Source organism: Rhinopithecus roxellana, chromosome 12, assembly GCF_007565055.1.
Source record: "Rhinopithecus roxellana isolate Shanxi Qingling chromosome 12, ASM756505v1, whole genome shotgun sequence".
Classification (NCBI taxonomy): Eukaryota; Metazoa; Chordata; class Mammalia; order Primates; family Cercopithecidae; genus Rhinopithecus; species Rhinopithecus roxellana.
In genome coordinates this window covers 31,544,382-31,615,514 of record NC_044560.1, presented here as the reverse complement: position 1 = coordinate 31,615,514, position 71,133 = coordinate 31,544,382, and the positions used below count along the sequence as shown (strand labels likewise).

General features: G+C 45.5%; 2 protein-coding genes across 5 annotated transcripts; one reads left to right on the top strand and one right to left on the bottom strand.

The window, feature by feature from the left end:
- Nucleotides 1–13,931: 13,931 nt before the first annotated feature.
- LOC104679921 lies at nt 13,932–34,187 on the bottom strand. 4 transcript variants are annotated; one of them, XR_004060494.1, is made up of 3 exons: nt 33,805–34,164; nt 32,013–32,791; nt 13,932–14,095 (listed from the first exon to the last, which is right to left on the bottom strand). XR_004060494.1 is itself a non-coding variant. In XM_010385654.1 (2 exons), exons 1-2 carry the CDS (start codon nt 34,180–34,182, stop codon nt 32,649–32,651), a joined length of 321 nt encoding a protein of 106 aa, XP_010383956.1. In that variant the 5' UTR covers nt 34,183–34,187; the 3' UTR covers nt 31,107–32,648. The 4 variants fall into 4 exon arrangements, 1 of the variants encoding a protein (XP_010383956.1); XM_010385654.1 differs by lacking the exon at nt 13,932–14,095 and having other exon boundaries at nt 31,107–32,791; nt 34,005–34,187; XR_004060493.1 differs by lacking the exon at nt 13,932–14,095 and having other exon boundaries at nt 32,683–32,791; nt 33,788–34,164.
- Nucleotides 34,188–34,483: 296 nt separating this feature from the next.
- On the top strand, nt 34,484–62,280 carry ZNF850 (zinc finger protein 850). The gene is made up of 5 exons (XM_010385652.2): nt 34,484–34,537; nt 45,428–45,508; nt 45,671–45,797; nt 46,354–46,449; nt 59,103–62,280. Exons 2-5 carry the CDS (start codon nt 45,497–45,499, stop codon nt 62,138–62,140), a joined length of 3,273 nt encoding a protein of 1,090 aa, XP_010383954.2. The 5' UTR covers nt 34,484–34,537; nt 45,428–45,496; the 3' UTR covers nt 62,141–62,280.
- Nucleotides 62,281–71,133: the final 8,853 nt, after the last annotated feature.

The window sequence follows — 71,133 nt, the reverse complement described above, 5'->3', positions numbered from 1 at the left end:
TCCCGATCACCCGGTCGGTGGGATCCATCATCGGATCCCAAGAGGGGTCCGCACAGCCCAGCCGGCACCCTGAAGCTCCCCGTCCACCGGGCACCGAAGCAGAAGACCGATCGAGGAAGTCCCGAGGACAGGACTCCCATGGGTCCGACCCTGGGTCTCTGGCAGGCCCCTCTCGCAGTCCTCTTCCCACCCGCCCCCTGGGGCTGCGCCGCCAGCGCCGCCGCAACCGCCGCCACCGCCACGGTCACGGCCACCGGCATCTCTGTCCCCGCAGCCGCCCGTGGCCGCCATTGTTTAAAGGGTCCGCAGCCGGACTCTTGGAAGCAAGGGGAGGGGTCGGCCCCACCAGTGCGCATGCGCGAGGCGCGAACCGCCGCTTTGGTCACAGCGCCACCGTTGCCCGGGGGTGGTTAACTGAGACTTGGGGAAGTAGGAGCCCTGTGTGATCGTGCGTCCGAGTCGGGGCTGAGACCAGTCCTGGCCAGGGCCTTACCAGGATGGTCTCCGGAGGCCGGGATTCGCGGAGGGTGGAGCAGCAGGAAGAAACCTCGGGAGGAAGAAACGTCACACGGATCGCCGGGAGGAGGCAGCGCGGGATCCCAGCCTCAGGCGTGCGTGGACGGTGTGCCGGTGAGTCTCCCCAAAAGTGGTGGCCTAGCCATCACTTAGAGGACAGGTCTGCCTGTGTGCCCTTGGGCTGCTCTCTCACCGCTGGGTCGCAGTCGCGGAAAGCACAACCCGGCGGCTTCAGGGGCTGCCTGGGAGTGGGTGTTACCTGCTGGATGTCTCTGTGTCTTTGGGGTGTGTGTCTGTATGTGTGTGTGTCTGTGTGTGGGTCTCTGTGCCCACTTAGGTCTCTCTCTCGTTTCTCTCTCTCTCCCTTCTCTGTGTTTCCGTCGCTCTCTCTTACCATCACCGTCCTCCTGTGTGTGCGTGTTTGTTGGGACACATGTGCCCTGTGCGCCGGAGGGTGGTTTCTTGCACGTCGGCCTTTTTCTGGGCAGCCCCTCCCCGCGAGCCTGCCTGGGTCGTGTGGCCGGTTGCCAGTCGTGTTCCCTGCGCTTCCAGTTTGGGTTCGGGAAGGCCTGGGCAATGTGGGCATCTGCCTGGGTCCCGCAGGGGTTTCCATCCCCTCCCCATCCTGGGCAGCCTCTTTGCTCGGATCACGACGACCACACCCCAGCCAAGGACAAAGGCCTCCCAGGTGCTCCTTGTCCACCCGCAGGAGGATGCCCACGGAACTTCAAGAAGACGGTTCTCACTTCTCTCGCCCTTTGCCCTCATTGAGGAATCTAGCCACAGCTCGACACAGGGACGGAGAAGGAAGCCGGCAACGGGATGGGGCACGCATCTCTGTCACTCCAACGCTGGCCTTCCTGGCCCAGTCACCCCCTTGGCCCTCCTCCCCGGATGCCCGCGATGGTGGCATTGCTCCGTCTTCCTGACTGGGCTCTGGCCTCTTCTGTCCTCCCTCTTGCTCTGTCTGCCCTGTTTCTGAGAAGCCCAGGGGCTTCTTCATCTGGCTCAATGTCTTCCACAAAGAAGACTTCCCAGTCCATCAGGGAGAAACTTCGTGGGGGTCCGTGTCATGATTGTTTCCCTCTCCAAACCTACTTCTGGATGATTGGGCAGCTGTGGTGATCCCGGAGCTCTGGGCTTCCATGCCTGTCTGGGACAGGGAAGCTTTCTGGGTCTCCATGGCCCAGGTGATGGTTGCGTGGTCGGTCCAGGAAGAGCGGGAGGCAACCCGACCGTTCCTGACGTTTGCCTTCTAGGAAAGGCGGTGTTGCATCCCACCTGCACTTCCCTCTCTGATTCTTGAGGAGCATCGGCTTCCTCTGCTCCTGGGGAAAGCCTTCTAGCACTGAATGTTTTGGCTGCCACGGATGTCAGGGAGCCAAAGGGACTGGGTTTTGCTGGGTGCAGGGGAGGTGGCGTCAGGGGTACCTACCCGGTGGCGGGCTGGGGACGGGGGGTGCTTTGTGGAAATCTCTCGGACCCTCTGGCAGGCATCCCCGAACGTGGCTTGGACTCGGGCACAGGCCCTGTCTGGCAGGTTTTCAGGTGTGCTTGGCTTTTCCTCAGCTTTGTCGGGGAGGTCTCCAGTGACCCCCGGGCGCACGGCTGGACATGACTGTCCGTCTCGCCATCGCCCCCTACTGCCTCCAAGACACAACGCTCGCTCCATCTGCTCTTGGGGGACGTCAGTGCCTCCTGTGCTCCCATTGGCTCCATCTGGGACTCGCCTCTGTCTCTCTTGGCACATGTGGTGGGAAGCAGTGTCGGGGTGCTGCAGCCCCCGGGCCTTGGAGATGAAGGGAGGCCACTGTTCCACCCGGGAAGGAGGGAGGCAGTGGGCTCCTGGGTCGGTGCCTTCTCAGCCGTCAGTGAGGCACGCCTTGCGGCCCTGGGGATCTCTCTGTGCCCCAGCGAGACCCTTCCCGCCTCACTACATTGTAACCCCATTCCCGATCACCTGGTCAGTGGGATCCATCATCGGATCCCAAGAGGGGTCCGCACAGCCCAGCCGGCACCCTGAAGCTCCCCGTCCACCGGGCACCGAAGCAGAAGACCGATCGAGGAAGTCCCGAGGACAGGACTCCCATGGGTCCGACCCTGGGTCTTTGGCAGGCCCCTCTCGCAGTCCTCTTCCCACCGGCCCCCTGGGGCTGCGCCGCCAGCGCCGCCGCCACCGCCACGGTCACGGCCACCGGCGTCTCTCTCCCCGCAGCCGCCCGTGGCCGCCATTGTTTAAAGGGTCCGCAGCCTGACTCTCGGGAGCGAGGGGAGGGGTCGGCCCCACCAGTGCGCATGCGCGCGAGGCGCGAGGGCGCGAGGCGCGAGGGCGCGAGGCGCGAGGGCGCGAGGCGCCGCTTTGGTCACAGTGAGCGCCACCGTTGCCTGGGGGTGGTTAGCTGAGACTTGGCGAAGTAGGAGCCCTGTGTGATCGTGCGTCCGAGTCGGGGCTGAGACCAGTCCTGGCCAGGGCCTTACCAGGATGGTCTCCGGAGGCCGGGATTCGCGGAGGGTGGAGCAGCAGGAAGAAACCTCGGGAGGAAGAAACGTCACACGGATCGCCGGGAGGAGGCAGCGCGGGATCCCAGCCTCAGGCGTGCGTGGACCGTGTGCCGGTGGGTCTCTGGGTCTCCCCTATATACGGTGCCCTTATCATCTCAAGGACAGGTGTGTGTACCCATTGGCTAGTCTCTCAGCAGTGGTTTGCAGTCATCGAGAATTGACTCTCACAGCTTTAGGGGCTCCCTATGGTGGGTGTTACCGTGTCACTGCTGTATGTCTGTGTTGGTTTGTGTGTGTCTCATTTCTCTCTCTCCTCTCTCGCTCTTTCATTCTCTGTCCATTTGTGTATGGGTGTGTGTTTTGGCGAGGGACTCACAGTTGCCGTGTTCACTGAGGGGTAATTTCTTGCACATAAGCCTTTCTTCTGTTCAGCCTCTCCCCATGCCTCTGTCTGTGTGGTTTGTCCGGTTGTCAATCGTTTTCCTGGCATTTATAGCTTGGGTTTGTGAGGATCTGGATGAGGTGGAGAGTGACGTCGATCTCCTAGGGATTTAAATCACCTCTACACCCTAAGAGTCGTCTTTTCTGGGATTAAGGCCACCACACTCTAGGCAAGGATAAAAGCCTCACCAGAGAGGTCATCGTCTACATGCAGAAGCTCTGCAGAGCGACCTCAAAGACGATGGTTCCCATTCATCTCTCTCTTTCATCTCGCTGAGAAATCTAGCCACAGGGTAACACAGGTTTTGAAAGGATGGGCAACAGACGTGGCAAGGATCTGTGAGTGTGCAGGCTGCGTTTCACATATTGTTAAACAGTCTAGTGAGTGTTCTGCAGATAGCTGGCACTTTTTTTTTAATTAAATCAAGGAAAAAAAAATGCTGAGAAAAAAGGACACAACTTGCCTGCCGGCGCATCTGATTATTACAAAGTTGATAGTAATTTTAATTTATCCTTTCATGTAAAGGTCCTTAGCAGTAGTGATAACTAATTTCCTAAGATAGCCTAGGTTTTGTATGATAAAGCTGTCATTCCTGTCAGAGTATCTGGAAATTCTTCCCAATACCCTTGACATTCGTGATTAATAACATTCCCGAAATAACATACCAAAAGAAACAACAGGAAATCATGTGTTACTTAGTTCCTTCAAATTTGTTTATTCAAATTGTGGTTCCTCTGTGCACTAACCTGTTTTTTTGTTTTTTTTTGTTTTGTTTTGTTTTTGAGACGGAGTCTCACTCTGTCATCCAGGGCAGTGCAATGGTGCCATCTCAGCTCACTGCAACCTCTGCCCCCCCGGGGTTCAACTGATTCTCCCGCCTCAGCCTCCTCAGTAGCTGTGATTACAGGCACCGGCCACCACACCCAGCTAACATTTGTGTTTTTAGTAGAGACAGGGTTTCTCCAGGTGGGCCAGGCTGGTTTTGAACTCCTGACCTCAGGTGATCCACGTGCCTCAGCCTCCCAAAGTGCTGGAATTATAGGCATGAGCCACCACACCCCACCACACGAAACATTTCATGCGTTTCTGGCAGTGTTTCAGCCACAGATTTCATCTTAAGTATTATAAATGCTTGTGCCCTTTAATTTTTCCTACATATTTTGATAGTTACATTGAGGCCAGGCCCAGTGGCTCACACCTGTAATCCCTCCTCTTTGGGAGGCTGAGGCGAACAGATCACGAGGTCAAGAAATTCAAGACCATCCTGGCCAACATGGTGAAATCCCGCCTCTTGAAAAATACAAAGAATTAGCCAGGCAAGGTCAAGCGCTGACTCATGCCTGTAATCTCAGCCCAGTGGGAGGCTGAGGCGGATGGATCACGAGGTTAGGCGTTCGAGACCAGCAACATGATGAAACCTTGGCTATACTAAAAATACAAAAATTAGACCCTGAAGGTCACGTCCAAATGAGAAAGACATTGTTTGGCTCTAACTGTCTGACACTAAGAAACAGTGCAGACTGGCCAAGTGAGGTGTCTCACACTTGTAATCCCAGCAGTTTGGGAGGCCGAGGTGGGTGGATCACCTGAGGTCAGGGGATCGACACCAGCCTGACCAATATGGTGAAACTCTGTCTCTACTAAAAAAGAAAAGTACAAGAAAATTAGCCAGCCATGGTGGCACACACCTGTAAATCCCAGCTATTTGGGAGGCTGAGGCAGGAGAATCGCTTGAACCCTGGTGGCAGAGGGTGTGGTGAGCAGGGGTTAGCCTATATCAAGCTTCTCCTTGTTCTGTGTGTGAACAGCTAGTCTGTATCTTCACCGAAGCATATTTAAAAATCAACCTTAGGAAGGCCCTTGGCCACCATAATCCTTCCACACTATCAAGAGCCCAGCCTCTGAGACTAGGCGTCCTTCCGCCACCCACTGGAATGCCTTCCCCCGAATCTCCAAGGTACCAAACCGCTCAGGGGCAGCTGAGACAGCCCTACTTCTGGGAGTCCTCCCCAACCCTTGAAATCACAAGCATCTCTGCTGTCCCTGCCCTTCATCCACATCACTGAACAATTCATTGCACACATCTCTGTACTTTTATTTAAACTGTTCCATGTGTGTTTACAATTTACTTCATGAATGACTGCGGTATGGATGGAGCAGAAAGGAATGCTGAGGGAGGACTCCTGTTCGAATGAGCCCCTCTTCCAGAACTAGGAATGAACTTTCCCCATTACCAACAAGGCAGCCTCCAGGGCAAGAAAAGGTAACGGGATCCATCCTGCTGACATCCAAGATGGAATTACAGGTAACTCTCACCTCTTTTTTGACTGTCAGGTGGAAATCCCCTCCCCACAAGGTGAAGCGGAGTCCGCTCCAGAGCCCCATAGTTGGGGTCGGGAATGTCACAGAAATCACCAGGGCAGCCAATTCCTATCCACAGGGGGCCGAGGATGACCCAGCACCCTCAAGCTCAGCCCCAAGCTCGGGCCAGGGAGTGAAGCCCTTGTCCCCAAGCAGCAGAGTGAGGGTTTGTCTCTAACTCTGTGGGCTCCAGTGAAAGGAAAATGGCCTGGAGGTGCCCACAGGAGAGCACCCGAGTTCTGAGACAGATCTACACCTCCCAGCCTGTGTCCCCGTGAGTAACAGGGACGCACAGAGGGGCATGCTGCCTGCCTACAGGGCACTCACGGAATGCGGGTGCATGCTGCGGATCCTAAAGCCGGTCAGGTAACGAGGTGCAGAGGTGTGGGGAAGACCTGGAGGGAGGCCTCCCGGGGGGCCAACCAGCCTAACCAGCCAGGGCCACCGACCAGAAGTGCTTCTGATGTTAACACGACATACGGAAGGTGTGTAGGGTGGGTAGTGGATGTGCCACAGAGGCCTCTGGGGATTGTAGTTTTGGAGCTAGAGAGGCGGGCAAGCAGTTGGCTTTGCCCACACAGGGTGCCTTGGACATCTGCACAGCGCACATAACCAAGCTTAGGAGCCCACTGTTAAGATGACCAAGTGACACTGACAAGTTTCTCCTCTGTAAGCCAATGAGATCTGCTGACTGCCAGAGCATCACGGGACTGCCGAAGGATTCTGGAAAATGTGGTCCCAGGTGGCCAGTGTGCGTTTACCTTCACCTGTAGGTGAGCTGAGCTCACCATGCAAGTCTCCGCCGTGGTGCGCCCTTCCCGAGCAGATGCCAGGTTGGGGCAGAAGCGGCTCAGGGAGATGCAATGCTCTCCCGGGACTCCCGGTTTGGGGGCAACACCAGCCCTGTGTCCCGTAGAGTAGAAGGATTTACCAGGATAGGGAACCCCAAGGCTGTTTTCAGGAACAGCAAGATTTCCTTGGGGCAAACTCCCGGAATGGAGACAGGGAGACTCTGGTCGCGTTAACCCAGGATTTTAGGGGATGCAGGCTGGACTTGGGTGAATAGCAAAAGATCCCCTGGTGATAGCGGTAGTGAGGATCGGAAATTCCTGAGGTGGTTTTTTTCTTTTTTTGAGACAGAGTCTTGATCTGTCTCCCAGGCTGTAGTGCAATGGCGTGCTCTTGGCTCATTGCAACCTCCACCTTCTGGGTTCAAGTGATTCTCCTGCCTCAGCCTCCCAAGTAGCTGAGATTACAGACACCCACCACTGTGGTCAGTTTCTTTTCTTTTTTTTGTATTTTCAGTAGAGACGGTGTTTCACCACATTGCCCAGCCTGGTCTCAAACTCCTGACCTCAAGTGATCCACCTGCCTTGGCCTCCTAAAGTGCTGGGATTACAGGCGTGAGCCCACATGCCCAGCTCATTTTTATCTTTTATCTTATAGGTTTTTCTTTTCTTTTTTTTTTAATCTTACAGGTACGCCTTGAAGGCTTGAAGGAAACTTCTGGAGGGTGGGGTGGAGGTGAGGTGGTGCTGAAGAGGAGGCACAATTGTAAACGTTTTGCTCAACATGGGTGCTTTATGCATTAATTTGTATTTTTACAGATATTACATTAAAAATTTGCTTATCTTGATTACTGAGGTTTTTTTGGTGCCCCTTTCAATTCTCTATCCATAGTCCCCAGCCTTGATAGAAGTGAGGGCCTGGCCTCTGGGCGTCAAGCAGCCAGAAAGTCCCTTAGGAGCTTTCTCTGAATTGAATTGTGAGTGGTCTTTTTCTTTCCCGACTTCCTTAATATCCACAATTTCCTTGTAACCATCCCTCCAAGCCACATCTACAAGGCACCTCCAATACCTATCATGAAGCAGATATTCAAAGATTATTTATAAATCTTCACACCCCACCCCTTCCAGAATGTCTTCCAATATCCCCTTGCCTGGAGAAGTAAAAAACAAGGTTTGCATGTTGCGTATCAGCCTCTCCCATTGCGTGGGTGTTTAGGAAGGAGGATCAGCCGAGAACCCTATTCCAGCCCAGGTAAATGACCTGGCCAAAGATTTAATATCCACAAATGTAGAATGCTTGTAACAGAACTCAGTGGGAACCAAAGTCAGGTATGGTACTGGGCTTTAAGGAGAACAAACGAAAAGGAGGGACTACAAAACTCCAGAAAGGTATTGGTTGGGGATGTTGGCGGGGACAGGGGACAGTGAGGATGTGGGATCCCGAGATGGAAATCCAAATCCCTATGTGTAAACGTATGTGTACAAAGGCTGTAAAGAGAGACCCAGGCTGATGGGGTATCTGTAATAAATCAAACATAACAGCAGGTCAAGTGATACGGGGACTCGCAGCAAAAGGAGCAGGATCAAACTCCACAAATTCACAAACATCAAGACACTAAGAAAGCTGCATTCATTTAAATCAAGGTGACAGGCTGGGTGCGGTAGCTCATGCCTGTAATCCTAGCACTTTGGGAGGCCAAGGCGGGCAGTCATTTGAGGTTCAAGACCAGCCTGGCCAACATGGTGAAAGCCTGTCTCTACTAAAAATACAAAACTTAGCTGGGTGTGGTGGTGGGTTCCTGTAATCCCAGCTACTCAAGAGGCTGAGGCAGGAGAATCACTCGAACCTGGGAGGCGGAGATTGTAGTGTGCAGAGATCACGCCATTGCACTCCAGTCTCAGGGACAGAGCAAAACTCCAACTCAAATACATAAATAAATCAAAGGTGGCAGTTACTGAGTGCTGTGGGCCAGGTACAACGATACTCTCATCTGGGTTACCCTCGTGAATCCGAATCACTTGTGATAGCTGTGCTTTAAGGAGTCCTATTTCCCATGCTCTTAGCTGGCTTGAGATGTGAAAATCCATCTAAATTATAAACATAGTGAAAAAAAAAACTAGTGATGCCCATCCAGGGAACATGTCTAGTTAAAATTAACACAGATAAAAATCGGCCAAAAAAATTTTAATATTTTTAAAAATTAAAAGCCATATAAACCACTGTGTCAATGACGAATTAAAGGAAGAAACTGACCTGCAAACCAGGAAATACATGGGAAGAAGCAATAGTGAAAATGCTTCAGATCTAAACCTCTGAATGAGGCTACCTCAGTGTCCAAAAATATCACTTAAATATAGTGCCAAGGGGCAGGGTGCGGTGCCTCACGCCTGTAATCCCAATATTTTGGGAGGCTGAGGCGGGCAGATCACTTGAGGTCAGGAGTTCGAGACCAACCTGGCTGACATGGTGAAACCCCATCTCTACTAAAATTACAAAAATTAGCTGGGTGTGGCGGCGCGCATCCACAATCCCAACTACTTAGGAGGCTGAGGCAAGAGAATTGCTTGAGCCCAGGAAGCACAGGTTGCAGTGAGCCGAGATGGCACCACTGCACTCCAGCCTGGGCGATAGACCAAGACTCTGTCTCAAAAACAAACAAAAAATTTCCAATGAATAAAACTACATACCAAGACTTATATAGAATGAGACTAAAACCATGGCTGGAGGAAAACTTTTAGCCTGAAAGTAGACTAAGACTTAGAAATTAAGGCAAAAAACTAAGGAGTAAGCAGTTACCCTTCAGGTTAGAAAACCAACAGCATAACAGGAAATGAGAGAGGGAAGAAATAATCAGATGGGGCTGGGATGGGGGCTTATGGGGATGAAGGAGGCAGGAAGAGCATGTGAAGTCTGTGCATAAAGTCACTTCCTAAGGACAGTCCCTGAGAGGAAGCTAAAAGCACAAGGATCGCGCTTGGTGGAGAAGGTGTAGAAGACAATCCTGGAGGGTACATTCAGGGGTTGACAGCGATAAGAAAACAGGAGGGAAAGTCAAGTGTGGAGGCTTTCCTGTCCCTAGCATAGAAGACATCAAGAGCTGATGAGTGGGCCGGGCGCGGTGGCTCAAGCCTGTAATCCCAGCACTTTGGGAGGCCGAGACAGGCGGATCACGAGGTCAGGAGATTGAGACCATCCTGGCTAACATGGTGAAACCCTGTCTCTACTAAAAAAAAAAATACAAAAAACTAGCCGGGCGACGTGGCGGGCACCTATAGTCCCAGCTACTCGGGAGGCTGAGGCAGGAGAATGGCGTGAACTCGGGAGGCGGAGCTTGCAGTGAGCTGAGATCCGGCCACTGCACTCCAGCCTGGTTGGCAGAGCGAAACTCCGTCTCAAAAAAAAAAAAAAAAAAAAAAAAAAGAGCTGATGAGTGAAAGTGATAAACAGCATTCTCACCACAAAGAAAGGTCAAGGATTTGAGGTAACAGATAAGATAATTTGATTCTTATTCCACACTATATTGAAAAATCACATCATTTTATACCCCATATACAATTTAGAAGATAGGTAAGAATCAGCAAGAAAAAAATGAAAAACTATTCTTTGAAGTATTTTTAAAACATGCAATTTATGGGGTACAATCTAATTCATCTATCTATTTATATATATCTCGGTTTTTAAAAAAAAACAAGGAGTCAATAAACACAGGAAACAGCGCCTTGGGAGAGAGAGAAGGAAAATGGGCACAATCTGCCCTTAGAAAGATACAGCGTTTAAATCCACACATGTGAGAACTTCAGGATTCAAGGTAAGACGGGGATCAGTCAAGAACAGCCGGCTTATCACCTATAGCCACAGGGTGGCGCCAACACCCACTGCTCCGGCCTGAGCTGGCCAGAGAGAGAGAACATTCAAGAAAAGCTGGGACTTCCCAGAAGGCCTGAGACCTGCAGGTCCTACATTCAAGTCCAGTGAGGGAGGAAGGTCCAATGTGAGGCGAAAAAATACCATAGAGGTATAGCTGAAATGAAGTATTTAATAGTTATTAAATAGTCATTGTACTTCAGGTAAAAGTAGGTAAAATGACAGTAAACAAGAGGAATGAGCGAGACACCATAGACATGTAATGATGGACAATAAATGACATGATGTGGAGAGTTCACCCACACATGCAGACTTTATATCTGCCCGCATCAACCCATAGAGATGATTACACAAACTGCACTGACACTGTGAAGTCAACGAGGAGATAAAGTAAAAATCAAATAGTTATGGAGAGGGTTGGTCTGTGTAGTGGGAAACCCTTCAGAACACGCACACGGCGTCTCCCCTCCCTTCTGAATACCACGCATAGCCCGCAGCAGTAGATGGCAAATCACAGCCTGGGCCACCCTTCCCAGAATGTCACAAACATGGACGTGCAGACCACAGAACTCACCGGATACCCAAGCTGGGTGGCGCGGGGCTCTGAAAGCCATGCTTCAAGTCAGAAGGACTAGAAACCTCCCTGAGGGAGCAACAGGGATCGGGGATTCCAGGAGGATCCAGGGCCTGTGCAAAGACCAAGCAGTGAACAGACATATGTGTCAGTGATTCGGCTGTCATGAAGTCAACACCATCTAACACCGCAGCTCACATTTCTGTGTGCATCAGACTCACCTGGGGGCTTGTTAAATACAGATTGTTGGGTCTCACCCCTAGAGTTTCTGCTTCAGTATTCTGGGGAGCAGCTCGTGAACCTGTATTTCCAGCATGATTTTCAGGTGCTACTGATACTGTTGGTCCAAGGACCACACTATGATCTAATTTAACACCAGGTTAGGGGAGGTACTAAAGAGCAAGGAAGCAACAGAAGAAGGGACCTGAAGCCTGTAGGGGCTTCTCTGTAAACTCCTCAAACATAAAAGCCATTTACAGCATCATGTCTACAAATACAAGGTACCAGGCAGGGAGAGTTCCATTAAGCAGAGAGAAGAGCCCACTGCATGTCCCTTAGTCCGTTTGTGTTGCTGTAACAATACCAGAGACTGGGTGATTTATAAGCAAGAGTTCACTTGGTTTATGGTTCTGGACACTGGGAAAGTGAGGGGCCTGCATCTGGTGAAGGTCTTGCTGTGCTGTCCTATGGTGGAAGGTGGAAGGGCAAGAGAGTGACCACATGTGAGAGGGAGGAGGGGGAAAGAGAGAAAGGAAGGAAGCCAACCTCATCCTTTTATCAGGAAGCCACTCCCAAGATATCTAACCCACTCCGCCTTCATCCATTCATGAGGGCGGAGCCTTCACCACCTAATCACCTCTCGAAGGCTGCACTGGTCATCGGCTGCCACATTAGGGGTTGAGTTTCCCATGCGTGAACTTCGGGGAACACACTCAAACCACAGCAGTCCTCATGGAAACCTTCCAGAAAATCTGCGTGCCTGGCACTCCGGAATCCCTCTTTTCCACCCCTTCTCCCTGCAGCTCTAACATCGTGTTCCCTCATCATTTTCCATTCGAGCATAGGAAAGAACAGAGTCACTACACCCATTTCTTATGAACCTTTCCTACATTAAAATAATCACTCAGACAGAAATTTGTAAACTTAAATTTTCATTTTTGATATGAGCAAATATGATTTTTTTTTTTTTTTTGAGAAGGAGTTTTTTGCTCTGCGGCCCAGGCTGGAGTGAAGTGGTGAGATCTCAGCTCACAGCAACCTCCACCTCCGGGTTCAAGCGATTCTCCTGCCTCAGCCCCCCAAGCAGCTGGGATTTTCAGCACCCGCCACCACACCCAGCTAATTTTTGTTTTTTGTTTGAGATGGAGTTTCGCTCTTGTTGCCCAGGCTGCAGTGCAATGGGCGTGATTTTGGCTCACCGGAACCTCGACCTCACAGGTTCAAGCGATTCTCTAGCCTCAGCCTCCAGAGTAGCTGGGATTACAGGCATGCACCACCACACCTGGCTAATTTTGTATTTTTATAAAAGACAGAGATGGGGTTTTGCCATGTTGGCCAAGATGGTCTCAAACCCCTGATCTCAGGTGATCAGCCCGCCCCGGCCTCCCAAAGTGCTGGGATTACGGGCATGAGTCACTGTGCCCAGCCCTGAATATGAAATTCTGTATTAGTTTAATGAAATCTCTAAAATATATAGAAAATAAAATTACCAAAATGTTCAATGATGCAAAACAACACATACAGTGAGATCTCACATCCTAAAATATACACACCTAAATATGTTATTTTAAAAATTAAGCAGAAACATAAGGGGCTCTTTACAGACCTTTTAAAATAAGCTTTCTGGCCGGGTGTGGTGGCTCACGCCTGTAATCCTAGCACTTTTGGAGGCCGAGGCAGGTGGATCACCTGAGGTCAGCAGTTCGACCAGCCTGGCCAAGATGGTGAAACCCCATCTCTACTAAAAATACAAAAATTAGCTGGGCGTGGTAGTGGGCACCTGTAATCCCAGCTACTCGAGAGGCTGAGGCAGGAAGAACTGCTTGAACCCGCGAGGCGGAGGTTGCAGGGAGCCGAGGCGTGCCATTGTACTCCAGCCTAGGGGACAGAGCGAGACTCCATCTCAAATAATAATAATAATAATAATAATAATAATAAATAAAATAAAATTCCTAGTTTGGGCGTCAGTGGCTCACCCTCTACTCCCAGCACTTTGGGAGGCTGAGGCGGCCAGATCACTTGAAGTCAGGAGTTCAAGACCAGTCTCTCCAAAATGGCAAAAATCTGTCTCTACTAAAAAGACAAAAATTAGCCGGCCATGGTGGTGCACATCTGTAATCCCAGCTACTCAGGAGGCTGAGGCAGGAGAATCGCTTGAACCTGGAAGGCAGAGGTTGTGGTGAGCCAAGATCATGCCACTATACTCCAGCCTGGGCGACAGAGTGAGACTCCATCTTAAAAAAAAAAAAAAAAAGAGAAAGAGAGAATCAATCATGAAGGAAAATATAAAGCACTTCTTCATGAACATTAAAGAAAATTCTAACAACGAAAACATCTGGAATTAGGGTAACTGAAATGGCAGTTTAACCCTCCTGAAGGAATGTTAATTTCTCACTAACAGTACTTTAACATTAGGGGTAGAAAATTATTTTTTATAGCTTTTCATAAGCATTAAAGCTAAACATGCAAAATCAGGTTTTTCTCTGACAGGAACTCCTCCTCAAAACAGAAGAAGCCTATAGGACTTTAACCTGGAAGCTACTCAAGGAATCTGGAATATTCTTTCCAGGGATATCTACAATTGAAACCTGGCAGTAATTTTAAAAAAACCAGACAATTCTTGGGGTATGGTTGGAGCCTGAGGTCTACAGATGAGTCATTTTATATCCTGAGGTTTGAACAAGATGATTTTAACCCCTTAAAATGAGGGAAACAAAATAAAACAGAATAAATTGGAAGAGAACACAGATGAGTGGTTTGAAGGGCCTACTTGCCGTGTTTCCTCTGGTCTTCAGGTCTCCTCGCTGCTGCGGGATCCAGGCGCAGCTCTAGACCAAGAAATGGGAGGATGTTAGAGTGACTGCTGATTTCGCTATCACCTGCAGTTAGTAAACATTCTCCTCAGTGTATGCAAAAAGTAATGAAATCATTGCAGATGACAAACACTAGGTAACACATACACATACACTATCTCCCAAATACCTACCCACAAGCTCAACAATTTTAAACTGTTAGGATCATTGGTTCTAATCACCATGACATGAGGTCACAACCAAATTGTCAAGTGCTAAACAGACAGAATGTTTCCACTCCTAATCCACTGTGTGGAGAAGCACAGAGCTTACCCACTGGGGCGCTGCATCAGAAGAGATGCACACACACCAGGGTGTGCATTTGAATGGAGCGATCAAACTTCCATTCCCACAGCTCCTCTGTTCACGGGCACTGCAGTCTGTGGCCTCATGTCTTTCAGGGGATGCAGTGGGAAGGTAACCCACAAGCCAGTGACACCATCAAGAAACAGACACTGTGGCACTTTGCCCTGATTTCTTGGGGTCTTTTCTCTTTTCCCTTTAGGTTATGTGTAGACTTCCCCACTGTCCGCCTGACCACTCTCGTGCAGCCCAAAACCATAGCTTAAGTCACCAGCTAGGCCTTTCTTGGTGTAACTATTGAAAGGTGAGCCTTATCGGTTCAATCTGTAGAGAGATTTCTTCAAAATCTGGACCTAGAAGAATAAATCAACAAAATTTGCCTGAGTAGGTTTGGCTTCTTCCTTCTTGGGGGAAGCCCTTAAGAAATATCAGCCCCTTGGCCAGGAGCCCGCCTGTAATCTCAGCATCTCAGCACTTTGGGAGGCCGAGGCAGGTGGATCACCTGAGGTCAGGAGTTTGAGACCAGCCTGGCCAACATGGGGAAATTCCATCTCTACTAAAAATATTAAAAAAATAGCTGGGCGTAGTAGTGGGTGCCTGTAATCCCAGCTACTCTGGAGGCTGAGGCAAGAGAATTGCTAGAACCCAGGAGACGGAGGTTGCAGTGAGCTGACACGGTGCCACAGAACTCCAACCTGGGAGACAGAGTGAGACTCCGTCTCAAAAAAAAAAAAAAAGAAACATCAGACCATTTGCCCAACAACTCCTTGTGACCCTCCTTCAGGAACACAGGGCAAATCCCCCTGGCTCCACACACTAGAGCGCAGGACAGACCCACAGAGAACAAGACCCCAGAGAAGCCACCAAAATACAAACTCCAGGTGGGGTTTCCACCATCAAATGCTCGAACCTGCAGTGGGCGGGGGAGGGTGCTGGGTCCTGAGCTCCAGATTTTCGTGGAGGTGGGAGGTGGGCATTAGGCTTTGAGGAGACGTGTAGGCCCAAAGTACATCTCTGCAAACACACACAATGAAGCTTACACCAGGTCGGGTGAGATGGTTTAGAAATGACAGAAAGCCCAGGAACAGGCTGAAAATATGGGCTTCTCTGTAAACTGTGAGGATGGTAAATGCCAGCAACACCCCAGCAAGTGTTTCTAGCCGCATTTCTTCAATTAACAGGGCAAAGTTAGAGCAGCAACAACCAGACAAGGGCCAGGCACTTCCCCTGGGGCAACTGACGTAAACCTGGAAATCAGCCACCCTCGGTGTCACCATTTCATGATGAATCAAATATACAGAGAAGTTCATTGACGGGTTCAGCATCAGAAAGCTAATAAATAAAGCCAGAGTCCCAGGCATATACTGAATGCTCACTGACTGAAAATGAACCTCACTGGATAAGCGCAAAGAAACTCACTTTCCACATCCCTTAAGTATCCTCTCTGGTGGGTATTTGCTCTGTAAATTACATATGACAGAAGAAAAAGAAGAAAATGAAAACTCAGGAAAGTAAACACACTTCTAAACTCATGAACAGTAAAATATGGAAATATCTCTGAGAATCTATGAGAATATCCAAAGAAAATGCAAGATAGGAGGGTAAAAAGGCCATTTGACAAAGCCTACAAAGTGAGTCCAAAATACGGTTCACAAGGAAACTTACCTTCCAATGCATCCAAGATAGAAGAATAGCAAAAGAAGCTCCTGATTCCTACTGAAGTGAGAACAATATCAGCACAAACAGAAGGAAATCAGGCCAAAAGTAAAAAAGTTACAGGCCAATTTCTAAACCGCTGTTAGATCTGAAACAAATGAGAAAGTCCTGCCTTAACCAATAAACCAGTACAAACACTGCATTTCAAACACTGGGGGAAGTGGGTGGGGGTGACCCTGTTCTGTGCAGGACCCTTTTAACATATGGGAGAGTCTCTGACGACTCCTCAGAATAATGCAATAAACTGCAAAAAACACAACTCATAGAATTTCAAAGGAGACCAATTACTTAGAAATGCAGCTACCAGGATACTTTAATTTTTTCTGACATATTAATAAGCATGTTGCTGTGGTAGTTTTAAAAAATGGCTGAACATTTCTTGCCACTCCTCCCTTTGAGAGGCAGAATCCATGGCCTGTCTCCCCGATCCTGGGTGGATTTGCTGTGCTACCTCATAAAAGACCACTCAGCATCCATCCTGGAGCCCTGTGCCGCCTCAGAATTCTGACTACACTGAGGCTGCCAGGCTGTAAGGAAGTCAAGGCCATATGGAGACACTACATGCAGGCACTCAGTCCCAGCTGAGCCCTCTTCCAACATTCCAAGCCAGGTATCAGCTGTGAGGGAAAAGCCTCCAAATGGTTCCAGACCCCAGCAGCTGAGTCTTCCGTGCTGAGGCCAGACATCATGGAACAGAGACAAGTGGGCTACCCTTGTGCCCTGTCTGAAATCCTGACCATAAGCATGAGAATCCACAAACATAATAAAATCACTGTTTGAGCCACTAAATTTTGGTGTAATTTCTGACATAGTAATAGTGTCTATAACAGCCACCTTAACACCTTAAGTAACAACAGCAAGTAGCAAGTCATCACTGGGAACTGTTCCTTGGAACTGTCTTGGTAAGCAGTGACAACCATGAAGACTATTTGGAGATGCTGTCAGATGACATAAAAACTGCTGTGGTCTCACTGCTAACAATGCCCCATACCTGAGGGGTCTACAGCCTATATTCAGGATGGAAGGAAACACTACATTTTGGCTAGAGGAATGTGAAAATTTACATGGGCCCTTCTCATGGGCCCTTCTCATGGGCCCATAAACTTGGCTGATGGAACTGCACGTAATAAACTCAGAGTTAGAGGGAGTGAAAGGCATCAAGGTTGCTCATGAAAGAGCTGAGGTTACCAACTCAAGTGTAGACAAGAAAAGAGAGAGAGGGAAAAAATGGTAGCTCAGCAGGGAGGTCAGAGGGATAGCTGCTCTTAATTTCCAGACATCCAGGAAAAGGACACCCATCTGAGTAATGGATTGAGGGTAAGAATTAAGATACGGAGAAATATCAAGGAGAAACATTAGCCACTGCTAATGCTGGACATTTCCACAGCTCTCACATAACCACAAAAACTTAGCTTAATTTTAGTAACAATGTCAGAAGCAGAGGGGTGCTGAGAATAAAGGATAAGGCCTATGAAGAATGTGGGGGCTGTTCTATAAAGCACCGAATCTTCATACCTCATGAAGATAGAGACCTGGAGCCTATAGGTGTCTCATTCACACTATGAAACAAATCCTACGAAAGTAAGAGATCCACCAACTAATATTTTAAAGGATTTAGGAAGATAGTGTCGTTACCATTTTATATACATACACACACACACACATACATATATATATATTTAAAAGAAAATTGGCTGGGTGTGGTGGCTCACACCCGTAATCCCAGCACTTTGGGGTATATATATATACACACACACACACACATACATATACATATATATATTAAAAAAAAAATCGGCCGGGTATGGTGGCTCACACCGCTAATCCCAGCACTTTGGGAGGCCGAGGCGGGCGGATCACCTGAGGTCGGGAGTTCGAGACCAGCTTGACCAACATGAAGACACCCCATCTCTACTAAAAATACAAAATTAGCCGGGTGTGGTGGCGCATGCCTATAATCCCAGCTACTCGTGAGGCTGAGGCAGGAGAATCGCTTGAACCTGGCAGGCGGAGGCTGCAGGGAGTTGAGATTGCACCACTGCCCTCCAGCCTGGGCAACAAGAGCGAAACTCCATCTAAAAAAAAAAAAAAAAAAATCAAAACCAGTATTATACTTCATAAAGGAAATCCCAAAACCTCCTTAACTGGTTGTCTCTTTCACAAAAGTTCCTCTACATACGTGCCCCAAAAATAAGATTTCAAAGACATTGGGGAAAATACTACTACTAAGATATCAAAACCAGGAACTTACTTCCTTTAAAACAATTCCAAACTAACTCGCTGTGCCTTTCACAGAAATTTCCCACAAGAAATATGATTTTATAAAGCCCGAGAAGTTGCTTCTGTTAGGACAGCCACCAAAACTAAAAATTGGTTTAATTAGCAACAACAACAAAATGTCATTTTAACTGGCTGTCCTTATCAGAGACAGTCCACTAAATAATACAATTAGCAAAAAGTGAGATTTGTTAAGGGTTGGGGTGCTTTATCATGAAAATAAAATAAAATAAAATAAATATAAAAAAAAAATAAAATATAGGCCGGGCGTGTGGCTCAAGCCTGTAATCCCAGCATTTTGGGAGGCTGAGGCAGGTGGATTCCGTGAGCTCAGGAGTTCGAGACCATCCTGGGCAACGTGGTGAAACCCGGTCTCTACTAAAAATACAAAAATTGGCTGGGCGCGATGGCTCACGCCTGTAATCCCAGCACTTTGGGAGGCCGAGGCGGGTGGATCACCTGAGGTCAGGAGTTCAAGACCAGCCTGACCAACATGGAGAAACCCTGTCCCTACTAAAAATACAAAATTAGCCGCGGTGGTGACGCATGCCTGTAATCCCAGCTACTCGGGAGGCTGAGGCAGGAGAATCGCTTGAACCCGGGAGACGGAGGTTGCAGTGAGCCAAGATCACGCAATTGCACTCTAGCATGGGCAACAGGAGCGAAACTCCGTCTCAAAAAAAATTAAAAAAATTAGCCATGTGTGGTGGTGCATGCCTGTAATTCTAGCTACTTGGGAGGCTGAGGCAGGAGAATCGTTTGAACCCAGGAGGCAGAGGTTGCAGTATGCCGAGACCGTGACATTGCACTCCAGCCTGACCGAGAGGATGGATACTCCGTCTCAAAATCCAATCAATCAATCAATCAATCAATAAAAAAGGAAATGACAAGAGGAAACATTAATGCATGAAATCAAACAAATGCTTTCGCTGACGAGCTCCATCTATGCAAAACTGAACCTAGGACAATGTGCACGTTTCTAACTAGCAATTCTGGAGGACAGAGCTGGGAGGGAGCATGAACTTGATTTTCTGTAATTTAAGAGTTGTCAGTAAAGTCAGTGTTTGCAGGCATTTTCAGTGTTCAGTTCAGATCGCAGTGTGGCAGGTGAGGTTTCCATTAGCAACCAGAACAGTTTCCACTAACCCTTTACTATAATTGTGATGAATGCGTAAGTTAAACGTTAAAGAAATGGAGAAACTGGTGCCCGAGTGTGGGGAAAAGAAAGAGATCAGACTGTTACTGTGTCTATGCAGAAAGAAGTCCACATAAGAGACTCCATTTTGTTCTGTACTAAGAGAAATTTTTTTCCCTTGAGATGCTGTTAATCTGTAACCCTAGCCCCAACCCTGTGCTTGCAGAGGCATGTGCTGTGTTGACTCAGGGTTTAATAGATTTAGAGCTATGCAGGATGTGCTTTGTTAAACAAATGCTTGAAGGCAGTATGCTTGTTAAAAGTCATCACCATTCTCTTTTTTTTTTTTTTTTTTTGAGGCGGAGTCTCGCTCTGTCGCCCGGACTGGAGTGCAGTGGCCGGATCTCAGCTCACTGCAAGCTCCGCCTCCTGGGTTTACGCCATTCTCCTGCCTCAGCCTCCCGAGTAGCTGGGACTACAAGCGCCCGCCACCTCGCCCGGCTAGTTTTTGTATTTTTAGTAGAGACGGGGTTTCACCGTGTTAGCCAGGATGGTCTCGATCTCCTGACCTCGTGATCCGCCCGTCTCGGCCTCCCAAAGTGCTGGGATTACAGGCTTGAGCCACCGCACCCGGCCAATCATCACCATTCTCTAATCTCAAGTACCCAGGGACACAATACGCTGCGGAAGACCACAGGGACCTCTGCCTAGGAAAGCCAGGTATTGTCCAAAGTTTCTCCCCATGTGATAGCCTGAGATATGGCCTCCTGAGAAGGGAAAGACCTGACCGTTCCCCAGCCCAACACCTGTAAAGGGTCTGTGCTGAGGAGGATTAGTGAAAGAGGAAGGACTCTTTGCAGTTAAGAGGAAGGCATCTGTCTCCTGCTTGTCCCTTGTCCCTGGGACTGGAATTTGTCAGGGTAAAACCCGATCATATGTTCTATTTACTGAGATAGGCGAAAACCACCTTATGGCTGGAGGTGAGACATGCTGGCTGCAATACTGCTCTTTAATGCACCAAGATGTTTGTGTAAAGTCAAACATAAATCTAGCCTACGTGCACATCAAGGCACAGCATCTTTCCTTAAACTTATTTATGACACAGAGATCTTTGCTCACGTTTTCCTGCTGACCCTCTCCCCACCATTACCCTATAGTCCTGCCACATCCCCTTCTCTGAGATGGTAGAGATAGTGATCAATAAATACTGAGGGAACTCAGAGACCAGTGCCAGCGCGGGTTCTCTATATGCTGAGTGCCGGTCCCCTGGGCCCACTGTTCTTTCTCTATACTTTGTCTCTGTGTCTTATTTATTTTCTCAGTCTCTTGTCCCACCTGATGAGAAACACCCACAGGTGTGGACGGGCAGGCCCCCTTCACCTGAGTATCAGGGATGGAATGCAAAAGCAAACCCGTTAAGACTCTGCCTGGGTCTTCTCAGACCCTAACATCTGATAGAATAATAGCATTCTTACACATTCACCTCGGCCTGTCTTAAGATTCAGAAACTTTCTAAGACTCTAGAGAAATCTTTCCAGACCCTAGACCCTAGTTAAAGATTAGATGTTGGTTGAATGCAACACTCCTGCTTGTAGGTGCAATCCCACCATAGCATGGAGCTGAAGATGTCTATAAGCACTAGAAAAAAACTTGTAACTTTGAGTTGGTCTGGTGAGTTACTTGGCCCTTCTCCATGTAACCGGTTGCAGAAATAAACTTCCTTCTTTCCCAGTCTGTCTGCATCTTATTGGACAATTGTGACTGACCGGCTCAGCAAACTCCTCTTTTGTGTGGTTATCTGGGACTCCTCTGGGAGGGAACATTTAAAATTTTCCATTTCAAAGGGTTCTACTGGCACTCTGGCACTGTTATTCTCTGCCTACCCTGGGACCTGAGTTCTCCTGGACTCGAATCTCTAGCCACAGAGTCCAGAAGCCCACACCTCCACATTCTGTGTCTGTTCCCCAAACACAGGGAGAATCTGCAGAAAATATGCATAAAAACCTTGGAATTCTTCGCAATAAAACTCCACATTACAAACTGGCGAGAATGGAGGATTTCAGCCCGAATAGGTTTTTCCTCTATTTGAAACCAATAATTTCCCTTTTACAATTTTGAAGTTTCAAAATCAGTAAGCACTCTCCCCCTCGAGGTTTATCTTTATGTAAAGTGCCTCCTCCGCACATGCAACATTTAATAAACCTTGAAAATATGATGCTAAGTGAAAAAAGCCAGTCACAAAACACCACAGGTTATGTAATTCCATTGAAATAAAATGTCCAAAATAGAACAATACATAGAAACAGAAAGTAGATTAGTGGTGGTCGAGGATTAGGGAAGTTGGGGGGAAATGGAGGGATATGGAGTTTTCTTCAGGGTAATGAAAATGATCTAAAATTTATTGTGGTGATGTTTGCACAACTGTGCAAATATACTGAAAACCGTTGAATTTTACACTTTCAATGGGTGGCTTCTGTGATATGTTATTAATATTTCTCAATAAATCTTCAAAAAAAATAGTGCCTGTGTGTCTTTTTATGTATTATTCCTCCAGAGTCCAGTCCACACTTTTTTTTTTTTTTTTTTTTTTGGAGACAGTGTCTCGCTCTGTCGTCCAGGCTGGAGTGCAGTGGCGCGATCGCAGCTCACTCCAAGCTCCGCCTCCCGGGTTCACGCTATTCTCCTGCCTCAGCCTCCCAAGTAGCTGGGACTACAGACGTCCGCCACCACGCCCGGCTAATTTTTGGTATTTTTAGTAGAGATGGGGTTTCACCATGGTCTTGATCTCCTGACTTTGTAATCCGCCCGCCTCGGCCTTCCAAAGTGCTGGGATTACTAGCGTGAGCCACCGCATCCGGACTCCAGTCCACATTTTTACACTTGATGAAGAAATTAAGATATTGTTTCTTCTTCTCCTTTTTTTTTTTTTTTTCCTTTTTGAGACAGAGTCTCCCTCTGTTGCCCAGACTGGAGTGCATTGGCATGATCTGGTCTCACTGCAACCTCCAGGCTAATTTTTGTATTTTTAGTAGAGACAGTGTTTCACCATGTTGGCTAGACTGGTCTCAAACGTCTGACCTCAAGTGAGTCCTGCACGTTGGTCTCCCAAATTGCTGGGATTACAGGCATGAGCCACCGCGCCCGGCTAGGACCATCTTATTCTACCTTAATTTCTGACGCATCAGCTCAGTGGAAATTTTACATTAGGTCCCAAAGTTACTCTTTTTAAGATTTCATCAGCTGGGTGCAGTGGCTCACACCTGTAATCTCAACACTTTGGGAGGCCAAGGTAGGAGTATCAGTTGAGCCCAGGAGTTCAAGGTCAGTCTCTGCAACATAGTGAGACTCACATATCTACAAAAAAAATTTTTAAAAATTAGGTGGATGTATTGGTACATGCCTGTGGTCTCAGCTACTAGGTAGGCTAAAGTGGGAGGAGCACTCGAGCCCAGGAGGTCGAGGCTGTGGTGGCCATGATTATACCGCTGCACTCCAGCCTGGGTGACAGAGTGAGACGCTGTCTAAAAAAATTTTTTGTGTAATTAGAATTTTTTTTTAGAAAATAAAGTATACACTTAGTGACTTGATACAAATGAATGACTTTTATAATCTACAGAAACCAAAATGAATAAAGAAGTACATAAAATCCCATAGCCATTTTTCTTTTTTTTTTTTTTTTCTTTTTTTTTTTTTTTTTTTTTGAGACGGAATCTTGCTCTGCCGCCCAGGCTGGAGTGCAGTGGCCGGCTCTCAGCTCACTGCAAGCTCCGCCTCCCGGGTTTACGCCATTCTCCTGTCTCAGCCTCCCGAGTAGCTGGGACTACAGGCGCCCGCCTCGTCGCCCGGCTAGTTTTTTGTATTTTTTAGTAGAGACGGGGTTTCACCGTATTAGCCAGGATGGTCTCGATCTCCTGACCTCATGATCCGCCCGTCTCGGCCTCCCAAAGTGCTGGGATTACAGGCTTGAGCCACCGTGCCCGGCCGCCATTTTTCTTATGTGAGTCTCTGGTGTCTCTGAGTTGTAAGAATTATGAATGATTATTAATAAATATGCATGACAAGGACTCAATAAGGGACAGGCATTAATAAACTGCAGTCCACACTTACTGGGGTAAGGCCTTTAAAGATGTCAAGAAAAGGAAAGAAAAAGAAAAGGCATTGGAAAACTGCATTGCCTACCAAAACGCTAAAGTTTACCTAAGTCCATTAATCAGCACACACACACGCAGTGGGTGTGTAAAATGGTCAACACAGTCTCCCATGAATGTATCCTCTTATTAATAGGTCTGTGGGGGTAAGAGATGAGGTTCTATAGATCCTGGATTCAGGGATGGGGAATCTGTGAGGTCCCTGGGGTGATAGAGGTTCTGTAGATTAGTGATGGGTGGTCTTTGGGATAGTGATGAGGTCCATGGAATCAATGATTGTGGGTATGTAGGGTCAGTGATAAGGGAATCTGGTGTGAGTGATGGGATGTGTGGGGGATCGATGAGACAGTGTGGAATCAATCCATGAGAGCCAGATTTGTGGTGTCATCTCTCAGGGTGACGCATCCTGATCTGTGTGTCAGTGGTGGGGTCAGAGTGTGGCTGTCAGGTTCCTGCCACTGGGTGTTCTGGGTCTGGGCAAGTGCACAGATTCCCTTACCTGGTCCTGGCTGGAGTGGCTCTTCTCAAGGACTCCTCACATGAAAGGTGGGTGGGCGGCGGTTTTGGGGTTGTTTTTTGTTTGTTTGTTTTTTTGCCGGGGGTGGGGGTTGGCTTTTTCTTTTGGGTTTGGTTTTGACTCTTAGAGGCCACAGACACATGCAGCTTGTAGGAAGAAATTTTTGTCTGGGCGGTCGCTAGGTCCTTTGGGCCAAGCTATCTAACGGGCAGAACTAGGAAATGTATGTATACTAACACACATACCTAATTTGTATGTTTATTTAGCCTTACTGCAAGTTTTCTTTTCTTTTTTTTTTTGAGATGGAGTCTCACTCTGTCGCCCAGGCTGGAGTGCAGTGGCACAATCTCGGCTGGCTGCAAGCTCCGCGTCCTGGGTTCATGCCATTCTCCTGCCTCAGTCTCCCGAGTAGCTGGGACTACAGGTGCCCGCTACCACGCCCGGCTATTTTTTTGTATTTTTAGTAGAGAAGGGGTTTCACTGTGTTAGCCAAGATGGTCTCGATCTCCTGACCTTGTGATCTGCCCGCCTCAGCCTCCCAAAGTGCTGGGATTACAGGTGTGAACCACTGCGCCTGGCTTTTTTTTTTTTTTGAGACAGGGTCTCACTCTGTCACCCAGGCTGGAGTGCAGTGGCATAACCTAAGCTCAATGCAACCTCCACCTCCCAGGTTCAATCGATTCTCCTGCCTCAGCCTCCTGAGTAGTTGGGACGATAGGTGCATGCCACCATGCTTGACTAATTTTTGTATTTTTAGTAGAGACGGGGTTTCACCATGTTGGCCAGGCTGGTCTGGAACTCCTGACCTCAGTGGATCTGCCCCCCTTGGCCTCCCAAAGTGCTGGAATTACAGGCATGAGCCTCTGTGCCTGGCCAAGCATTCTTAAATAGGTGTGATATTGCCCCTAAGAGGGTGAACACTGGTTACTGAAGGTAAAATGAATTACAGTTGTTGTAATGGTTTGTGGCCTTCCACAGATTTTTTTTGTTTTTTTTTTGTTTTGAGATGGAGGCTCACTCTGTCGCCCAGGCTGGAGCGTGGTGGCACAATCTTGGCTCACTGCAACCTCTGCCTCCTGGGTTCAAGCGATTCACCTGCCTCAGCATCCCAAGTAGCTGGGATTACAGGCATGCACCACCACGTTTTGGTATTTTTAGTAGAGATGGGGTTTCACCATGTTGGTCAGCCTGGTCTAGAACTCCTGACCTCAAGTGATCCGCCTGCCTTGGCCTCCGAAAGTGCCGGGATTGCAGGTGTGAGCCACCGCCCACCTGGCCTATTGCACAAAGTTTAACTCCTTGGTATTTAATTTCTCTCAAGTCTTATGGACAGCATTAAACATTTTATGGAAGATAAAAAATCCATGCAAGATCAGGCCATGCACGGTGGCTCACACCTGTAATCCCAGCACATTGGGAGGCCAAGGAAGGCAGATCACTGAAGATCAGGAGTTTGAGACCAGCCTGACCAACATAGCAAAACCCCGTGTCAACTAAAAATACAAAAAAATTACCCGGAAGCGGTGGCACGTGCCTGTAATCCCAGCTACATGGTAGGCTGAAGCAGGAGAACTGCTTGAACCCAGGAGGCGGAGGTTGCAGCAAGCCGATCGTGCCACTGTACTTCATCCTGGGTGACAGATGGCAAAATGATGGCAAATTGATGGCTATAATCGGAAGACTTTTTCTTGATTGAATGCTCTATCCCAAAGTTACATGAGAGGTGGTCTGTGTGTGTCTATTGGCTGCCTTGTGGATAGTATTTATGATTGATCCTCAGTGCTCTGGGAATTATGTAAACTAGTTTATATTATGAAAATAATTCAACCTAGCATTAATTGTGTTAAGGATTGAAAATGAAAAATGTTGACTACATCTGAATGAATGAATATCTGGCTTACAGGTTTTGTTTTTGTTTTTGTTTTTTGACACGGAGTCTCACTCTGTTGCCCAGGCTGGAGTGCAGTGACATGATCTCAGCTCACTGCAACCTCCGCCTCCTGGGTTCTAGCAAGTCTCCTGCCTCGGCCTCCTGAGTAGCAGGGACTATAGGTGCATGCTGCCAGACCCAGCTAATTTTTTGTATTTTAGTAAAGATGGGGTTTCACCCTGTTGCCTAGGCTGGTCTCGAACTCCTGAGTTCAGGTAATCCACCTACCTCGGCCTCCCAAAGTGTTAGGATTACAGGCGTGAGCCACCACGCCCAACCTAGCTTACAGTTTTACTGAAAACCCCATTTAACTCAAAACAGCTTGTTTCTTATGAATAACAGTTTTTTTTTTTTTTTTTTTTTTTTTACAAACAGGGCTATAAAACCATCAAGAGTTGTGGATCATTGGAAAAAGAAACATCCTGAAAAAGTCGAGAAGCAGAATATTTAAAAAGTGTAAAACAGAATTTTGAACTATAACACTGTTACTTCCTTATTTAAGAAGGACAAGTGGCCAGGTGAGGTGGCTCACACCTTTAATCCCAGCACTTTTGGGAGGCTGAGGTGGGTGGATACCTTGAGCCCAGGAGTTGGAGACCAGCCTGGGCAATATGGTGAAACCTTGTCTCTACTAAAAACAAAAACTAGCTGGGTATGGTGTGTGCACCTGTAATTCCAGGTACTCGGCAGGCTGAGGCAGAAGACTCACTTGCACCTGAGAGGCGGAGGTTGTAGTGAGCTGAGATTGCAGCACCACACTCCAGCCTGGATGATAGAGTGACACTCAGTCTCAAAAAAAAAAAAAAAAAAAAAAGGATAAGCAAACAAATTATGATGAAATTACTGCCTTATAAAATTGCAGAAAACGGCTGGGTGCGGTGGCTCACACTTGTAATCCCAGCACTTTGGGAGGCTAAGGTAGGCAGGTCACCTGAGGTTGGAGTTCAAGCAGCCTGGCCAACATGCGGAAACCCCGTCTCTACTAAAAATACAAAAATTAGCCAGGTGTGGTGGTGCACACCTGTAATCCCAGCTACTCTGGAGGCTGAGGCAAGGAGAATCACTTGAACCCAGGAGATGGAGGTTGAAGTGAGCTGAGATCCGGCCACTGCACTCCAGCCTGGCTGACAGAGCAAGACTCCGTCTCAAAAAAAAAAAAAAAAAAAAATTGTAGAAATCATTGTAAAACCCTGTAGTGCTTATATAGTTGCTGAAACTGACATAGGACCCACATTAGCGACCAAAACTTCAGTAGTGATGTATCACATTGCCACTATTTAACGATCCTACTGAGCAATAATTCAATTCAAAGATGCATTAATGAGATGTCAGGTAATACCAAAGAGTAGCTGATAAATCAAGTAAGTCTCCTATTCAGATCAATGAAACCAGTTACTGACAGTAAGGCCTGACAATAGGACATGTTTGTTATTTCAATAATGACTGCAAACTAGAAGAAGAGATACTGTTCGTAAAATACTTAGACACTGACCGTAGAAGAACATCTATTCTTGCCGCTGTAAAAACTTGGTGTGGGACTGGGTGCAGTGGCTCACGCCTGTAATCTCAGCACTATCATTTCCTCATATGATATGGAAAATGCCGACCTCTACATCCTAAATCTAAACTAATTTCCCACTCACTTGCTAAGCTTCAGTCACACCAGGCTGCTTTCTGTTTCTGGAACGCTCTAAGTGCTCTCTGATTTTTCAGCGTCTTTAGTGTAACTGTACCTCTGCTTGGAATATCCTTCCACACTGCTGACTCGTCACCACCAAAGCTCAACACCTGTCCTATCAATGCTACGGGAAGTATCCCTCAAGTTACTGCTTATACCACCTATTGATTTATTTCACAGTATTGATCACAATATAAAAGTACCTCATTTTCCCCTTTTACTTTAAAATCTTTTTTTTTCCTCCCAGACTAGAATGTAAACCTCATGTAGGCAGCAGGCATGTCTGCTTACTTTTCTTTTTGAGATGGAGTTTTGCTCTGTCACCCAGGCTGGAGTGCAGTGGCACGCTCTCAGCTCACTGCAACCTCTGTCTCCCAGGTTCAAGTGATTCTCCTGCCCCAGACTCCCGAGCAGCTGAGATTACAGGCACCCACAACCATGTCCGGCTAATTTTTGTATTTTTAGTAGAGGCAGGGTTTCACTGTGCTGGACAGGATGGTCTTGAACTCCTGACCTCAGGTGATCTGCCTGCATGTCTACTTACTTTTGATAAATACCTTTACTGATTGATTGATTGAGGCAGAGTCTCACTCTGTTACACAGGATGGAGTGAAGTGGTGCAATCATAGCTCACTGCGGCCTTCAACTCCTGGCCCCAAGAGATCCCCGCAACTCAGCTTTCCCAGTAGCCAAGACCACAGGTACATACCACAAGGCCTGGTTAATTTAAAAAGTATTTTTTGTAGAGATGGGGTCTTGCTTTGTTCCCCAGGCTGGTCTTGAACTCCTGGAGTCAAGCAATCCTCCTGCCTTTCTAAAGCTTTTACTATTTGAATTAAAATGAACAAATCAGGAAATGAGCAAAGTCTGTCTCTGAAAAACTGAATTCTCTCCCCAAAGACACTGCATGTAACATTACTTAATAATAAGATAGTGGCCAGGTGCGGTGGCTCACACCTGTAATCCCAGCATGTTGGGAAGCCGAGGTGGGTGGATCACAAGGTCAGGAGTTCAACACCAGCCTGGCCAAGATTGTGAAACCCCGTCTCTACTAAAAATACAAAAATTAGCTGGGCGTGGTGGCAGGCACCTGTAATCCCAGTTACTCGGGAGGCTGAGTCAGAAGAATCGCTTGAACCCGGGGGGTGGAGGCTGTAGTGAGCTGAGATCGTACCACTGCACTCCAGCCTGGATGACCGAGTGAGACTCCATCTCAAATAATAATAATTAATAATAATAATAATAATAATAGTTGGGCTGGGTACAGTGGCTCACACCTGTAATCCCAGCACTTTAGGAGGCTGATGCAGTCAGATTGCTTGAGCCTAGGAGTTTGATACCAACCTGGAGACAGTGAAACCCCATCTCTATAAAAAATTAAAAAATTAGCTGGGTGTGGTGGCACATACCTGTGGTCCTAGCTACTTGAGAGGCTGAGGTGGGAGGATCACTTGAGCCCAGGAGGTTGAGGCTGCAGTGAGCTAGGAATTCAGCATTGCACTCCAGCCTGGGTGACAGAGCAAAAGGCGATCCCAAATAACAACAATAATAATTGGATAGTAACAAATGTGTGACTCCAACAAGTCTGCTGCAAAACAATGCTATAAATAATGAGAAAAGAGACAATGCAGGGCTGAGAGCAGTGGCTCACACCTGTAATCCCAGCACTTTGGGAGGCTGAGGCGGACAGATCACGAGGTCAAGAGATTGAGATCAACCTGGCTAACATGGTGAAACTCCATCTCTACTAAAAATACAAAAATTAGCCAGGCGTGGGGTGGAGGGTGCCTATAATCCCAGCTACTCAGGAGGCTAAGGCAGGAGAATTGCTTGAACCAGGAAGTCAGAGGTTGCAGTGAGCCAAGATCGCGCCACAGTACTCCAGCCCGGCAATAAAAAAGTGATGAAAGATAACAAAACTACCAGATGAAGTCAGAAATTATAACACCCAACTAAAAGGCATTTCAGAAAGAAAGAGAGAAAAATGAATGGAAGAAAATTTCACAGAACAAACAAAAGGCAATTTCTAGAAACACAGATCATGAGTCTTCGAAATATTAATACAAAGGTCCAGAGTACCTTGTACAATGAAAGAAACAAGAACCACACCAAAACACATTTCTGTGAAATTTCAGAAAACTAGTATGAAGAGACAATTTTAAATGTTTTTGTAATTATTATTATTATTATTGAGACAGGGTCTCACTCTGTCACCCAGGCTGGAGTCCAGTGGCGCGATCTCGGCTCAACTGCAACCATGGCTCCTGGGTTCAAGCGATTCTCCTGCCTCAGCTTCCTGAGTAGCTGGGACTACAGGTGTGAAAATACTAATATTTTGTATTTTTAGTAGAGAAGGGGTTTCACCATGTTGGCCAGGCTGGTCTCAAACTCTTGACTTCAGGTGATTTGCCCACCTCGACCTCCCAAAGTGCTGGGATTACAGGTGTGAGCCACCACACCCAGTCTCTTTTTACTTTTATAGAAACAGAGTCTCCTTATGTTGTCCAGGCCGGTTTTGAACTCCTGAGCTCAAGCAATCCTCCTGCCTCGGACTCTCAAAATTCTGGGATTACAGGCATGAGTCACTGAGCCTGGCCTTTAAATGGTTTAAAAGACAAAGAACAGTAACACAACACAAATCAAATTGTAATCATATATATATATATATATTTTTTTTTTGAGACGGAGTCATGCTCTGCCGCCCAGGCTGGAGTGCAGTGGCCGGGTCTCAGCTCACTGCAAGCTCCGCCTCCTGGGTTTACGCCATTCTCCTGCCTCAGCCTCCCAAGTAGCTGGGACTACAGGCGCCCGCCACCTCACCCGGCTAGTTTTTTGTATTTTTTTAGTAGAGACGGGGTTTCACCGTGTTAGCCAGGATGGTCTCGATCTCCTGACCTCATGATCCACCCGTCTCGGCCTCCCAAAGTGCTGGGATTACAAGCTTGAGCCACCGCGCCCGGCCTGTAATCATATTTTAAGATAAACACTGTAAGCTAGCAGACAATGTTATATAATTCAAAATTCTAAGTGAAAACCATTCAACCTAAAATTTCAAACCTAGTTAAGGTATCATCCAAAAGAGGTAGAATTCAGACACTGTTAAGCTTATAAGGATCCCAAAGTTTTATCCCAAATTCACCTTTATCAAAGTGGTAAACAAAATAAGAATGTGTTTTTTACAAAAATGAGAAGCTAAACCAAGAAAAAAAAAAAAAGAAAGACATAAGCTCCAAGAAACCAGTGACCCAATATAAGAAAGAGGCACAGGAAATTCCCGAGATGATCAGGTGCTGGGTATTTATTTACTTATTTAATTTTTTTTTTGAGACAGGGTCTTGCAGTGTCACCCAGGCTGGAGTGCAGTGGTGCCATCACAGCTCACTGCAACCTCGACCTCCCAGGCTTAAGCCATCCTCCCAACTCAGTTCTTTCGCCAGCTGGCTTCTTTTTACTTATTCATTGATGAATCTCACATATTCATTTATTCACTCTAAAGTGGTGAAAACTCTTAGATTTTCACTAAGTAATAAAAGTTAACATCACCAAGAATGGAACACATTGACACTGAATGTCTCTTGATGGGATAAACCGCATTAATTATGTGGTATTCCTTCCAAAGATGTATAAAAGATGAGGTACATCCAAATTAAAGAACACTCTACAAAATAACTATCCAGGCGCTGTGGCTCGTGCCTGTACTCCTAGCACTTGGGGCAGCAGAAGTGGGAGGATCTCTTGAGCCCAAGAGTTTGAGACCACACTGGACAACATAGCAACACCCCAACTACAAAAAATAAAAAATTAGCCAGGCGTGATGGCGCAGGCCTGTAGTCTCAGCTACTCAGGAGGCTGAAGCAAGAGGGTCCCTTGAGCTCAGGAGTTCGAGGCTGCAGTGAGCTATCATCGCGCCATTGTATTCCAGCCTGGGCGATAGAGCAAAGCCCTGTCTCCAAAACTAAAACCAAAAAACAAAACCCCCCAAAACTCACCATCACCAAAAACAAAATAAGTAACCTGTATTGTTTGAAAATGTCAAGGTCGTGAACAGGTAGGATACACAGAAAACAAATAGGTGGAAGATTTAAATCGAAACATTTTAGTAGTTTCATTAAATGTACAGAGGAGATATGTGCCTATCATTGGGAGTCTGAGACAAGATAAAAGCACGGATCTCATAACAATACATTACTTTGAAATCCTCTTTCTTGCTCAGTACAGCTCCGGCCGCGGTGCCGCCTGGCTCTCGTATTCCCGGTTCTCCGCGGGCTGTGGGGCCTCCGCGCCGCAGCCGCAGCCGTTAGTCTTGTGGGGTAGGTGACTCCTTCAGTGAGCAGCGGCAGCGACAAGAAAGGCCTGGCGGGGCTGCTCTGTCTTCCCACCTACCCGAGGACCCTGAGGAGAAGCCTCCGGCCCTTAAGGAGGCTTGGGGTGGGTGGGCGGCCGCTGCCGCCGCCATGTTGGACTGGAGGCACGCACGCTCCCAACGCTCTGCGCAAATCACCGCGGGAGCGCCTGGGGCCTCTTGTCTTTTGATCCGGTCCTTGGAACCCGAGGAGACTTGCCGTTCCCGGGGGAGGGTGTGTGTGTGAGTCGGGGGGCGGAGGCCGTCTACGCCATCGCAGGGGCGGGGGGAGCCCAGATTGGAGCATCAGCCTGAGAGAAGCGGTGCTTCTGGTTCTCCGCTCCGCCTCCGATCTTTCAGCGAGGCCTCGGGCCAGTCATCTCGCCGCCTCGTACCTCAGTTTTGCCATCCGTGAAGTGGATCTGGGCCTGCCTGACTCACTCGTTCATCAGGGGAGGGGGCCTGGAAGCTCTGGGAGCCCTTTCAAAGGACGTTGCCTTCCACGAAATCGTACCTATCGTTATTCACTCTGCGGTAACCACTCGGATTTGAGTTGGGGGTGTTTGCACGGTCATTCAGCTTCCTCTTCACCCTCCTGCCGTTCGTCTTCCCCTCCAGTTTATCTCCTGAAAGAGTTTGAAAGTGAGCCTTGTCTATTATTGATAAGCTCCTGGCCGGGCGCGGTGGCTCACGCCTGTAATCCCAGCACTTTGGGAGGCCGAGGCGGGCGCATCACGAGGTCAGGAGATCGAGACCGTCCTGGCTAACACGGTGAAATCCTGTCTCTACTAAAAATACAAAAAATTAGCCGGGCGTTGTTCCAGGCGTCTGTAGTCCCAGGTACTTGGAAGGCTGAGGCAGGAGAATAGCCTGAACTCGGGAGGCGGAGCTTGCAGCGAGCCGAGATCGCGCCACTGCACTCCAGCCTGGGCGACAGAGCGAGACTCCGTCTCAAAAAAAAAAAAAACTTTTAGCCTGACTTGATCTTTGACATAATTATTGGTGTAAAACAATGGCTTCTGTGGAAAGTTAAAGTTTCAGTGGTTTGCTATTTGTAAAATACAGGCTTTTTCATGTATCATATTAGCATATAAGCTGGCTTAATCATTAGTACTGATCTTAAAGTTGCTAAGACACCAGATATCTGTTACTTTGTAATTTGAGTTTTTTTAAAAATACCGAAATTGGCTTTTCGATGTGTGAAAAGGACTACTTATTAGATACTTGTTTTTAAATTTACATTCAATTAATTAAAGCTAGACTCTACTCTTTATATTCTTAGGCTTGGTATACTATTCATATGTTTTGTAATAAGTGTATAAAAATAATACCTTTGACTTTGTATATATACAAAAAGAAATATTCTTTCTTGCTTTAAAAGGCATGTTGGATTTGCATTCTAGCCCATAATAAATATAACTATTTTAACATAAAAATCTATTTATGTTGTTTATCAGATATTAGGGTTGTTTTTCCCTCTCCTGTTCAACCTCCAAATAAAATCGATGCTCCAGAATGATGCCCTCTTACCATAATTTTACAAATACCTGGCTCCAAGGTTACTACCTGATACAAAGATGCAATGCTGGTCTCCCAAACAGGCAATCGACATTGACACTCACACAGCTTCCATTCACACCTGGGATCACAAGGCAGCATCTTCGGGCCCTCGTCGCCCACGAACCGCTCGAAGAGAGCATCCGCGCACAATCTCATCCCATCCACGATTTTGATTCCTTTCCTTCCGCTTCTTCAACCCGATCCGGGACGAGACTATCAGGTCCCACCTCCACCTTCACCTTCATTTTCAGCGCAATGCAGACTAAGCCCTGGACTCACCCATATACAGATTGAAGTGTCCGGTCAGTGTTTCATCCTCTCTGCATTCTGAGGGCGAGTTAGCATCTGCGTGTGTGAGTTCCAAACTAACAGCCAGGACCAGGCTTGGAGCGAAGAATGCTTTGGCTCGTATCGTGGCTGGGTTGCCCGCGTCTCTGCCCTGGACTACATTTCCCATCGGTTCTACCGCTTGCAGCTACTTCCGCCGAGAACCGGAAGCACGTTTTCCTGTGTCGTACCCCAGATAACAGAGCTGCCAGGGATAATGAGGCCTGGCCACTCTAGCGGACGAGCCAGCCCCATAGCGAGCCGCTCGGCATGAGGGCTCTGCGATCCTCGGTGCAGAGGAGCGGTAAATGGAAACAAGCCCGGCTTGGCGATGAGAGGCGTAGGGAAGCCCGCAGTCGGGCTCTGCACTACATTTCCCAGAGGATCCCGCAGGCCGACATCACGTCTCGCGAGATTTCGGCTTCCTCTTAGCCAGATGGCGGGACCGTTTGCTGTGCCGAATTAGCTGCCGCGGAAAGCTGAGGGTGAGGAATCTGGCTCCGGTCATTTTGTGTGTGGAGGGCTGAGGAGAGGACTTTGCGTGTGTGATCGCCATGGTTGCCGCGGGTCTTCGTGGTCTGTGACTGTGGCTGTGTGGTGCTGACTCTGGGTGATCAGGTGGGCGCTTGTGACTGCGCGCCCGGAGTGGGTGTGTGTCTCGGACGAGCCTCGTGGTGCGTGCGGATGTAGAGAACCGGTGACTGTGTGGTTGGACTGCGTGTCCCGGGGTGGGTGTGTGACTTTACCTGTGTGTGCTGTACCGTGTGTGCGTGAGTTGCACGTCTGTGGCTGTGCGGGTGTAACTTGTGTGGCCCCTTGGTGTGTGTGAGGCCCCTTGGTGTGTGTGAGAGAGGAAAGTGTGATTGTGGGGCAGTGGGGAAGTGGATATGGGGAGGTGTGTGTGCGATTGGGGCTTTGTGTGTCCCCTTGAGAGAAAAAATCCCGTTAGGCAGTTAGGGTGGGTCCTTGATAAAACTCCTTTAAACAGAAACAGCCAGAAAAATCAGGCTGCAGGCACAGATAAGGAAAACTCCCACAGGGCGTTGTTCTAAAGACATTCCTCAGCTGCACTGATAAGGGACCGAGGCCCAACATAGAAACGCCTTTGTCCTTTGTGTGACCAGCGGGCTTCCAGCAAATAGTCGCTTCTTTTGTGGGCATATACACGGTGGGCTGTTAGATTTTGAAGGGAAGGTGAGGGTTAAAGAAAGAGAGAGTTGGCAGCCCTATGGCGGGGACCAACTAAATCCCAGAGCCCACTGCCGCTCACAGGCTGGGGTAACTACAGGCCTGAGCAGGAGGGGTCTGGGCGGTATGGCTTGTTGCCTGGGAGAATGTTTATAAGCATGTTTCTTGGGCCTTTGCCCAGCAGGATGTGATAAGGAAGTCAGGCGGTTGGGAAGGATGTTTCTCACAGCCCAAACCACAATGGAATGTTTCCCTCTGACCAGGGTCTGTGAAATGGTGGGGGCTTACAAAATGGTGCAGCTTGGACTAACAGGTTCCGGCGGCCACTTTCCTTTTTTGGACATGCTGTAGACTGTGAGCCCAACCTCTTTGAATCATAACTTCAGTCCCTGATTGGTCCCGAGCCAAGCTTTCACTTCAGCCCCTGATTGGTCCTGGGCCAAACTTTCACTTCAGCCCCTGATTGGTCCTGGGCCAAACTTTCACTTCAGCCCCTGATTGGTCCTGGGCCAAACTTTCACTTCAGCCCCTGATTGGTCCTGGGCTAAGGTCCCAGGGCCAAGTTGAGTAGTGCTTTCTCCCAGACAGCCCACAGACCGACCAGTCAGCACATTCCTCCCCTTCCCAGTTCATAAAAGCCCCAGATTCAGCCTCCTAGTTGGCAACCCTCTTTCGGGTCCCCTCCGCTGGGCAGAGCTTTCTTCTTTTGCTTATTAAACGTCCGCTCCGACCTCATCCTTTGTGTCCATGTTCCTTAATTTTCTTGGCCATGAGAGAAAGAAGGCAAAAAAGAGCCTTTACCCTAACAACTCAATTACTGGAGAGATTAGTGCATATTCTATGTGGCATCACACACCACAGCCCTGGGATTGAAAGCCATGCAGTTTATGGGATGGTGTTAATCTCAGTCCAAATAGGTGATAAGATCTTTAGCTTTGCTGTATTTTAGGGTAGGAATGAGATTGGGGGCTTGATCAATAGTTTGTACCAGTAGGACCAGGGATTTGCCCAGACATCTGTGAGTAAATGCTTCGGCCAGTTTCCATGTCTGTATTGAATTAAATTCTCATACGGTTCTGTGATTTTCTCAAATACAGATATGGTCTTTGTCCCTATTTCCTCGCATACAACTCCTAAAATCCTTGGAATCTCCTAAGTACTGGCTTTTTTTTCTTTCTTTCTTTTTTTTTTTTGATGAAGTCTAGCTCTGTCACCCAGGCTGGAGTGCAGTGGCGCGATCTGCACTCATTGCAACCTCTGCCTTCCGGGTTCAAGCAGTTCTTCTGCCTCAGCCTCCCGAGTAGCTGGGACTACAGGAATGCGCCACCACGCCTGGCTAATTTTTGTATTTGTTTTTTTAGTAGAGACAGGGTTTCACCATGTTGGCCAGTCTGGTCTGGAACTCCCGACCTCAGGTGATCTGCCTGCCTTGGCCTCCCAAAGTGCTGGGATTACAGGCGTGAGCCACCGCACCCAGCCTTTGGGTTTTTATATGTTAGCAATTGACCGATAGCTTCAGGATGGGGGCTGCTCATCAGAAAGACCAAGGCAGGATTAGAGGGTTGGGACTTTCAGCTCCTACCCTCCCACCCCTGGGGAGTGGAGGGAACTGAGGATTAAGTTGATGGCAAGTGGCCAATGGTTTAATCAATCATGCCTGGATAATGAAGCCTCATTACAAACCCAAAAGGAGTGTATTTGGAGAGCTTCCAGAGAGCCGAACACATGGAGGTTCCTGGAGGGTCATGCCCAGGGAGGGCATGGAAGGTCTCTGCCCCTTTCCACATACGTCGCCCTAGGCATCTCTTCATCTGTATCCTTTGGAATATCCTTATAATCAGCCAGTAAATGTGTTTCCCTGAGGTCTGTGAGCCATTTTATTCTAGCAAATTAATCTAACCCAAAGAGGGGGTTGTAGGAACCCCGAATTGAACCTGTCAGTCAGAAGTTCTAGAGGCTGGGACTTGTGGCTGGTGTCTGAAAGGGGAGCAGTTTTGGGGGCTGAGGCTTCAACCTGTGGGATGACACTATGTCATGGTGTATAGTGTTAGAATCGAATTGGTGGACACCCAGCTGGTGTCTGCTGCAGAACTGATTCCTTGCTGTTGATGGGGAGAAATCTCATATTTTGAGGCCACAGAAGTCTTCTGAGTTGATTGTTGTGGTTTTGGTGTGAAGCAGAGGAAGAACACAGTTTGAGTTTTTTCCAAATGGGTTCACACTGGGGGTTCTCAACCTCGAATCCATCAACTCCATCGCTGACTTTTTATTTATTTATTTATTTTTATTTTTGAGGTAGGGTCTCACTCTGTCTCCCAGGCTGGAGTGCAGTGGTATGATCTCAGCTCATTGCAGCCTTGATCTCCTGTGCTCAAGTGATTCTCCTACCTCAGCCTGCCAAATAAGCTGAAACCAGAGGTACACACCAGCACTCTGGCGTAATTAAAAATAATTTTCAGTAGAGAAGAAGACTCACTATGTTGCCTGGGCTGGTCTTGAACTCCTGAGTTCAAATGATCCTCCCACCTCTGCCTCCAAAGTGCTAGGATTACAGGCATGAGCTACCTCACCTATCACTGATTTTCACTTTTCTTTTCTTTTTTCCTTTGTTTTCTTTTCTTTTCTTTTCTTTTTTTTTTTTTTGAGACAGAGTCTCACTCTGCCTTGCCCAGGCTGGACTGCAGTGGTGCAATCTCAGCCCACTGCAGCCTCTGCCTCCCAGGTTCAAGTGATTCTCCTGTTTCATCTTCCTGAGTAGCTGGGATTATGGGTGTCTGCCACCACACCTGACCAATTTTTGTGCAGGGTTTTACCATGTTGGCCAGGCCAGTCAAAAACTCCTGATCTTAGGTGATCCACCCACCTTGGCCTCCCAAAGTGCTGGTATTACAGGTGTGAGCCGCCACACCTGGCCTTTTTTTTTTTTAGACAGGGTCTCAGTCTATTACCCAGACTGGAGTGCAGTGGCAGGGTAGTGGCATACTGCAGCCTTGACCTCCGGGGCTGAAGGGATCCTCGCACCTCAGCCTCCCAAGGAGCTGGGTTACAGGCATATGGCACCATGCTGGGCTAATATTTGTATTTTTTGCACAGACGGGGTTTTGCCATGTTGCCCAGTCTGGTCTCGAACTCCTGAGCTCCAGCAGTCTTCCCACCTGAGCCTCCCAAAGTGCTGGGATTACAGGGAAGAGCCACTGCACCCAGCCTATCACTGCATTTTTAAAGGGAAGGAGGACTATAGTGAGATTCACTAAGGGTTACAGAAAAGGTAGAACCCTAGATAGATTTAAAGACAGAGATTATAATGTACTTGAGATGATAATATCCAAATTTAGCTTTCATAGATAGGGAAATTTGAAGTACATCAGGCTATAAGGTGGCATACTGTGCAACTAATTAAAACTATGTTTGAAAGAGAGCAAATACATTTTCATTATTATGAGTAATATTAAGCAACAATGAAAATAAATAGAAATACTCAAGAAATTGTTATATTTAAATCCTCCCTCCTTTTTTGGAAAGAGAAGTATTGATTTTTTTTTTTTTTTTTGAGACAGAGTCTTGCTCTGTCGCCCAGGCTGGAGTGCAGTGGCCGGATCTCAGCTCACTGCAAGCTCCACCTCCCGGGTTTACGCCATTCTCCTGCCTCAGCCTCCCGAGGAGCTGGGACTACAGGCGCCCGCCACCTCGCCCGGCTAGTTTTTTGTATTTTTTAGTAGAGACGGGGTTTCACTGTGTTAGCCAGGATGGTCTCTATCTCCTGACCTCGTGATCCGCCCGTCTCGGCCTCCCAAAGTGCTGGGATTACAGGCTTGAGCTACCGCGCCCAGCAATATTTTTAAAGATTCTAATCAAAACTTCTCTTTTAAAAAAATTGATTCGGGCCGGGCTGTGGGGTAGTTACAGCTCACAGATGTACACCACCATGCCTAGCTTCTTTTTTTATTTTATTTTATACTATTTTTGCAGACTTGATTTGAACTTCTGGGCTCAAGCGATCCTCCTGCTTTGGCATCCCAAAGTGCTGGGATTATAGGCGTAAGCCAGTGTGCTCAGCCACTATTACAGTCTTGATAGTAGAAGTGTCTCAGTGTACTGGAAAACTTTGTCTAAATTTCGAAAAAATATTAAAAAACACATTGCTGTTATTTGGCCAACACAGATTTCTTTGCTCCATCATTATTTATTGGCATTATTAGCCTGTTGACTTTCAATTTCCTTAAATCCCTTTTGTTCCATTTTTGTTTTTTTTTTTTGGGTCCCCCAAATAGAAGTTTTTTTTCTTTTGTTTTGTTTTGTTTTCTGATACGGATTCTCACTCTTGTCACCCAGGCTGGAGTGCAGTGGTACGATCTCAGCTCACTGTAATCTTCACCTTTCAGGTTCAAGCGGTTCTCCTCCCTCAGCCTCCCAAGTAGCCTAGATTACAGGCATGCGCCACTACAGCCCACTAATTTTTTGTATTCTTTTTTTTTTTTTTTTTGAGATGGAGTTTCACTCTTGTTGCCCAGGCTGGAGGGCAATGGCACAATCTCTGCTCACTGCAACCTCTGCCTCCTGGGTTGAAGCAGTTCTCCTGCCTTAGCCTCCCAAGTAGTGGGGATTACAGGTGTAAGCCACCAAACCCAGCTAATTTTTGTATTTTTAGTAGAGACAGGGTTTCGCCATGTTGGCCAGGCTGGTCTGGAACACCTGACCTCAAGTCATCTGCCCACCTCGGCCTCCCAAAGTGCTGTGATTACAGGCATGAACCACTATGCCCGGCTTTTTTGTGTTTTTATATTTATATTTTTTAATTTATATTTTGATACGGAGTCTCGCTCTGTTGCCCAGGCTGGAGTACAGCGGCACGGTCTTGGCTCACTGCAACCTCCACCTCCCAGGCTCAAGCGATTCTCCTGCCTCTGCCTCCTGAGTAGCTGGGATTACAGGCACCCGCACCACACCTGGCTACTTTTTGTATTTTATTTTATTTTTTATTTTTTATTTTTTATTTTTTTTATTTTTTGAGACGGAGTCTTGCTCTGCCGCCCAGGCTGGAGTGTAGTGGCCGGCTCTCAGCTCACTGCAAGCTCCGCCTCCCGGGTTGACGCCATTCTCCTGTCTCAGCCTCCCGAGTACCTGGGACTATAGGCGCCCGCCTCGTCGCCCGGCTGGTTTTTTGTATTTTTAGAGACGGGGTTTCACCGTATTAGCCAGGATGGTCTCGATCTCCTGACCTCGTGATCCACCCGTCTCGGCCTCCCAAAGTGCTGGGATTACAGGCTTGAGCCACCGCGCCCGGCCTACTTTTTGTATTTTAACTAGAGACAGGGTTTCACCATGTTGGCCAGGCTGGTCTCGAACTCCTGACCTCAGGTGATCTGCCCACCTCAGCCTCCCAAAGTGCTGAGATTACAGGCTTGAGCCACTGCGCCTGGCCTTTTTTGTATTTTTTTTTTTTGAGACAGAGTCTTGCTCTGTCACCCAGGCTGGAGTGCAGTGGCGCGATCTCGGCTCACTACAAGCTCCGCCTCCCAGGTTCACGCCATTCTCCTGCCTCAGCCTCCAGAGTAGCTGGGACTACAGACGCCCGCCACCACATCTGGCTAATTTTTGGATTTTTAGTAGAGATGGGGTTTCACCATGTTAACCAGGATGGTCTTGATCTCCTGACCTTGTGATCTGCCTGCCTCGGCCTCCCAAAGTGTTAGGATTAAGTAGAGACCAGGTTTCACTATGTTGATCAGGCTGGTCTCGAACTCCTGACCTCAAATGATCTACCCGTCTTGGCCTCCCAAAGTGCTGCGACTACAGGCATGAGCTACTACACGTGGCCAAAATATTTATATTTTGATGGACATAGTTCACCAATTTTTTCCTGTGTGTTTGTGTTCATTTTAAGGAATGGTTGATCACATTCAAATAGATTCAAGTTTCGAGGTAAGAAATGAAACCACAAAGAAAAAGGTAGGCTTCAGTAAAATGCACATAAATTAAAATTTCTATACAGCCCACTTCCTTAAAGGAATTTAAATGTGGACAGATTGGAGGGGAAACATTTGCAGCAAAAATCATAAGTAGAAGGAAACAATGGTTAAGTACACAGTGCAGTAGCCATTTAGGAAAGTTATAAGCCATTTAAATGCCGCATATAAGGTTTTTGATGATCAGAAAAAAATCAAAGTGTAAAGGGGAATACAAAATTATATGTGTACTGTGGTCACATCTGTGTTGTTCTGTGTATGGAAAACAGACTGGGGAGAAATAGCGTTAAGTCCTAATAGTAATTTTCTTTTTCTCCCTTCTTCTTGTTTTTTCTTTTGCCTGTCTCCCTCAATATTGCATATCTTTTCCATTAAAAAGTATTGTATTATATATCTACCAACAAGACATTCGTTTCAGATTTTTTGGTTTTGTCTTCAAGGAACATTCTTCTGCATACAACTTCATACTTTTAAAATTCTCTGGCCTGGCTCAGTGGCTCATGCCTGTAATCCCAGCAGTTTGGGAGGCCGAGTTGAGGGGATCGTTTGAGGCCAGGAGTTCAAGACCAGCCTGGCAAACATGGTGAAACCCGGTCTCTACCAAAAATACCAAAATAATTAGCCAGGTGTGGTGGTGTGTGCCTGTATTCCCAGCTACTTTGATGGCTGAGGCACAGGAATCACTTGAACCCAGGAGGCAGAGGTTGCAGTGAGCTGTGATCACCTCACTGTACTCTAACCTGAGCAACAGATTGAGACTTATCTCAAAAAAAAAAAAAAATTATTGACTGGGCGTGGTGGCTCACGCCTGCAATCCCAGCACTTTGGGAGGCTGAGGCGGGCCGATCACCTGAGGTCGGGAGTTTGAAACCAGCCTGACCAACATGGAGAAACCGCACCTCTACTAAAAATACCAAATTAGCCAGGTGTAGTGGCGCATGCCTATAAACCAAGCTACTTGGGAGGCTGAGGCAGGAGAATTGCTTGGACCCAGGAGGCAGAGGTTGCAGTGAGCCAAGATCGCACCACTGCACTCCAGCCTGGGCAACAAGAGCGAAACTCCGTCTCCAAAAAAAAAAAAGAAAAAAACAAAACTTTACTTTGGATAAGTACTTAGAAATGGAATTTCCAGGTTAGCCACTAGATATTATTAATGGATTTAATATGAAAAACCTTTACTTGAGGATATATAAACCTTTAAAAGACAGGGTCCCTATTCTTTAGTTATAAATAAAGCAGCATTTGTAAGGTAATATTCAGAAAACGGCTGGGTGCGGTGGCTCAGGCCTGTAATCTCAGCACTTTGGGAGGCCGAGGTGGGTGGATCACAAGATCAGGAGATTGAGACCATCCTGGCTAACACGGTGAAACCCCGTCTCTTTTAAAAACATACAAAAAATTAGCCAGGCATGGTGGCGGGCACCTGTAGTCCCAGCTACTCAGGAGGCTGAGGCAGGAGAATGGTGTGAACCCGGGAGGTGGAACTTGCAGTGAGCTGAGATTGCGCCACTGCACTCCAGCCTGGGCGAGAGAACGAGACTCCGTCTCAAAAAAATAAATAAATAAAAATTCAGAAAATATCAGATAATATCATATAAAGTCCTCCTGTTCATGCTGATGACATTGGATGGCCAGTTAAGGATGACGCTTCATTCTGTCCCCTGCAACCACGGTCCTGTCATGACTAAATGATACTGACCCTATGAGAACGCTGTGGATGTGAAAGCATTTCCTCAAGTTAGCTTTTTGGCCTGCTGGTTTTAATCTAATGATGGGATATCCAAAGTGAAACTAATGGAGTGAAATGATGGTGCATCTGTTGGGGGGAATCAGAGACAGCTAGAGCAAGGGCAGACACCTGCTGAACTCATCTCTCCTAAGAGTGGAAGCGAGCAGCAGTGTTGCTAGCAGGGCTACTGCGCATCTGTACACGTGGCTCCAATGGTTCTGACTTGTTTTTTTCCCCAGTATGACCCTAATACATGGGGCAAGTTAGAAAATCAGAGTTGGCCGGGCGTGGTGGCTCACGCCTGTAATCCCAGTACTTTGGGAGCCAAGATGGGTGGATCACTTGAGACCAGGAGTTCGAGACCAGCCTCGGCAACACAGTGAAACCCCGTCTCTACTAAAAATACAAAAATTAGCTGGGCGTGGTGGCAGGCACCTATAATCCCAGCTTCGAGAGGCTGAGGTTGCAGTGAGCCGAGATCAGGCACTTCAGCCTGGGCGACAGAGCGAGACTGTCTCAAAGAGAAAAAAAAGTGGGGAAAGGAAAAAAAGAAAATCACAGCTTGTTCGCCACTTGCGGCTAAAGCAACAACACACATGCACAAAAATTATTCAGTAAAAGCAAAACAGTTTTGATGTATCTTGAGATTTTGTTTTATATCCAAAGGAAGACTCTATCTTTTATGTTTGAACTACCCTTTGGAAAATGCCTTCTATATAACAAATGTTGTGATTCTCTTCTAATTGGACCTTGAGGTCTCTGGAGAATGGCTATAAACTCTAGTCTCACCCTAATGGGGCTCTAGGGGAGGGGCTTGTGGGTCTTTACAGTAGCCTTTCACTGGACATTTATTTTTCCTGGCCCACAGCCTAATGCTGAAGTGTCTGACCCATGGCCAGGTGTCTCACAGGAAACTTGTTTATACTGGCAGATGCCTTGCAACTTTTGTCTGACTTGTGTGCAGTTTATTCCTACCATGATACCCACTCTTTTTTTTTTTGAGACAGAGTCTCAATCTGTCACCAGGCTGGAATGCAGTGGCGTCACCTTGGCTTACTGCAACCTCCACCTTCTGGGTTCAAGCAATTCTCCTGCCTCAGCCTTCCGAGCAGCTGGGACTACAGGTGCGCGCCACCACGCCCAGCTAATTTTTGTATTTTTAGTAGAGACAGGGTTTCACCATGTTGGCCAGGATGGTCTTAATCTCTTGACCTCGTGATCTGCCCAACTCGGCCTCCCAAAGTGTTGGGATTACAGGCGTGAGCCATCGCACCTGACCTTTTTTTTTTTTTTTTTTGAGGCAGATCTTGCTCTGGTGCCTAGGCTGAAGTGTAGTGGCAGGATCACAGCTCACTGCAGCCTCAACCTCCTGGGCTCAAGCAATCCTCCCACCTCAGCCTCCCAAGTTACTGGGACTACAGGCATGTCCCACCACCTCTGGCTAATTTGTATATGATATATATTTTTGTAGAGATAGGGTTTTGCCATGTTGCCCACCTGTGATTACAGGTGTGGGTTACCACACCCAGCCAATGTATATTTAATTAGCGAGGTGCTATCTATACTATTTTATGGAAGTACTAATTAGCGAAGTGCATTAGTGGTTTTTTATTGTTGTTGTTTTTGTTTGAGACAGAGTTTCGTTCTTATTGCCCAGGCTGGAGTGCAGTGGTGCAATCTCGGCTCACTGCTACCTCCACTTCCCAGGTTCAAGCAATTCTCCTGCCTCAGCCTCCCAAGTACCTGGGATTACAGGCATGTGCCACCACCCCCAGCTGATTTTGTATTTTTAGTAGAGACTAAAATGGTCTCTCCATGTTGGTCGGGCTGGTCTCAAACTCCCGACCTCAGGTGATCCATCCGCCTTGGCCTCCCAAAGTGTTGGAATTACAGACGTGAGCCACTGCGCCCGGCCAATAGAGGTTTTTAAACTTTTTGTAGATAGTTTTGAAAGATCCTGTCTTCCTTTAAGAAATGAGAAAAGGCTGGGTGTGGTGGCTCATGCCTGTAATTCCAGCACTTTGGGAGGCCAAAGCAGGTGGATTGGTTGAGCTCAGGAGTTTGAAAGCAGCCCGACCAAATGGCAAAACCTCGTTTCTACTAAAAATACAAAACATTAGCTGGGCATGCATGCCTATCGTCAAAGCTAACACAAAGGCTGAGGTGGGAGGATCACCTGAGCTTGGGAAGTTGAGGCTGCAGTGAGCTGTGATCATGCCACTGCACTCCAGCCTGGGCAACAGAACGAGACCCTGTCTCAAAACGAAAACAAAAACAAAAAAATGAAGCAAGAGGAAAAAAAAAATAACAAGAAAGAAAGTGGTAAGGGAGGACTGCCTATTTAAAGCTTTTGTTGTAAATAGTAATTTGCATATCAGATGTTCACTGTAATATTCTTTCAGTTTTGCCTGGCCCACAGCTTGCTGTGTGCTTTTGTACTCTGTTTCATTTATTTAGGAAATAATATATCAATGTGTTTTATTCATTCCCAGCTCTAACCATGGAATATTGGGATTGTCCCATTCTATGAAGGAGGTTTGCCGGTCGCAACAGGAATATTCATGAACATGGAGGTACTTTGTTGAAGTTACACTAACTTTTTTACTCTTCCCCACTCTCATACTATCCAGTCTGCTCACTATATTCTTCCATCCTTCAGCACCCTTCTATCTCTTCCTTCATCTTAAAAACCTTTCCTTTAATTTCAAAAGCGCTGCATGGGTTTGTCATTTCAGGGGTTGGTCATGTTCCAGGATCTGTTTATAGACTTCTCTCAGGAGGAATGGGAGTGCCTGGACGCTGCTCAGAAGGACTTATACAGAGATGTAATGATGGAGAACTACAGCAGCCTGGTCTCACTAGGTAAGGATGTCTATCCGCAAATAACTCATGAATTTTGTGTGTACCTTTTAATTGTCTGGGTGAATTTTTACCTGTTGCCTAGGGAATTGTTTTGTGTTTTGTAGATTAAGAGATGGGCAGCTCTTTGGGGTCCCTCCATCTTCTCCATGCTTCAGACCTTTACACCTTTCTCTAGTCCTTCATGAGGACTAAGGGACTAACTTTGAATTCAGGAACAACAGGAGTATGTCTTACTTCTTTTCTTTCTTTTTTTTTTGAGACACAGTCTTACTCTCTCGCCCAGGCTAGAGTGCAATGGCGTGATCTCAGTTCACTCCAACCTCCATCTATGGGGTTCAAGCGATTCTCAGCCTCCTGAGTAGGTGTGATTACAGGCGTCCACCACCATGCCTGGCCAATTTTTGTATTTTTAGTAGAGACAGGGTTTCACCATGTTGGTCAGGCTGGTCTTGAACTCCTGACCTCAAGCAATCCACCTATTTTGGCCTCCCAAAATGCTGGGATTACAGGAGTGAGCCACCATGGCTGGCCGTCTTACTTCTTTTCTTATAAACAGGTCTCTGTAGCCCAAAGCCTGATGTGATTTCCTTACTGGAGCAAGGGAAAGAGCCCTGGATGGTTTCAAGGGACGTGCTGGGAGGATGGTGCCCAGGTGAGTAAGGACTGAGCAGATGGGGAAGACACTGCTGTTTAGAACCCAGCCTGTCAGGGAGGCAGCACCATACAGGTACTGGTTGAGGAGTCTCTTCCTTAAGGTCCCATGTAAGGGTTGTGGCCTAAGAAACATGGAGAAAAGTCACAATACCCCCCGACACACACTTTTAAAAATGTATTTATTTATTTATTTTGAGATGGAGTCTCACTCTGTCACCCAGGCTGGAGTGCAGTGGCGTGATCTCGGCTCACTGCAACCTCTGCCCCTGAGTTGAAGCGATTCTCCTGCCTCAGCCTTTGAAGGAACTGGCATTATAGGTGCCCGCCACCATGCCCAGCTAATTTTTGTATTTTTAGTAGAGATAGGGTTTCATCATGTTGGCTAGGCTGGTCTCGAACTCACCTCAGGTGATCCACCTGCCTCGGCCTCTGAAAATGCTGAGATTACAGGTGTGAGCCACTGCACCTGGCCAAGAATCCCCCCCCCTTTTTTTTTTTTTTTTTTTTTGAGACGGAGTCTCGCTGTGTCGCCCAGGCTGGAGTGCAGTGGCGCGATCTCAGCTCACTGCAAGCTCCGCCTCCTGGGTTTCCGCCATTCTCCCGCCTCAGCCTCCGAGTAGCTGGGACTACAGGCGCCCGCCACTGCGCCCGCTAGTTTTTTGTATTTTTAGTAGAGACGGGGTTTCACCGTGTTAGCCAGGAGGGTCTCGATCTCCTGACCTCGTGATCCACCCGCCTCGGCCTCCCAAAGTGCTGGGATTACAGGTTGAGCCACCGCGCCCGGCAAGAATCCCCTTTTATCTTCACCTTTTCAGTCTCTACTACTCTCTTGTCATAATTTCTTCCCATTTCAAAGAATAAAGTTACCTTCTTTCGGAGCCATCTGTTTCCTCTATCTTGGAGCTACTTCTTTCCCTTTGAAATTTAAACCTGTGTTCTTGCTTTAAGAAAAAATCTTGCCGGGCGCGGTGGCTCAGGCTTGTAATCCCAGCACTTTGGGAGGCCAAGATGGGTGGATCACGAGGTCAGGAGATCGAGACTATCCTGACTAACACAGTGAAACCCCATCTCTACTAAAAATACAAAAAATTAGCCGGGCGTGGTGGTGGGCGCCTGTAGTCCCAACTACTTGGAGGCTGAGCCAGGAGAATGGCGTGAACCCGGGAGGCGGAGCTTGCAGTGAGCCGAGATGGCCCCACTGCACTCCAGCCTGGGCCACAAAGCGAGACTCTATCTCAAAAAAAAAAAAAAAAAAAAAAAAAGAAATCTTTCAAAATATATTTATTTATTTTTCATATTGATCCTTAACTTTTTTTTGTCTTGTCTTTTCTTATCTAGTTTTCCTTTGATGCAGCCATTTCATTCATCAGTGGATATTCACTCACTTTTTATTTTTTATTTTTTTGAAACAGAGTCTCACTCTGTCACCCAGGCTGGAGTGCAGTGGCGTGATATTGGCTCACTGCAACCTCCGCTTCCTGGGTTCAAGTAATTCTCCTGCCTCAGCCTCTTGAGTAGCTAGGACTACAGGCATGTACCACCACACCTGGCTACTTTTTGTATTTTCAGTAGAGACAGGGTTTCTCCATGTTGGCCAGGCTGGTCCTGAACTCCTGACCTCAGGTGATGCACCCGCCTTGACCTCCCAAAGTGCTGAGATTACAGGTGTGAGCCAGCATGCTTGGCCTGATTCACTTTTAATCAACATTTATTGACTTAAAAAAATCATAAAGCCTTCTTTTCTTGGTGGGTGACAGTTACAGAAGATATAAGCTCTCAGAATTACAGGCTAATTTATTTATTTATTTATTTATTTTGAGACAATATGTTGTTGTGTTGCCCAGGCTGGAGTGCAGTGGAGTGATCTTGGCTCACTGCAACCTCTGCATCCTGAATTCAAGCAATTCTCATGCCTCGGCCTCCCGAGTAGCTGAGATTACAGGCACGTGCCACCATACCTTGCTAACTTTTTGTATTTTTACTAGAGACAGGGTTTTGCCACATAGCCTAGGCTGGTCTTGAACTCCTGAGCTAAGGCAATCTGCCCACCTTGGCCTCCCAAAGTGCTAGGATTGCCAGCATGAGCTACCACACTCAGCCTAATAAAGGGTCTAGATCATGTGTATAAATCACTTTCTAAAAAGTAGACTCAACCAGGAGATTTCTAATATGGTGCTTAGAAGAAAGAGCTGAAGATATAAATGTGAAGGAATAGGATATGGCTGCTTTTAGTAGGAAAAGGTACACAGAAATGATTGTGTATAAAAGAGGACAATAAGTTAAATATAGAAGACTTCAGTGTCAAGGAAAAGGGAGTGATCCATTTTTAGTAAGTTGGTGACAGTCAACATGGGCAAAAATTGGGCTGTAAGTAGCATAGACTGAGGGATTTTTCTTTTGAAGTAGAAAAGGCATTGCCGGGCGTGGTGGCTCACGCCTGTAATCCCAGCACTTTGGGAGGCCCAGGCGGGCGGCTCACCTGAGGTTGGGAGTTTGAAGCTAGCCTGACCAACATGGAGAAACCCCGACTCTACTGAAAATACAAAAAAATCAGCTGGGTGTGGTGGTGCATGCCTGTAATCCCAGGTACTCGGGAGGCTGAGGCAGGAGAATCGCTTGAACCCAGGAGGCAGAGGTTGTGGTGAGCCGAGATGGTGCCATTGCACTGCAGTCTGGGCAGCAAGAGTGAAACTCCGTCTCAAAAAAAAAAAAGAAAAGATAAGGCATTTTATTTTTCAAAATGTGCTTTTAAGTAATGCAAACTATCCATTTTAAAAAGTGTTTTAATTGTGGGATATAGATGACTTTATTTTCTTTTATCCATAGAACATTACAAAAATTTTTTTTTAATTATTAACTTGATTATGAAAGTCTTTGAACATACACAAAAGTAGAAAGGATGGTGGAATGGACATCCCCCGAATCCATTTCCTAGCTGCAGTAGTTATCAATGAGTTTCCATGTTTCCAATCTTATTGATCTATGCCTGTTGACTTCTGCACCTTCCCTGGAGTTTGTTAAAGCAAGTCCTGGATATCATGAGTTCAGTACTATTAAATGTATAGGTAGCTTTTCAGTGTTTCTTCTCCTTTTTTTGTTTTAGTGACAGGGTCTCTCTGTTGCCTATGCTGGAGTACGGTGGCACAGTCACAGCTCACAGCAGCCTTGACCTCCAGGACTGAAGTGATCCTCCCACCTCAGCCTCCTGAGTAGCTCAGGCTACAAGCACACACCACCACACCTGGTCAATTTCTAATTTTTTTTTGTAGAGATGGGTTCTCCCTATGTGCCACAGGCTGGTCTGGAACTCCTGGGCTCAAGCAATCCTCCCACCACCTCACTTTCCCAAACTGCTGGGATTATAGGCATGAGCAACTGTGCCCAGCTTGTTTCTTCTCTTTAAAATGACTGCTCTGAGGTATCTTTATTTAAATGGACATTTTCATATTTAATTTTTCAGATATGAGATTCCTGGGCCAATTTTTTTTTTTTTTTTTTGAGACAGAGTCTTGCTCCGTTGCTAGGCTGGAGTGCTGTGGCACGATCTGGGCTCACTGCAACCTCCGACTCCCTGGTTCAAGTGATTCTCCTGCCTCAGCCTCCCAAGTAGCTGGGATTACAGGCACGTGCCACCTTGCCCAGCTAATTTTTTTTGTACTTTTAGTTGAGATGGGGTTTCACCACATTGGCTAGGATGGTCTGGATTTCCTGACCTCGTGATCTGCCCCGCCTCAGCCTCCCAAAGTGCTGGGATTACAGGTGTGAGCCACCGCCCCCGGCCTGGTTTAAACTTTTTAAACAGGACAGAAATGCATGAAACACTGGAGTTGCCTCATCCAACTCAGTTCAGACAAGTATTCGTAGCTGGTTAGTTAATTTAAAAGTTTAAAGTGAAAAGATCTGATATGCTACAACCATATGATTTTAGATGAGAGCATTTAATCAGAGATGGGTGGATCACTTGAGACCAGCCTGGCAAATGTGGCGAAACCCCCTCTGTACTAAAAATACAAAAATCAGCCAGATGTGGTGTAGCATGCCTGTAATCCCAGCTCCTCAAATGGCTGAGGCACAAAATTGATTGAATCCGGGAGGAGGAGGAGGAGGAGGCAGTGAGCCAAGATCACACCACTGTACTACAGTGTGGGTGATAGAGTAAGACTCTGTCTCAAGAAAACAAAAAAAGAACTTTTTAATTTTCATGATACCATTTTTTTTTTGAGATGGAGTTTCGCTCTTATTGTCCCGGCTGCAGTGCAATGGCTCCATCTCGGCTCACAACAACCTCCGCCTCCCGGTTTCAAGTGATTCTTCTGCCTCAGCCTCTGAGTAGCTGGGATTACAGGCATGCAACACCATGGCCGGCTAATTTTTGTATTTTTAGTAGAGATGGGGTTTCACCATGTTGGTCAGGCTGGTTTTGAATTCCTGACCTCAGGTGATCCACCTGCCTTGGCCTCCCAAAGTGCTGGGATTACAGGCATGAGCCACCACGCCTGGCCTCATGATACCGTTTTTAACCCATGAGCTTTCATAAATGTTTTGCCTTTTTTTTTTAATTTTTATTTTTTGAGACAGAGTCTTGCTGTGTCGCCTAGGCTGGAGTGCAGTGGCATGATCTCGGCTCACTGCAACCTCCACTTCCTGGGTTCAAGCTATTCTCCTGCCTCAGCCTCCCGAGTAGCTGGGATTACAGGTGCCTGCCACCACGCCCAGTTAATTTTTGTATTTTTAGTAGAGATGGGGTTTCACCATGTTGGCCAGGATGGCCTCAATCTCCTGACCTCAAGTGATCCACCCGTCTCTGCCTCCCAAAGTGCTGGGATTACAGGCGTGAGCCACCATGCCCGGCCATTGTTTTGCCTTTAAATTTTTCCCATTTTTATAGTAGTTTTTATTACTGAATTTATTTACTTACTTACTTACTAGTCTGTGATAGCGTGGCAAAGCATCTTGTTTGAAAATGGGCTCCCTGCTGGGAGTTCTGCTTCATTTTGTATACATACTATACCTGTAAGGTATGAGGCATCATTTAAGGTTTTAGTTTTTTATGTGAAGGGACTACACAAAGGTTCTTGCAATCCAGTTTCAACAGATGGTCTGTGAAAGCTGTGCTGTTCCATACAGTAGCCACTAGCTACATGTGGCTAATTAGATTTAACTGTAAAGTAATTAAAATTAAATAAAATGAAAAATTCACTTCTTGGCTGGGCACAGTGACTAACACCTGTAACTCCAGCGCTTAGGGAGGCTGAGGCAGGAGGATCGCTTGAGTCCAGGAGTTCAAGGCTTCAGTGAGCTGTGATCGCACCATTGCGTTCCAGCCCAGGTGACAGAGCAAGACCCTGTCTCAAAAAGAAAAAGAGGCCGGGCGCAGTGGCTCACGCCTGTAATCTCAGCACTTTGGGAGGCTGAGGTGGGTGGATCACTTGAGGTCAGGAGTGGTCCGGTCAACATGGTGACCAGGCTAATCAACATAGTGAAACAACATCTCTATTAAAACAAACACACAAAAAATTAGCCAGGTGTGGTGGCAGGCACTTGTAATCCCAGCTACTCTTGAGGCTGAGGACAGAGAATCGCTGGAACCCAGGAAGCGGAGATTGCAGTGAGCCAAGATCACACCACTGCACTCCAGCCTGGGTGACAGAGCAAGACTGTCTCAAAAAAAAAAAAAAAAAAGAAAGAAAAACTATATTTCCTGTTTGTGCTTCCTTTTTATGTTTCATCTTTTCTACTTCATTATTTGGTTTTATTTTCTTACTAAGTTTTAGGAGTGATTCATTCATTCATTTTTTTCACTTATAATTATGGTAAAATATACGTAGCATAAATGTGTTACTATTTTAACCATCTTTAATTGTATTCATATTGTGCAACTGTCATTTCTAGAATTGTGCACATTCATTTCTAGAACTCCTGAAATTCCAACATAATCACGACAGATCTACCCATTTGGGTTAAGAAGAGGCTTCTATTTACTAGTTATCTCATTGTTAGCATATCCCAACGGACCCCTGCCAAAGTTCGCCCCTCAGATAAACAAAAGCTCAACACTATAAAGCATGGGAATATTCATTGCTGGCTAGGAACAGACCGTCTCTGACACTGCCAGGAAGCATCAAACTAGCCACTCAAATGAAAATGTGCCTACACTTGGAATGAGTAATCTCACTTTTTGGACTGTCTACTACAGAAATAAAAGAAGTAGCTAATTCTGATATATACAGAAACACATTTCCTGGAATAGCAGTAACAATCTAAGTGGGCATTAACAAAAACTGGGACGGGCCAGGTGTGGTGGCTCACGCCTGTAATCCCAGCACTTTGGGAGGCCAAGGCAGGTGGATCATGAGGTCAGGAGTTCGACACCAGCCTGGTCAATGTGGTGAAAACCCCGTTTCTACTAAAAATACAAAAAATTAGCCAGGCGTGGTGGTGCACACCTGTAGTCCCAGCTACTCGGGAGGCTGAGGTAGGCAAATTGGTTGAACTCAGGAGGCAGAGGTTGCAGTGAGCTGAGATCATGCCATTGTACTCCAGCCTAGGCAACAGCAAGACTCTGTCTTGAGGGAGAAACAAAAAACAAAACCAAAAAAAAAAAAACTGTGACATTATGGTATATCCACATAATGGGATATGATGCAGCTATTCAAGGAAATGATGTAAATCTGTCAATAGCAACTTTAAAACTATCCTTGATCTATTGTTATCTGGGGGCAAAAGTTGCACACCAATATACATAGGACAATTCTATTTTTATAAAAGGAAGAAAACGCACACATCGATACACATACATCATATATGAATGGGTGAATATGTGGATGTGCATAAACTTGGGAAAAGAAACACTCCAGACAAGTATGCATTCCTCTGGGGTCTGAAAATCATGTGTTCCAAATAGAAAGAAACATTTGCAAATACACATCTTCCTGGAAATAAGATTATGTAATGTGCTGAAAGTATAGTTCAGATCTCAATGAACAAGTAGGTGATATGGCACTTAAAACATTGGCTCAAGGCCGGGGCGGTGACGCACATCTGTAATCCCAGCACTTTGGGAGGCCAAGGCGGGTGGATCACAAGGTCAAGAGATTGAGACCATCCTGACCAACATGGTAAAACCCCATCTCTACTAAAAACACAAAAATTAGCTCGGCGTCGTGGCGGGCACTGTAATCCCAGCTACTCGGGAGGCTGAGGAAGGAGAATCGCATGAACCCAGGAAGCAGAGGTTGCAGTGAGCCAAGAACACGCCACTGCACTCCAGCCTGGCAACAGAGTGAGACTCCATCTAAAAAGAAAAAAAAAAAAAAGGCTAAAAACTAGATATATATAAAAACTATCTAGTTGCTTTATTTACTAGTGGTGTCAAGACTTTCTAACTTCTTTAAGCATTATTAAACATAATAATTCTCTTTAATATTAGCATTTGAAGCCTTTTGGTTCTGTTTCTGCTGTTTTTTTCTTCATGTGATTTCTCATTTCCTGTATGTGTTAGAGTTGTTGTTGTTGTTTTTAATTGCCAAGTGCTCTCTCTTTCCTTGAAACTTTGTGAGAATATTTTGAGGGTTGAGTTGAGGTTGATTTTGTCCACAGAGATTTTGTGTTTGCTTTTTGCACAACCTGGCCCATAGTACAATTTTTATTGTCATCACTTAGCATCAGAGGAATTTGTAGGCCAGGCGCATTGGCTCATGCCTGTAATCCCAACACTTTGGGAGGCCGAGGTGGGTGGATCATTTGAGGTCAGTAGTTTGAGACCAGCCTGGCCAACATGGTGAAACCCTTTCTGTACTAAAAATACAAAAATTAGCCGGGCGTGGTGTTGCGTGCCTGTAATCCCAGCTGCTCGAATGGCTGAGGCACAGAACTGATTGAACCTGGGAGGTGGAGGTTGCAGTGAGCGGAGATCGCACCACTGCATTCCAGCATGGGTGATAGAGTGAGACTCTGTCTCAAAAAAAACAAAAAAGAATTTTTCAATTTTCATGATACCATTTTTAACCCATGAGCTTTTGTAAATGTTTTGCATTTAAATTTTTTTCCCATTTTGTAATTCCTGAATTCAACCTTAATTGCACTGTAGTCAGTACTTACATGGTCAATATGAGACCAGTTTCTGGAAATGTGTTAAGACTCAGTTCATGCACTGGTGCATTGACAGTGTTTTTGCGGGGGTGGGATTCACGTGTTCTTGTGCTTTCTTTTAATTGTTGCATGCAGAATTCTCACATGTTCAACATATCATGCTTGTTAATTTGATGTAAAGATCCTCTGTATCGGGCCGGGCGCGGTGGCTCAAGCCTGTAATCCCAGCACTTTGGGAGGCCGAGACGGGCGGATCACGAGGTCAGGAGATCGAGACCATCCTGGCTAATACGGTGAAACCCCGTCTCTACTAAAAAATACAAAAAACCAGCCGGGCGACGAGGCGGGCGCCTGTAGTCCCAGCTACTCGGGAGGCTGAGGCAGGAGAATGGCGTAAACCCGGGAGGCGGAGCTTGCAGTGAGCTGTGATCCGCCACTGCACTCCAGCCTGGGCGGCAGAGCAAGACTCCATCTCAAAAAAAAAAAAAAAAAAAAAAGATCCTCTGTATCCTTTCATATTTTCTGGGTGCTTGACCTCTCAGTTATTAAAAGAGATATATTGAAATCTCCCACAATCAGCCAGGTGCAGTGGCTCACGCCTATAATCCTAGCACTTTGGGAGGCTGAGGCTTCCAAAAGGGATCACGAGGTCAGGAGTTCAAGACCAGCTTGGCCAAGATGGTGAAACCCTGTCTCTAGTAAAAATACAAAAAATTAGCCAGGCGCAGTAGCAGGTGCCTGTAATCCCAGCTACTTGGGAAGCTGAGGCAGGAGAATCACTTGAACTCGGAGGGCAGAGGTTGCAGTGAGCCAAGATCGTGCCACCGCACTCCAGCCTGGGTGACAGAGTGAGACTCAAAAAAAAAAAAAAAAAAAAAAAAAATCTCCCACAATCAAGATGAAGCCTAATCTTTTGTATTTTCTCTATTTTTACTTTGCATATTTAGAGTTTATTTTACTGGATGCTTACACATTTAGAACTGTTATATCTTTTTGGTGAATGAACATTTTATTATGTAGTAATCCTGTTTATTCCCAATAATATTTTCACCTTGAAGTCTATTTTTTTCCAGTGCTAAGACCCTAGCTTTCTATTCATGAATACTTGCCTGATTTTCATTTTCTTAGTTTTTACTTCAACTTTTTTGTATCTTCATGTTTTTTAGATACTTTTTATTTTAAAAGGGTTGAAATTTACTTTTTCTTTGTTTACATTCCTTATAATTACTGATGTATTTGGATTTTTTTTTTTTTTTTTGAGACAGGTTCTTTCTCTCTGTTGCCCAGGCTGAGTGCAATGGTGCAATCACAGCTCACCACAGCCTCAACCCCCTGAGCTCAAGCAATCTGCATACCTCAGCCTCCCAAGTAGCTGAAAATAAAGGCATGATCCACCTCTCTTGGCCTGTTTGAATTTTTTTAACCAGCTTATTTTGTTCTATTTGTCTCGCTTTTCCTGTCTTCTGTTGCCTGTTTTATTTTACACTGTTTTAGATTTGAGGTTTTAAAAAAATCTGATGCCCGTACTTAGTTTGATTCCACTGATTTGGAAGTTGAAAGCACAGATTCTGGAGCCAGACTTCCTCCATTCAAATCCTAGCTCTGCCATTTAATACCTCTATGACTTTTGGCAATTTACTTAACCTCTCTGGTCCTCATTGGCAAATATATATGCTATTCACAGGATTCTAAATGAGCTTATATAGTAAATGTGTAAAGCAGTAAAATTAGTGCCTGGCACATAGCAAGAATGATGTGTAAGCTATTTTTTTTTTCTGTTCATTTTGTTCTTATTATTGGGATTTCATCATGCATAGTTTTTTTAAGAGTCAGGTTCGTTTGTCACCCAGGCTGGAGTGCAGTGGCTTGACCACAGCTCATTGCAGCACTGACTTTCTGGGCACAGGTGATCCTCCTGCCTTAGCCTCCCGAGTACCTGAGGCTACAGGCACATGCCACCACACCCGGCTCTTTTTTTTTTTGAGACAGTATCCCAAGCTGTTTCCCAGGCTGGTCTTGAACTCCTGGGCTTTGGTAATCTTCCAGCCTTGGCATCCCAAAGTGTTGAGATTACAGCCATGAACCACCATGCCTGGCTTGTAGAACTTCTACTTTTTTTTTTTTTCCCTGAGACGAAGTCTCGCTCTGTTGCCCAGGCTGGAATGCAGTGGCACAATTTCGGCTCACTGCAACCTCTGTCTCCTGGGTTTAAGCAATTCTTCTGCCTCAGCCTCCTGAGTAGCTGGGAATTCAGGCGTGCACTACCATGCCTGGCTTATTTTGTATTTTTAGTAAAGTCGGAGTTTTGCCATGTTGACCAGGCTGGTCTTGAACTCCCTGACCTCAGGTGATCCACCTGCCTCAGACTCCCAAAGTGCTGAGATTACAGGCATGTGCCACCGCACCCTGCCCCATAGAACTTTTAAAATTTACCATCCATGGCACTCATTGCACCTGACTCAGATTTTTTTTAGAAAACCTCATCACTTCTGAATAAATTTATCTGTTCCATCTTGAATACAGTTTGCTCCCTGTTCTTTCAGTATTACTTTCAGGAAGATAAATGAATTCTTTGACTTTTCTTTATGACTCTTAACCTTGCTTTTGCATTTCCAATTATTTAACCATTCCAGTGAGGTTTTGATGTTGATTTCTTTCTCTTTCTTTTCCTCCTTGAAATTTATATGTTGAAGAAACTGGATCATCTGTCATTTAACATTTAGCTCCCCTTCCTTTATTCCTTTCTTTCCTATAAACAGACTATGTGATATTAGTATTGTGTATTTCATCAAGAAGCACATATCTGGTTGTTTCTGTTTTTGTGATGTTAGTAGCCATTCCTTATCTCATCCCCTAAACATTACTAGGTAATTTTAAAATTGTCCTTATGAACACACAGATTTAAAAAATATTTGATGTGATTTATTGAAATTACATTATAATGATTACAGTTATTATTCTTGAATTCATGCTCAACTTGTCCCATCTTTGGCCAATGGGACCCTCTTCACAATGGTTCCTGAGTCTTTTTGACATGACCCTAGGGGTCTTGAATAAGCTTCTTTGCTTTTCTAATATGCCAGCTTTTTCCATGCTCATAATGCACCTTTCTGTCCTAATCCCAAGATGCTCCAAGGAGCCTAGGTTCTGTGTAGTAAGAAATGGTATTTAGAGACAGTAATCTGTCATTAGCGTGTTCATTGCTGCTGGATTGGTTGTTTCTAAGGCTTCAATGGATGAAGATGGAGAGTATTTTTTAAAAATCATGATTGCACTCTTATACTGCCAATTCAAATTCATTCATTGAATTTTAAGTTTCAATGATTTATTTTTTAATTTTTAGATACCCCATTTGTGTGTTTTACAAAAACTTGCTTGGCCTTTTTGCTAATGAGGTATTACTTTCTCTCTTTAAAAAAGTAAACTTTAGGTTTTAGGATAGTTTTAGACTTATAGAAAAGTTGTCAGGTTAGTACAGAGATTTCCCATATACATCACATATAGTTTCCCATTAACATTGTATGTTTGTACATTTGTCATAATTAATTAATTAATGTTGATCCTATTCAATAATAACATCATTGAAGCAATGTGGTTATTATTATTTACCTTTCCTATGGTGCTGAGATCTATTATTATTAGTGGAAACCCCTACTTTACTCAGATTTCTTTATCTTTTTTTTTTTTTTGAGATGGATTCTGGCTTTTGTTGCCCAGGCTGGAGTGCAATGGTGCGATCTTGGCTCAGTACAACCTCAGCCTCCCGGGCTCAAACGATTCTCCTGTCTCAGCCTCCCGAGTAGCTGAGATTACAGGCATGGGCCACCACGCCTGGCTAATTTTTGTATTTTTAGTAGAGACAGGGTTTCACCATGTTGGCCAGGCTGGTCTCAATCTCCTGACCTTGTGATCCGCCCGCCTCAGCCTCCCAAAGTGCTGAGATTACAGGTGTGAGCCATTGCGCCTGGCCTCCTTAGCTTTTACCTAATGTCCTTTTTTCGTATTCTAGGATCTCGGCTAGGAGAACACATTGCATTGAGTCATTATGTTTCCCTTGGCTCTTTGACAGCTTTTCAGGCTTTCCTTGTTTGTGATTATCTCAATAGTTTTGGAGAGTACTGGCCAGGTAATTCGTAGATTATCTCTCATTTTGGGATTTGTCTGGTGTTTTTCCAGTGATTAGACTGGAGTTCAGTATTTTTAGAAGAAAGATCACAGAGATAAAATGTTGTTCTCATCACATCATATAAGGGTACATACTATCACCATGTATGTACACCATTTTTTTTTTTTTTTTTTAAGACAGGGTCTTGCTTTGTCACCCAGGCTGGAGTGTAGTGGCACAATCATAGCTCACTGCAACCTTGAACTCCTGGACTAAAGCAATCCTCCTCTCTCAGACTCCCAAAGCACTGGGATTACAGGCATGAGCCACCATGCCCAACACATTTTTACTTCTTTAGGACATTATTTTCAGTTTGTCTCTCTCTTCTACCATAGACGTTTTTATTTCTACTTAACAAGGAAATGCTATGTTTTTGCTTTCTGGTTATTTTTCAGACTCGGAGTTTAGATGTAAGACCAAAGATTCATGTTTGCTAAAAGAAATCTATGAAGTAACATCATCTCAGTGGATGAGAATGGAAAAATGTCACAGCCTTGTGGGCTCCAGTGTCAGAGATGACTGGGAATGCAAAGGCGAGTTTCAGCACCAAGATATAAATCAGGAGCGATATTTGGAAAAAGCAATAATGACTTACGAGAAAACGCCAACTTCCTGCCTACAGACATCTCTCACTCCACATCATTGGATTAATCCTGGAGAGAAACTGTATAAATCCATAGAATGTATCGCTTTTAAGAATGGCTCAGAACTTACGCAACAGCAAGAAACCCATACTGGTGAAAAACTCTATAAATGTAAGGAGTGTGGGAAGGCCTTTTGTTATTTTTCCTATCTTGTTAAACATCAGAGAATTCATACTGGGGAAAAGCCCTATGCATGTAAAGAATATGGAAAAGCTTTTATTTCTGGCTCACATCTTATTCAACACAAGAAAATGTATATAGATGAGGGACCTCATGAGTGTCAGGAATCTATGAAGACCTTTAGACCATCTGCGCACCTTACTCAACATCGGAGAATTCATACTGGTGACAAACCTTATGAATGTAAAGAATGTGGGAAATCTTTTACTTCTGGCTCAACACTAAATCAACATCAGCAAATTCACGCTGGTGAGAAACCCTATCATTGTACGCAATGTGGAAAATCTTTTACTGTTGGCTCAACACTAATTCGACACCAGCGAATTCACACTGGTGAGAAACCGTATGATTGTAAGGAATGTGGAAAATCTTTTGCTTCAGGCTCAGCACTAATTCGACATCAGCGAATTCACACTGGTGAGAAACCCTATGACTGTAAGGAATGTGGAAAATCTTTTACTTTTCACTCAGCACTAATTCGACATCAGCGAATTCACACTGGTGAGAAACCCTATGATTGTAAGGAATGTGGAAAATCTTTTACTTTTCACTCAGGGTTAATTGGACACCAGGTAATTCACACTGGTGAGAAACCTTATGATTGTAAAGAATGTGGAAAATCTTTTACTGCTGGCTCAACACTAATTCAACATCAGCGAATTCACACTGGTGAGAAACCCTATGATTGTAAAGAATGTGGGAAATCTTTTGCTTCTGGCTCAGCACTACTTCAACATCAGCGAATTCACACTGGTGAGAAACCGTATTGTTGTAAGGAATGTGGAAAATCTTTTACTTTTCGCTCAACACGCAATCGACACCAGCGAATTCACACTGGTGAGAAACCCTATGATTGTAAAGAATGTGGAAAATCTTTTGCTTCTGGCTCAGCACTACTTCAACATCAGCGAATTCACACTGGTGAGAAACCCTATCATTGTAAGGAATGTGGAAAATCTTTTACTTTTCGCTCAGGGCTAATTGGACATCAGGCAGTTCACACTGGTGAGAAACCCTATGATTGTAAAGAATGTGGAAAATCTTTTACTTCTCGCTCAGCACTAATTCAACATCAGCGAATTCACACTGGTGAGAAACCCTATCATTGTAAGGAATGTGGAAAATCTTTTACTGTTGGCTCAACATTAATTCAACATCAGCAAATTCACACTGGTGAGAAACCCTATGATTGTAAGGAATGTGGGAAGGCCTTTAGACTTCGTTTACGACTTACTCAACATCAACAAATCCATACTGGTGAGAAACCTTATCAATGTCAGGAATGTGGGAAAGCCTTTATCAGTGTCTCAGGACTCACCCAACATCACAGAATTCACACTGGTGAGAAACCCTATGAATGTCCAGAATGTGGAAAGGCCTTTAGACAGCGTACATACCTTAATCAACATCGGAGAATTCATACTGGTGAGAAACCTTATGAATGTAAAGAATGTGGGAAATCTTTTACTTTCTGCTCAGGACTAATTCAACATCAGCAAAATCACACTGGTGAGAAACCCTGTGATTGTAAGGAAAGTGGGAAATCTTTTACTTCTCACTCAACACTAATTCAACATCAGAAAATTCACACTGGTGAGAAACCCTATGATTGTAAGGAATGTGGAAAATCTTTTACTTCTCACTCAACACTAATTCAAGATCAGCAAATATACACTGGTGAGAAGCTCTATGATTGTAAGGAATGTGGGAAATCTTTTGCTTCTCATTCAACACTAATTCAACATCAGCGAATTCACACTGGTGAGAAACCCTATCATTGTAAGGAATGTGGGAAATCTTTTACTCTCCGCTCAGCACTAATTCAACATCGGCCAATTCACACTGGTGAGAAACGCTACAGTTGTAAAGAATGTGGGAAATCTTTTACTTGTCACTCAACACTAATTGAACATCAGCGAATTCACACTGGTGAGAAACCCTATCATTGTAAGGAATGTGGAAAATCTTTTACTTTTCGCTCAGCCATAATTCAGCATCAGCGAATTCACACTGGTGAGAAACCCTATGATTGTAAGGAATGTGGGAAGGCCTTTAGACGTCGTTCAAAACTTACTCAACATCAACGAATCCATACTGGTGAGAAACCTTATCAATGTCATGAATGTGGGAAAGCCTTTGTCCGTTTCTCAGGACTCACAAAACATCACAGTATTCACACTGGCGAGAAACCCTATGAATGTAAGACATGTGGGAAGTCCTTCAGACAGCGTACACACCTTACTCTACATCAGAGAATTCATACCGGTGACAGACCTTATGAATGTAAAGAATGTGGGAAATCTTTTACTTGCGGCTCAGAACTAATTCGACATCAGCGAACTCACACTGGTGAGAAACCTTATGATTGTAAGGAATGTGGGAAGGCCTTTAGATGTCCTTCACAACTTAGTCAACATAAACGAATCCATACTGGTGAGAAAACTTATCAATGTCCAGAATGTGGGAAAGCCTTTTTCTATGCCTCAGGACTCAGCCGACATCAGAGTATTCACACTGGCGAGAAACCCTATGAATGTAAGACATGTGGGAAGGCCTTTAGACAACTTACACAGCTTACTCGACATCGGAAAATTCATGACCTAACATAATTAACGTAGGAAATCGTTCTCATGCCATTTGTCATGGATCATCAGCAGATTCCATATGTGGGTCAAATACGATGGATGTGGGAATTCCTTTTACTTCATATTCACTTTTTCCAGAATTGGGACTTTTTTTTTTTTTTGAGACGGAGTCTCGCTGTCGCCCAGGCTGGAGTACAGTGGCACTATATTGGCTCACTACAAGCTCCGCCTCCTGGGTTCATGCCATTCTTCTGCCTCAGCCTCCCGAGTAGCTGGGACTACAGGCATCCACCACCATGCCCAGCTAATTTTTTTGTTTTTCTATTTTTAGTAGAGACAGAGTTTCACTGTGTTAGCCAGGATGGTCTCGATCTCCTGACCTCGTGATCCACCCACCAAAATTAGGACATTTAATACGAAAAGAAATTGATAATGAGTAGTAGATGAGTTTTCTATCATGATTCAAAGCTTGCTGAAGTTATACAAATTCATATTAGAGAATGTGGTCAATGACAAAAGACAACCATTTATTACCTATGTGACATTAGGCTAATTATGTAAATCCTCTGTGCCAAAATTAGTAATTGATAAAATGTTGATGGTAATAGTTTTTGTCTTTTGTTTTGAGACGGAGTCTTGCTCTGTTGCCCAGGCTGGAGTACAGTGGCGCTATCTTGGCTCACTGCAATCTCTGCCTCCCGGATCCAAGTTATTCTCCTGCCTCAGCCTCCTGAGTAGCTGAGATTACAGGCATGCGCCACCATGCTGGGCTAATTTTTGTATTTTTAGTAGAGACGGGGTTTCATTGTGTTGGTCAGGGTGGTCTCAAACTCCTGACCTTGTGATCCCCCTGCCTCAGCCTCCCAAAGTGCTGGGATTACAGGTGTGAGCCACTGTGCCCAGCTAGTAATAGGTGTTTTTTTTTTTTTTTTTTTTTAATTTATAATAAATAAGTGTGACTACATTTTTCATGTTTGACTACTGGCTTCTTTTTAAGCCTCACCTTCCCTGTCTACTTCCATGTCTACTTTAGCCCATATCTGCAAAGGTGGCTAAGAGAGCCCTTGCTGGAAAGCAAGCAAGCAAAACTAAAGTCTGTGTGCACCTTCTCCTTTGGATCCACTGGGCAATTTATATTAGAAATTCCAAGCCGGGAAAGGTGGCTCACACCTGTAATGCCAGGACTTTCAGAGGCTGAGGTGGGTGGATCACCTGAGGTTAAGAGTTCAAGACCAGCCTGGCCAACATGTTGAAACCCCATCTCAACTACAAATACAAAACTGGCCAGACATGGTGGCGTATACCCGTAATCCCAGCTATTCAGGAGGCAAGGCTGGAGAATCTCTTGAACTCGGGAGGCGGATGTTGCGGTGAGCCAGTCAGTGGAGTAGTAGAACACACACAGTGTTTATCAATTAAGTTTGTAGTGAGAGGCCAGGCGTGGTGGCTCAAGCCTGTAATCCCAGCACTTTGGGAGGCCGAGACGGGCGCATCATGAGGTCAGGAGATTGAGACCATCCTGGCTAACATGGTGAAACCCCGTCTCTACTAAAAAATACAAAAAACTAGCCGGGCGCGGTGGCGGGCGTCTAGTCCCAGCTACTCGGAAGGCTGAGGCAGGAGAATGGCGTAAACCCGGGAGGCAGAGCTTGCAGTGAGCTGAGATCCAGCCACTGCACTCCAGCCTGGGCGACAGAGCCAGATCCGTCTCAAAAAAAAAAAAAAAGTTTGTAGTCAGAACACACACCATGTTTATCAGTTATGTTTGCTGTCTTATATGGACACAGTTTGTGATGCCCTAAAACAAATAGTGGTGCCAAAGATAATCATAGGCTACCATAACGGATAAAATGACAATGAGAAAGTTGAAATATTGTTGAGATCATCCAAATATGAACACATGCTATTGAATAAATGGAGCCAAGAGACTTGTTCACTGCATGGTTAGGGTCAGAGGCATGTAAACCAGAACAACTTCTTGAATAGGAGCTGTGTAAAATAACACTGAAACCTCCTGGGCTGCATTCCTAGACAGTTAAGGCATTCTAAGTCACAAAATAAGATAAGAGATCAGCATAAGATACAGGTCATAAGGACCTTGCTGATAAAACATCTTGCAGTAAAGAAATCGGCCAAATCCAAATGGTGACAAGAGTGATCTCTGGTCATTCTCACTGCTATACTCCCAGCAGCACCATGACAACCAGCTAAGTTTTTATTTTTTATTTCAGTAGAATTGGAGTCTTGCTTTGTTACCCAGGCTGGTCTTGAATTCCTGTCCTCAAGCAATCTTCCCACCTTATGAATGTAAAGAATGGCTCACCTTGGCCTCCCAAAGTGCTGGAATTACAATCAGAAGCCACTGCACCTGGCCCTTTTTTTTTTTTTTTTTGAGATGGAATTTCGCTCTTGTTGCCCAGGCTGGAGTGCAATAGCACGATCTTGGCTCACCGCAACCTCCGCCTCCCAGATTCAAGCAATTCTCTTGCCTCAGCCTCCTGAGTAACTGGGATTACAGACATGCTCCACCATGCCAGGCTAATTTTGTATTATTTAGTAGAGAAGGGGTTTCTCCATTTTGGTCAGGCTGGTCTCTGAACTCTGGGCAGGGCTAATTTAGATAAGGTAGTCAGGAAAGGCATTTCTTACAAGGTGGTATTTGCATGAACGTAGACATATGGTTGCATTTTATTATATGTAAATTATACTTCAATTAAGTTGATGAAAAAATCTCACCTCATCAACTATTCACTTAGGATTGTTGTATTTCATTCTATTTAAATCACACTTGCATTTTGAAAAGTCAACACTTCTACAACTTACATATCTGTTGATTTGTACTTTTTCTAATATGCTTATGGATGATTTAAAATATATATATACACATATCTTTTAAGAAGGTTATTTTAAGGTTAATCAATTGACGCTTTGTCTCAATTGATTCTTTTGTCTCAATTTGTAGTCAGTTGAGGTTTGTCTCAATTTATGGAAACATCAAATGTTTGTTCTCAAATTCTTACTCTGTCATTTATTATTTCTTCTCCATATTTTTGTTACTGCTTCCTTGGAGATATTTAAACATACATATATAGAGAGAGGGTGAAGATGGAGGAGTACCTTTTACAGTTCACAGTTGTCTTTTTTGTGTGTGACAGGGTTTTGCTGTGTTGCCCAGGCTGGAGTGCAATGGCACAATCTCGGCTCATTGCAGCCTCAACTTCCCGGGCTCAATCGATCCCCCACCTCAGCATCCCAAGTAGCTAGGACTACAGGCGCACACCACCACACCTAGCTAATTTTTGTATCTTTTGTAGAGACAGGGTTTCACTATGTTGCCCACGCTGGTCTTGAACTCTTGTGCTCAATTGGTCCTCCCACCTCAGCCTCCTAGGTGCTGGGATTACAGGTGTGAGCCACTGTGTTCAGCCAATACTCTGTTTTATGTTTTTACTTTTCACTTTTAAAAATTAACTCCTTTTATAAAAAAGTAGAATTTTTTAAGGAGCACAGAAAAGCACAATGAAGACAGAAAAATCTCCTGTATGTTCTTATCGACCAAAGATGATCTATTTGGGGGGTAAATCCTTTTTTCTTTTTTTTTTTTGAGACGGAGTTTCGCTCTTGTTACCCAGGATGGAGTGCAATGGCATGATCTCGGTTCACCACAACCTCCGCCTCCCAGGTTCAAGCAATTCTCCTGCCTCAGCCTCCCGAGTAGCTGGCATTACAGCCATGCACCACCACGCCCAGCTAATTTTGTATTTTTAGTAGAGATGGGGTTTCTCCATGTTGAGGCTGGGCTCAAACTCCTGACCTCAGGTGATCTGCCTGCCTCAGCCTCCCAAAGTGCTGGGATTACAGGCGTGAGCCACCGTGCCCGGCTGGTAAATCCTTTTAATAGAGGAGTTTCAATATTTCTAGTCTGCCATACTACTAGAAAGAAAAGAATCATTACTGACATCTTTATGACATTTTTTCTCTTGTACCTGTTATATCTCTTTATTTCAGTAGGTATTCTTTTATGTGCTTTAGTAAGCCTTTATATTTTTAGCATAAAAGTGTATACATTTCTTGTTTTACTTATTTCTAGATACTTTATGGTTTTTGTTTATAATGATTGGGATATTTTTTCTGTTATGTAATTGATTACTATTACTATGTACTAAACCATTGGTTTTTGTCTAAGGATTGTAACATTGATGAACTACTTTAGTAGATGAAATGGTTTCTTCATGAGATTGAATTGTCTAAAGAGATGTTCGTATTATTTGTAAATAAAAGTATTTGCCTATTCCTTTCTATATGCCTTATTTCTTTTCTTAATTTATACTTGTAGCTTGGGTTATATGTCTAATACAACACTAATACATTTTTGTATTGTTTGCAGAGATGGGGTTTTGCCGTGTTGTCGACGCCAGTGTTGAACTTCTGGGCTCAAGCAATCTGCCCTCCTCGGCCTCCCAAAGTGCTGGGATTACAGGTGTGAGCCATTGTGCCTGGCCAAGGGAATGTTTTTAATGTTCACCATTAAGGATGATTGCTGTAGGTTTATGGTTTTATTAATGAAAACTATTTTTGGCTGGGCACAGTGGCTCACACCTGTAATCCCAGCACTTTGGGAGGCCAAGGTGGGTGGATCATTTGAGGTCAGGAGTTCAAGAACAGCCTGGCCACCATGGTGAAAACCCACCTCTACTAAAAATACAAAACTTAGCCAGGCATGGTGGTGGGCACCTGTAATCCCAGCTACTTGGGAGGCTGAGGCAGAGAATTGCTTGCACCCAGGAGGCAGAGGTTGCAGTGAGCTGAGATCGCACCACTGCACTCCAGCCTGGGTGACAGAGCAAGACTCCATCTCAAAAAAAAAAAAAGAAAAAAGAAAATGTAGTTTATGTACACGAGGGAATAATATTCAGCCATAAAAAAAGAATGAGATCCTGTCATTTACAACAACATGGATGGAATTGGAGATCATTATGTTAAGTGAAGTAAGCCAGGCACACAACGACAAACATCACAGGTTCTCACTTATTTGTGGAATCTAAAAATCAAAATAATTGAACTCACAGAGAGAGCAGAAGCATGGTTAATGGAGGCTGAGAAAAGTCATGGGGGAAGTGATGAGGGTTAATGGGTACAAAAAAGTTAGAATGAATAAGACCTACTATTTGATAACACAACAGGGTGACTATACGCAATAATAATGTAATTGTACATTTAAAAATACCTAAAAGAGTATAATTGGATTATTTGTAACACAAAAGATAAATGCCTGAGAGGATGGATACCCCATTCTCCATGATGTCATTATTATGCACTGCATTCCTGTACCAAAACATCTCATGTACCCTATATATACACCTACTACTATACACTGTTACTGTGTCTATTTAGAAAGAAGTAGACATAAGAGACTCCATTTTGTTTCCAGTTGCATGGGGTATCTTTTTCCATGTCTTCACTTTCAATCTGTGTGTACTTTAGTAGGTGAAGTGGGTTTCTTGTCAGCAGCATATAGTTTTATCTTTATTCATTCAGCCACTCTATGCCTTTAACTGGGGAATTGAGTTCATTTACATTCAGTATTATTTTTGATAAGTAAGTACTTACAACAGCCATTTTGTTGCTTGTTTTACTCCTCTCCTCCTTCTTTCCTGTCTCCCTTTGTGATTAAGTGATTTTTCTCTGGTAAGGTGTTTTAATTCATTCCTTTTTATTTTTAGTGACTCTTTCATCGGTTTTTGCATTGTGGTTACTATGAGGCTTACAAAAAACATAGATACAGTAAATTATTTTAAAAAGATGACAACCTATCTTAGATCACAAATAAAAGAATAAAATGAAAAAAAAAGTCCACACTTTAACCCCTTCCCCCCATATTTTTACTTTTAGTTCTCCAAATTTGCATGTTTATATTACCTCTCTCTTAACAGGTTGTTGTGGCTATTATCGTTTTTGATAGCTATGTCTTTTTGGCTTCATGCTAGAGTTATAAGTGAATCACACACATTTATAGTAGTAGAGTATCCTGGGTTTGCCTGTTTCCTTAATTTTACTGGTGGGTTTCATACCTTCATTGAAAAAACTTTTTGCACATTAATGTTTTCTTTCAGATTGAAAAACTCCTAGGCTGTGTGCGGTGGCTCATACCTGTAATCTTAGCACTTTGGGAGGCCAAGGCAGGCAGATACTTGAGCTCAGGAGTTTAAGACCAACCTGTGCAACAAGGCAAAACTCCATCTCTACAAAAAAATACCAAAATTAGCTGGGCATGGTGGCACACACCTGTAGTCCCAGCTGCTCAAGAGGCTGAGGTGGGAGGATTGCTTGAACCTGGAAGGTTGAGGCTGCAGTGAGACAAGATCGCACCACTACACTCCAGCCTGGGTGACAAAGTGAGACCCTGTCTCAAAAAATAAAAAAGAAAAGGACAAAAAAGAAGAAAGAAAAACTCCCTTTAGCATTTCTTGTAACATGGGTGTGGTGGTGGTGAATTCTCTTAGCGTTTGTCTGGGAAAAACTTTCTCTTTCATATTTGAAAGCTAACTTTGCTGGATATGGTATTCTTGGATGGCAATTTTTTTTCTTTTGGCACTTCGAAAATGTCGTTTGACTCCCTTCTGTCCTGTATGGTTTCCATTGATAAGTCTGTTGCCAGATGAATTAGACCTCCTTTAAATGCCATTTGTTTATTTTCTCTTACTGCTTTCAGGATCCTCTCTTCTTCCTTGACCTTTGAGAGTTTATTATATGACTTGGGGTAGTCACATTTGGGTCAACTCTGTTTGGTGTTCTCTGACCTTCCTACACCTGGATATGTATATTTTTCTCAAGTTTTGGAAAGTTTGCTTTCCAAAGAAGACTGGAAAGTTATTAATATTTTTACAAATAATCTTTGTACCCCTTTCTCTTGCTTAACTCTTTCTTGAACACCAATGATTCTTTTCTTTTTTTTTTTTTGAGACGGAGTCTCACTCTGTCGCCCAGGCTGGGGTGCAGTGGCCGGATCTCAGCTCACTGCAAGCTCCGCCTCCCAGGTTTACGCCATTCTCCTGCCTCAGCCTCCCAAGCAGCTGGGACTACAGGCGCCCGCCACCTCGCCCAGCTAGTTTTTTGTATTTTTTAGTAGAGATGGGGTTTCACTGTGTTAGCCAGGATGGTCTTGATCTGCTGACCTCGTGATCCGCCCATCTCGGCCTCCCAAAGTGCTGGGATTACAGGCTTGAGCCACCGCGCCTGGCCAAATACCAATGATTCTTAAATTTGGTCTTTTGAGGTAATTTTTTATATCTTATAGATGATCTTTGTTCCTTTTCATTCTGTGTTCTTTTTTTCTCCCTCTGACTTTGTGTTTTCAAATAGCTTATTTTGGAGCTCATGGATTCTTTCTTCTGTTGCACCCATTCTGCCATTGAGAGCTTATAATGAATTGTTTAGAAAATTCATTTTTTAGTTGCAAGATTTCTGTTTTTATCTTTTTTTTTTTTTTTCTTTTCTTTTTTTTTGAGACGGAGTCTTGCTCTGTCACCCGGGCTGGAGTGCAGTAGCCGGATCTCAGCTCACTGCAAGCTCCGCCTCCCAGGTTTACGCCATTCTCCTGCCTCAGCCTCCCAAGCAGCTGGGACTACAGGCGCCCGCCACCTCGCCCAGCTAGTTTTTGTATTTTTTAGTAGAGATGGGGTTTCACTGTGTTAGCCAGGATGGTCTTGATCTGCTGACCTCGTGATCCGCCCATCTCGGCCTCCCAAAGTGCTGGGATTACAGGCTTGAGCCACCGCGCCCGGCCAAATACCAATGATTCTTAAATTTGGTCTTTTGAGGTAATTTTTTATATCTTATAGATGATCTTTGTTCCTTTTCATTCTGTGTTCTTTTTTTCTCCCTCTGACTTTGTGTTTTCAAATAGCTTATTTTGGAGCTCATGGATTCTTTCTTCTGTTGCACCCATTCTGCCATTGAGAGCCTATAATGAATTGTTTAGAAAATTCATTATTTAGTTGCAAGATTTCTGTTTTTATCTTTTTTTTTTTTTTTCTTTTCTTTTTTTTTTTGAGACGGAGTCTTGCTCTGTCACCCGGGCTGGAGTGCAGTAGCCGGATCTCAGCTCACTGCAAGCTCCGCCTCCCAGGTTTACGCCATTCTCCTGCCTCAGCCTCCCGAGTAGCTGGGACTACAGGCGCCTACCACCTCGCCCGGCTAGTTTTTTGTATTTTTTAGTAGAGACGGGGTTTCACAGTGTTGGCCAGGATGGTCTCGATCTCCTGACCTCGTGATCCGCCCGTCTCGGCCTCCCAAAGTGCTGGGATTACAGGCTTGAGCCACCACGCCCGGCGATTTCTGTTTTTTTCTATTTTTTTCAATTTCTTTGTTAAATTTGATATATTTCTGAATTGCTTTTCAGTCTTATCTTGGAAATCACTAAGTTTCTTTTTTTTTTTTTCTTTTTTTTTTGAGACGGAGTCTCGCTCTGTCGCCCGGGCTGGAGTGCAGTGGCCAGATCTTAGCTCACTGCAAGCTCCGCCTCCGGGTTTACACCATTCTCCCGCCTCAGCCTCCGGAGTAGCTGGGACTACAGGCGCCCGCCACCTCGCCCGGCTAGTTTTTTGTATTTTTTAGTAGAGACGAGGTTTCACCATGTTCGCCAGGATGGTCTCGATCTCCTGACCTCGTGATCCGCCTGTCTCGGCCTCCCAAAGTGCTGGGATTACAGGCTTGAGCCACCGCGCCCGACCACTAAGTTTCTTTAGAACTGCTATTTTCAATTTTTGTCAGAGAGCTCACATATTGCCATCTTGTTAGGGTGAGTTACTGGTTTCTTGCTTTGTTCATTTGGTAAGATCATGGTTCCCTCTTTAGGTGTGTTTCATATGGATGTACATTGATGTCTTTGCATTGAAGTATTATTTATTCCAGTGTTCTCTGACTGGGTTGTTACAATTTTTACGGGACATATTTGCTTAGAGGTTCTTTATCATGAGGTTACTGCCTCCTTTTCAGCTCTAGGTGGTGCCTTAAAA

Excerpts from the sequence above, each read along its gene's own strand:
- LOC104679921 (XM_010385654.1), bottom strand. The coding sequence starts at position 34,182 with ATGGGAAATGTAGTCCAGGGCAGAGACGCGGGCAACCCAGCCACGATA. Across the intron at positions 32,792-34,004 it reads ACACTTCAATCTGTATATGG|GAGATAAACTGGAGGGGAAG; the intron begins GTGAGTCCAGGG and ends AAACTCTTTCAG.
- ZNF850 (XM_010385652.2), top strand. Across the intron at positions 45,798-46,353 it reads CAGCAGCCTGGTCTCACTAG|GTCTCTGTAGCCCAAAGCCT; the intron begins GTAAGGATGTCT and ends TCTTATAAACAG. Across the intron at positions 46,450-59,102 it reads GCTGGGAGGATGGTGCCCAG|ACTCGGAGTTTAGATGTAAG; the intron begins GTGAGTAAGGAC and ends GTTATTTTTCAG.